The sequence below is a fragment of the Melitaea cinxia genome, chromosome 9 (assembly GCF_905220565.1).
Source record: "Melitaea cinxia chromosome 9, ilMelCinx1.1, whole genome shotgun sequence".
NCBI classification, from domain to species: Eukaryota; Metazoa; Arthropoda; class Insecta; order Lepidoptera; family Nymphalidae; genus Melitaea; species Melitaea cinxia.
This window is the reverse complement of record NC_059402.1, coordinates 15,703,490-15,775,578: the sequence shown is the minus strand read 5'-3', so window position 1 is coordinate 15,775,578 and position 72,089 is coordinate 15,703,490. Positions and strand designations below refer to the sequence as shown.

At 35.1% G+C, this 72,089-nt stretch overlaps 4 protein-coding genes and 1 long non-coding RNA gene across 6 annotated transcripts in view; 2 read left to right on the top strand and 3 right to left on the bottom strand.

Annotated features, from left to right (window-relative positions):
- Positions 1-11,042, top strand: part of LOC123656176 — an 18,245-nt gene extending 7,203 nt beyond the window's left edge. The window contains exons 8-18 of the mRNA XM_045591881.1: positions 1,999-2,057; positions 4,126-4,271; positions 5,253-5,362; positions 6,168-6,274; positions 6,821-6,931; positions 7,176-7,230; positions 7,935-8,078; positions 8,498-8,677; positions 9,278-9,382; positions 10,339-10,494; positions 10,804-11,042. Of these exons, the coding sequence (XP_045447837.1) occupies positions 1,999-2,057; positions 4,126-4,271; positions 5,253-5,362; positions 6,168-6,274; positions 6,821-6,931; positions 7,176-7,230; positions 7,935-8,078; positions 8,498-8,677; positions 9,278-9,382; positions 10,339-10,494; positions 10,804-10,860 (1,230 nt within the window). The 3' untranslated portion in view covers positions 10,861-11,042. The remainder of the gene's footprint in view (positions 1-1,998; positions 2,058-4,125; positions 4,272-5,252; positions 5,363-6,167; positions 6,275-6,820; positions 6,932-7,175; positions 7,231-7,934; positions 8,079-8,497; positions 8,678-9,277; positions 9,383-10,338; positions 10,495-10,803) is intronic.
- Positions 11,043-16,456: 5,414 nt separating this feature from the next.
- On the top strand, positions 16,457-24,835 carry LOC123656175 (multiple inositol polyphosphate phosphatase 1-like). Its single transcript, XM_045591880.1, has 8 exons — positions 16,457-16,636; positions 17,653-17,661; positions 17,989-18,152; positions 19,782-20,066; positions 21,243-21,341; positions 22,281-22,490; positions 23,517-23,764; positions 24,353-24,835. Exons 1-8 carry the CDS (start codon positions 16,492-16,494, stop codon positions 24,597-24,599), a joined length of 1,407 nt encoding a protein of 468 aa, XP_045447836.1. The 5' UTR covers positions 16,457-16,491; the 3' UTR covers positions 24,600-24,835.
- A 2,359-nt stretch (positions 24,836-27,194) lies between these two features.
- On the bottom strand, positions 27,195-30,218 carry LOC123656752 (multiple inositol polyphosphate phosphatase 1-like). The gene is made up of 3 exons (XM_045592413.1): positions 30,059-30,218; positions 29,483-29,749; positions 27,195-27,447 (listed from the first exon to the last, which is right to left on the bottom strand). Exons 1-3 carry the CDS (start codon positions 30,187-30,189, stop codon positions 27,273-27,275), a joined length of 573 nt encoding a protein of 190 aa, XP_045448369.1. The 5' UTR covers positions 30,190-30,218; the 3' UTR covers positions 27,195-27,272.
- Positions 30,219-32,603: 2,385 nt separating this feature from the next.
- On the bottom strand, positions 32,604-33,187 carry LOC123656753. Its single transcript, XR_006743589.1, has 2 exons — positions 33,067-33,187; positions 32,604-32,855 (listed from the first exon to the last, which is right to left on the bottom strand). It is a non-coding gene; the product is annotated as an uncharacterized LOC123656753 (long non-coding RNA).
- A 1,424-nt stretch (positions 33,188-34,611) lies between these two features.
- Positions 34,612-54,274, bottom strand: LOC123656751 (myosin heavy chain, muscle). 2 transcript variants are annotated; one of them, XM_045592412.1, is made up of 24 exons: positions 53,900-54,274; positions 53,230-53,373; positions 51,499-51,683; positions 51,039-51,234; positions 50,891-50,954; positions 50,522-50,620; positions 49,929-50,032; positions 48,173-48,310; positions 47,746-48,015; positions 47,318-47,488; positions 45,151-45,330; positions 44,904-45,063; positions 44,160-44,212; positions 43,546-43,633; positions 43,022-43,139; positions 42,102-42,219; positions 41,315-41,451; positions 41,109-41,235; positions 40,475-40,684; positions 39,061-39,947; positions 38,479-38,557; positions 37,474-37,719; positions 35,561-37,396; positions 34,612-35,057 (listed from the first exon to the last, which is right to left on the bottom strand). In XM_045592412.1, the coding sequence occupies exons 1-24, from the start codon at positions 54,104-54,106 to the stop codon at positions 34,977-34,979; spliced, it is 5,898 nt and encodes a 1,965-aa protein (XP_045448368.1). In that variant the 5' UTR covers positions 54,107-54,274; the 3' UTR covers positions 34,612-34,976. The 2 variants fall into 2 exon arrangements, with proteins under 2 accessions (XP_045448368.1, XP_045448367.1); XM_045592411.1 differs by lacking the exons at positions 47,318-47,488; positions 49,929-50,032 and adding exons at positions 46,990-47,160; positions 49,605-49,708.
- Positions 54,275-72,089: the final 17,815 nt, after the last annotated feature.

The following is a 72,089-nucleotide window of genomic DNA, read 5'->3' as shown; positions in this document are numbered from 1 at the left end:
CTATCTGAGAGTGGAGTTATTAGACTTTTTGTAAAAGTGAGGTTATGTTATAATGTCTATAAAAAACCCGATCACTAAGTTCTTGTAGCATTAATGTTTGTTATACTTAGTAAAGACTGTTTGAAAACACATTACAAATATTGATATACACTTGAAACCATAAATAAATATCAGGAATGGACTCAGAATGCATCGGAAAACAGTAAACACTAAACGAGTGACGGACACAGTATTACTGTTAGTAAGCTGTCAAAGCTGTCATTAAAAATATGATTTATTTTAAATCGATACGAAATCGATAATCATTTTGGTTTATCAAATATTAATTGATATTTTCGATATTAATGTAACTTTATTTAAATACACGTTATTGTTTACAGCTTTAATTATGCATCTAAATATCTTGAGTTAGTTAACTAGTGCAAACATTTTCTTTTTGAATTCTGTAATCGATTATATTGGATTCGATACCCAAATAATTTGATGAAAACTATCTTTCTCAATTTTCTCCGCTTCTAGATTCAGAATTGAGGTGATATTTTATATTTTAAAATAAAAAAATATGACCAATTTTTTAAACAATATCTCTACTCATTACATTTTGGCCCAAAAGTCGCATTCTCCTTTCAACAGTAATGGCTCTATTTTAAGAGATAAATGTGATTTCATAAGGATAAATCTAAGTTTAACACATATCTTTCTTGTTAGGGCAAATTTAAAATTATTTAATTTATTTATAATATATATATATATATATATATATATATATATATACTTAGGTAGGTAGGTAGGTGGGTACTTAATATATATATATTAAGTACCTACGTAATTATTCATTTAAATAAATAAATATGTACACAATACACTCACGGTCGTCTGTTCGTAAAGTAAGCAACTTAATGCTTGTGTTATATGTAACAGCCGAAAAAATGTTTTAACCATTTAATATGACAGACAAAATATTATAGATTACAAATTCTCAACTCCAGACCATATTTAAATAGTTCTATTAACAAAAATAAATTATTAACAAAAAAGTTAATTTGTAACACGCTAAAGACACGTTGTTTGAACGAAACTGTTACGTAACTGTCACAAAAATCAAAACTGTTACAAAAAAAAACGAGTTTGCTTTAGACTATACGATTGAAGTAAAACTTCTGCACAAATGGTCTGCACTGTCTCTTTAGATATCTAAACGAAATGTAACTATAAGAGAAAGAGAGAAAGGAAATTTGTGCTTGCACCTTTCTCTCTCTTGCTTCATCCGCCTCGCCTGATCACACTTTTCGTAACGCTCTCGTCACGCATTCAACAACTTACTTGGGCAACTGTCTCCAAGTCAAGCATGCATAAAAAAGTTTTACTTCAAAAACAATTATAAACAAATACATACACAAAGTCACACGGTACAGTTAGTTGTATAACTTACACAAATGTCAAACAATCTGATAATAATCAAAAGTCAATTAGGGTGGAACTACGGGGTTTGTTTAGTCTTTACTAATAATTCAAAATGATTAAGTGTTGAGTGTAGGAAGTATATTGTGTTTTTTGAATCATCAACACACACACGCACACACACACACTCACACACAAACGTTCACGCCATTTTTGGCGTGAACTTGTGGAGGCCTATGTCCAGCAGTGGACTTCGATAGGCTGAAGTGTGCGTTGGAGGAGAAGCCTGGCCTTTTCGCCGAGGCCAGCCTGTCGCTGGAGGGATCCTGCTGCCTGCAGGTCCGGGACCCTCCAATTAATGCGGCTGAAGGCTCCCGCAGGGGTTTTGGTCGCTATTGCACCCCCAAGTGCTGAAGCTGACATACAGTCTAGGAATGCCTACCCGGGCATTCTGGATATCATCCGTAAATGGGTTCCCCTGCGATACCAAAAAAAAGGCCGAAGTGTGTGTGTGTGTGTGTGTGTGTGAATCATCAAATTTTAAACTACTGAACTTGGTATTGATTAAATTTTTAATGAAGTTTTCTTTTTTCACAGATTATAAAAACATCATACTCGATGTTCACTTTGCTACAGCGAGTGAATGAAAGAAATTAAAAAAAATTAATGTACACATAATTAGTTATATTTTGTAGTATCAATTGGGACAAATTAATGTTTTACAGTTATAATTAGTTTTTTGTTTTATTGGTTTAAGTAACGAATTAATTGTATAATATTTTTTGTTCCAGTATAAAATATATTATAACACAAATAAATATCACAAAACGACGTTTATTTTATTTTCTCTAACAACCTTTACATTTTAAGTAAATGTATCATAAAGTTAGACTTAAAATAAAAATACCAGCCAGTACAACAAACAAATTTATTATAAATATTTTTTAATATTTTTTTTATGATGTAACTAAAGATGTATACTTTTCGCAATTTTTCTTTTATCTGTTCTATAAGACGTTGCTTCATACCTAATTTCAAGATTCTGAGTTCACGGGAAGTATCCTGTAGGATTATTAAAAGGCTCTTGACAGACAGGCGGACGACAAAGTGATCCTCTAAAGGTTTAGTTTTTTCTTTTGAGGTACGAACCCTAAAAATCTATACAAATAAATAAAATTCGAGTGTATGTTTGTAATATATAAAAAAAAAACACTTTTTACTAAATGGATGTGTTACAAACTGTGTGTTTGTTGTGGGACAAGTTTAAAGTCGCTCAACGTGCAATGGAACGGGCTATGCTTGAGGTCTCTCTCAAAGATAGGATTAGAAATGAGACTATCTGCGAGAGAACGAAAGTAACCGACATAGGCCACAGAATTAGCAAGTTGATGTCGCAATGGGCTGGCCATCTGTGCCGCAGGACCGATGGTCGTTGGAGCAGACGGGTCCTAGAGTGGAGACCGCGTCCTGGCAAACGCAGTGTGGGACGTCCTCCGGCCCATTGGACTGACGATCTGCGTAAGATTGTGTAGGCTGGATGAGGATTGCGGAAAACCGGGATGTCTGGCGCGAACTTGGGGAGGCCTATGTCCAGCAGTGGACTGCAATAGGCTGAGCTGACTGACTGACTGACTAAATGGATATAGATGTATACACGGTACATATACCAAAATAACATTTTTTACAATTTTTGTCTGTCTGTCTATCAGCCTGTCTGTCTGTCTGAATGAAATCGCGGGCACAGTTAGAATTATAACAAAAAAAAAAAACAATTTTTTACATAAAAAAAACAGATTAGTTTTTAATACATTATATTTAAATGTGCAATTTTTTTTATATATTTTAAAGAAATGTGTTAGACAGATTATAAAATGACTTAAAGTAACAATTTGTCAATAATTGTAGAGTTATGTTAACATCGCCGCGTGCTAATTATCTATATAACGTAATTATTAGTTTACACTCGCAATGTTGCTTACTTTAAAACTTCTGCAAATATTTGTAAAAAGAAATAATTACACAATTTTAAAATTCTAACAACCGCTCTTCAACAAAACCTAACCTAACAACCAATCTAGTGTAATTGTGCGTGTTGTCACCGAAAACATCGACGGTTTGCGCGTTCGATTCTCTCTCGGATTGGATATTTGTACAAATAATTCTTTCCGGTTTGAATGTGTCTCCTTGTGGGTCTCCCCACCATGCCTCAGAGAGCACGTTAAGCCGTCGGTACCATTTGTTATCAATAAATACCTGATAGCGATCGTTATTCATAGTAGGGAACATATCTGCAAACCCGCAGTAAAGCAGTGTGGTGGATTAAGCTCCAATCTTTCTCCTACGTGGAGAAATAGGCCTAGCCAGCAGTGGGATATTACAGGCTGAATCTTTTTCGTTATATATATATATATATATATATATATATATATATATTTTTTTTTTTTCTTCGTAATGAATACTTCTTGCACTGTTTGTCTCGCTATATGAAACATTTACTCATGACCATGGGCTAACTGGAAGAGATCTCTTTCAGAGATAAGTCCACCTTTGCCATAAACCTTACTATTATTTTATGTTTCTATATGTATTTTTGAGTGCAATAAAGTATATAAATATAAAAATAAATTTACCAAATGTTTCATACCCCTGACTTTCAAACAACAATAGACTTTAAAGATATATAAAGCGTTGGTAAATTTAAATTAAAATTAGAAAATATTCCAGCATGAGACATTTAACTAACGTCAATCTGTCGCTGAGAATAACGTTAATAGTTCTGATGGTGGCCGGTGTGTGGGGCCCGAATTATAAAGGATTCAAGAAACGTCTCTATAATGTTTATACATTTATTTCAATAATGATAATTGTTGGTAAGTATATACAATGAAATAAAAGATAATATTATTTTTTACCTCAAATAAGACTTAAAATGAGGGAAGTTTTAATTAAATTAATTTAAATGGTACCTTAAATGTTGCATTAGTTAATAAACAAAACACTAGTGGTCGCCCAATAGTCCAAATTCGATCATAATTAACTTAAATTACAAGTTTGAACATATTTAACTATATTAGTTAATTTTGCTTTAATGTATTTTTTATCATAATTTTAAAAATATATTAGCATTCTGCACTCCTCTATATAAATTATAAGTGTGCGAAAATTCGCACACGGGACTTATACCGTTTTTTCGGAACTCCAAAATGAAGGAGACCTATAGTGCTTATTAGATGACGTAAGTATTTAAATACAAATATTAACGACTATAAATGTTATCTAGCTGTAACGAGACGTATAAATTGTCTAATAATTTCGTGTATAAATAGTCAGAGGGAGAGCCAAGATATTTGTGAAATTCAGATCGAAATAGAATATGTTAATTTCATAAATTTATAGCATCATCACCGCATATTATATATTTTTAGGACTTGTTAGTAACATTAGAAATCTACATAACATATATGTACATAGAAATATTATAATACACTTGAAGTCCGACAAAAGTATGGGGATGTAATCGAAAGCAAAATATATTGCTAAATTGCGAACTAGCGCAACCAATTAACGATTCGAGACGAATTGCTCTTGTGACTCATAATAATTTCGAATATTGTCAAATAACACATGGAATATTACTTTCATACACATGATTCGCTATTAAACCATTTTGGCAATCTTTGCATTTATGTCTTTGATAAAATGCTCTAAAACTCTACTTAAATAGTCACGTTCCGGACAATATGCTGTATTCTATATAAAAATTCTTATTATATGGTATATAATGCGTATACTAGAATAAATAAAAAGTACACAATTACGCATATAGTTAATGCGTGTTGTATTCAACATAGGTGTCTACATCGTCATACAATTCGTAGACCTAGTTCTAGTTTGGGGCAAATTGAATCTGATGACCGCTACCCTCTTTCTTCTATTCACTAACGTTTCCCTGCTAACAAAGGTAAAGAAATATCTTTAGTAAAATCTTTAATGCGAAATACTAAAACGAAGAGGTAAGTCTTAAGAGCCGTTGATCTAAGCTCAAAATTAGACCGTTTATCGACATAACTTTGTTGTAACAAAAAAAAAATAACCCTAACCGATCTAACTTCAAAATTAGATCGTTGACATATTTTCATAAAAAAAAAATAATAAACCTAAGCTATCTAACTTCAAAATGACGGTTCTTAATCTGAAGACTAGCCAGACTAGACTAGCTAGACGAAGATTGGATCTAACATAATAGACGCAATGAGATTAAATATTTGAGTTGCTCAAATGTCACATACAAAATGTTATTTTTAAGAATGTTCTACTCTCAAAACGTCTAGTTTTGAGAGCCAAGGAATCATCAATCATTCCAGCCTATTGCAGTCCACTGCTGGACATAGGCCTCCACAAGTTCGCGCCAAAAATGCATGAACTCATGTGTGTTGCCCATAGTCACCACGCTGGGTAGGCGGGTTGGTGACCGCAGGGCTGGCTTTGTCGCACCGAAGATGCTGCTGCCCGTCTTCGGCCTGTGTGTTTCTAAGCCAGCGGTTAGATGGTTATCCCGCCATCGGTCGGCTTCTTAAGTTCCAAGGTGGTTCCAAGGTAGTGGAATCTTGGAATCCCTTAGTCGCCTCTTACGACACCCACGGGAAGAGAGGGGGTGGCTAAATTCTTTGGTGCCGTAGCCCTTACAGCACAAGAAAGTTGACAGCCAAGGAAATTGCTATAAATTGTGAGTGATATTTTCAAACATAATTATGTGTAAATTTTAGATAGTAAATGCGATATGTAAGAAGGAGATAATTCGAATAGTCTTGCAAGAGGCGCATGATGAACTATCAAATGAGCAAAGGGAGGTGGGGAAAGAGATTGTCAAAAGGTAAGAAACGTGGACAAACTGTTTTCTAATGTTTACGCGAATTTCAATCATTATAATAAAACAACTTTTTTAGATTTTATCGCGCTTTATTCAGTATTTTAGATGCCCGATGTTTCAGCCTTTACAGCAACTATGGTTCTCCCGTGACCATGTCCTCCCGTGACCATGGTTGCTGTATAGTATAGATAAAAAGTTGTTTTATTGTAACATGTATAAACTTTGATAATATTTCACTAGCTAATACCCAATTCTATAACAAATTACTTACAATTAGAGAGATGAGAAGGAATTTCATATCAAATGGAAAATACAAGGAGTATTTGGTATTTAACCTTTAATTTTTTTTTTAATTTTTTTTTAAATGATTACCCTCGACGCGTTAGCGGATTTCTCATAGCAATGGTAATCTGTTTATTTAGTTGCTGGCTTTTTCCTTCAAAAAGTGAATAATTCTTACAATAAATATCAGGTAATGGGATAATAACGTTAGAAGCTAAATATTTATTTTATTTAATAAACTTTCAATTACCTCATATTGTCTTTTAGCTGTGACGTCGAGACAACCAAACAGCTTATGCTATACACAGCGCTGTCGTATATTACAATATTAGCATTTGCTTCAAGCACTGAGAAAAATCAACTGCCACTACGAGCGTGGTTTGTGTTTAAATATATTTTACTTATAGTCTTAGGAAACCTACGGTTAGTGTACATTTTTATTATCACATGAGCATATTTGTCACCTAGTTCGGAATCGTTCACAACAGACTCTGATTACCATATTTTTTAATGTAAAATAGCTGAAATAGTTGAGTTTGAGTTAAGCAAATTTAAATAATAACCATAAAATGAATTCCCATAATTTTCATATAATGAGACTGAAGTCAGATTTTTATTTTAGGTACCCATATGACACCTCGAAGACACCGGCTTATCAGTTAACCTACGCACATCAGGTTTCGAACAAATAATTATGAATATCACTAGCATAATAGTAATAAAAATGGCCTACACCTTTATCAAATTTCCAAGTCAAGCTTTCGATTTTTTTTTTGTTTTAATTACAACTAGGTCGACAAACAAGCATACGGCTCACCTGATGGTAAGCGATTACCGTAGCTTATAGACGCCTGCAACGCCAGAAGCATCGCAAGTGCGTTGCCGACCCTACACCCAATGGCTCAGGTCACCTCACTCAGCTGTGATCTTCTGTAAGGTCGTTCCCAGTCGGGCTGCTCCAGATTTTGAGCAAGATATTTCCTGCTGTGCCCTGCCTCAGTTAGCTATTATCAATATTAGTATCCAAGTTTTGTTATAAGCACATTTGCTTTGATTTCAAATCTAGCATAGCTCGCATGACATGGCTCGTCAATTATTTAACTCTAAGAAATAAGCACTTTAAATTTAAAAAGATGATTTGTAAGAGAAAAAATACGACGCATGAAGTTATATGGGTGTTTGTGAAGTTCATTAAGCAAAAGATACATTAAATAATTTATTTATTTATTATTTTGTATTTGTTTTAAAAAAATATATATTTAATGTGAGGCTACCACCGATTCGGAATGTGGATCCTGCAGAGAAGAATCGTAAAACAAACTCTCCGCATATTCTTCTTTACTTCTATAAGTAGTAAAGCATTAGTAGCTTATCTTTGCAGAGTATAGCGTTATCATGTGCGGCTGCAATCAATATATGTCTGGATACACTCGTCACTTCCTTGATATCTCAGTGTCGCTGTCGTTTGAGGCTGATCTCATTGTCGCTAAGAACGCTTTGTGATGACTTGGAGATATCATATAAGGTAAAGGTGTTTTTAATCTCTGCCCACTTAAGCCAGTGCGAATTGTGAAAAAATGTCCACATATATGTATATATGACGACTGGTTGACGCAGACGCCACAGCATTGTCCGTTGCACTAGCAGTCGCTAGTTCGACTTCTTCTGCTCTTGACAAATATTTGTATGTGTTATAAGCGACATGTGCGTTTTTCTTTGTATAGTATTTGTTTTTAGACTCCTAATGCGGAATAAATTGGGGCAGTTTAGTATGAAAGGCTTATACAATGTCTAAATATGCTAAAGCCAAGACCATGCTCAAATTTCTAGATGTGGAACAAATATCGACTTACAATACAATATAGCTTTTTAGAGCTAATAAAAAGCCAATCGCCCTGGACGCGACGCTAACCCATCGTCAAGTTATTTTGTAATTTATTTTAGGGGATGATGACTGATGCGAGCAGTAGGACCGTCAACCAGCGTCTCCGAAACTGCGTTCTTCATCACCAAGCAGTGCTGGCACAGACCAAAGTTCTACAGAGTTGCTTCAAAATACCAATTTTTATACAGTTTTCTGTATCTATGATCATTATTTGTGTGACAGCTTATCAGCTCGCGGTTGTAATATATTTTTTTAATAAGCTTAAGAATAAGTAACGGGTTTTGAGAAAGACAAGAGAGGTTAAAGTGTTTGATATTTAATATGCAATAACTTTGATACCAATTTTACAAGTGCATCATATTCTCGAAATAAAGTTTTTTTTTCCATTCTGATGTAATAATGAAAGTTCCATTAACTCCGACAGACTTATCCTAAATTCCTGATTGAAGTTAATATGATAATTTATTAGTCTTTGCGTTTATTCTGGTGTGCATTTTCACCATGCGTCGGACACTTTTTGTCACTGAAGTTTGGATTAATTAGTTATTACCTCAAACATGACTGACCGACTGATAAGGGCTTAAAATTATTATATTATGATATGTGAGACGTGATAAATATTTCGCGTAGCACCAACCTATCTGTCACGCCGTATAGACAATTTTGCCGTTGCAGAGGAGGAAGCTCAAATCCTTTCCATAAATGGACAAGAGGCCTACAGTTGGTCTTTGGAATACAGTGTAACATTTATAGCCGATTTTTGTTATGTTAAATTTCTTTGAATAAATATTTTACCCGAACTATCCTTACTTATTAATGGTTAACTTTTATATTTTCAGGATACCTCGAACTTTGGTCGCATCATTGCCGTGGTCGTATATTTACTTGTCATGATGCTGCAAGTTTTCTTTTATTGTTACCATGGAAGCGAACTAGTTGATGAGGTATAATAATTTGAAAATTCTTCCACATTGCACGAAACAACTAAAGTATCATCTTAATAGCGTTTTTTTTGGGACCATGGTTCTACTGTGGGTCAATTTTTAAGAATTAAGTAGGACTAGCTTGTTGGCGCAGTTTGTGGTAACCCTGCTTTCTGCTTTGCGGGTTATGGGTTCGATTCCCGCCTCAGCCTGGGTGTAATATTTGTATTATTTCTATGTATGTATATTTATGCAAAAAAAAGATTAGGTATAGCAGTAGATTGTTATAACACAAGCATTAAGTTGCTTACCTTAGGAACAGACAACCGTGTGTGAATGAGATATTAATAAATTATATCAATTAACTGATTACTCGTTTTATGTAAAAGGCAAAGTACCTCAACTTTCTAGAAGATCACCGACAGTTGATACTTCTATCAAATTGTGTCGTGTTCCTGTTGTATGTAAGAAATTCAGAGCTTCTGAAGAGGGTTGGGTATAGGATGCGCAATGCGCTTTTAACGCTGATGTGGCGGGCGCCCATTGGCTACGTTTATCGCTAACAAACAGGTACCGTACGATATTTAGCGACCTTAGTGTTACAAAGAATATATAGACCCACATATGTATAACCTTTTCAGAGTACCTAACTACTAATAATAACATAGGTAAGTAGCAAATAAGTGTACATATATTGTAGCTAGAAAATAAGTGTATATATATTGTAGTTAGCAAATAAGTGTAAATATAATAAAAATAATAATTATATATAAAAAAAAACAATATATAAAATAGTCTTGATCAGTGGACTCGCGTCGACTTTTAAAAATTTTAAGACTAGATATTAAGTTTTCTAGGATTCTAAAGTTGCAGTGAAGTACCGATGCATTTTTAAACAAACAAAAAATGGAAAAACAAAAGCACGGGCATTATAAGCCTGTGGATATATCACTTAAATAAAAAAAAAAACTTTCCAGAGTGAAGGTGTATCAAGAGCAGCTTACGAGTGTCCGTGGTATACTTTTTCTGTGCCCACGCGTCGCTCGCTTCTCATGATAATGACGAGGACAAGATTAGTGGCTCGTCTCACCGCCGCTGGTATCATGGAACTGTCATTGTCATTATTTATGTCTGTATGTCCTATTCTTCACTTCTACATTCAAATAATCTATATAAATAATAATAGTGTTTGCATGCAAATGAAAAAAAAACTGACTTCAATAACATAGTCAAGTAATATAACGTAGGTAGAGATAACTCAAAAAGCACTCGTCAAATCTTGATCAATTTTAAATTTACCCACTCGACGAGCACTAGCATTTGATTAAAAAACGGTCTTAAAAATCAGTTCATCTAGAAAAAGTTATGAGATTAAAAATGAATCGAATCGAATTTTGAATACTTATTAATTCTTGAAAAATTCTTTTTTTTTAAATTTCCAGCTAATAAAAGCGTCGTACTCGTTCTTTACGGTTCTGCAACAAGTGGAAGAATCTTAAAAACTTTAAAGCAACTTCTATTCATGTAATCTGTTTCACTTTTTTTTTCACTTAAGTAAGATGTTTCTCTTTATTGCATACAATAGACAAAAACATATGTTTTATAATTGATTGATTATACAGACATCAAATGTAGTGAGTTCACTGTAATTTTAAATTGAAATAAAATTATGTAGATGTAATTTTTTTTTATTTGTCTAAAGTATTTCTTGAGATGATATTAAGTTCAATGTGTTCGACCATCATCTAGTCTATAAATACTCGACACTTTACGTTCAATGCCCTACTGGCAGAAAAATCCTGTTTCCGATTTTTATATTTATATTTTTAGAAATCCAGTAACGCAATAGACGTACGCATGTATTATATAACTATTTATAATAACGCCTCACACTCATCGGCTCCTATTAGGATTTATGTATTAGTGCCAGCGCTCTGAAACACACACAGTGTCTTGTGCACAAACGCCTAGAACCCAGACCACGGCAAATATCTGTATGGCCATAAATCAGTGCTATGACCGTTGCGTCAAAATTACTAAATAATCAGTTTAAAATTTAATAAAGAAATAAAATAATACATAAGTATTGATTTTACTTATTTGATCACTTTTATTTTCATAAAAAGAAATCTAATGGCAATTTATACATCATCGTAATTAGCATTTTGAAATTATAAATGAATTGGATAGCTCATGAATTGAAGGCGTGTATCTTATCTTGTAATATGTCAAGTACGTGTGTCATGTCTCGACACCCGTTTATCTTGATAAATAATTTATCTGTACATCTGTCATTTTTTGTTTTACGTTGATCATCAAAATCTTTTTTAATTGTATGAGAATGATAGTATTATGCTGTTGAATATTGAATTAAGTGGACTGCCATTATAGAGGCCTTCGTCCGGTAGTAGACATAATCATGTTTGCTAGCAAACGAAAAAAACCCAATTATAATTACATCGACAAGTAATACAACGTAAGTAGACGAAAAAAATTAACAAACGCACTCGCCGCTATGATTTTCGAAGGTTCCCCTCGATTTCTCTGGGATGTCATCATCAGATTCTGGTTCCCTTCTTATGGTACAGCCCTTGAGATATCTCATTTCCAAAAAAAAAAATCAGCAAAATCAGGTCATAAACGACTAAGTTATCCGCGAATACATAAAAATTATATATAGTCAAAATGAGAAACCTCCCCCTTTTTGAAGTCGGTTAAAAATAGATTTTTGTTTTATGATGACTAAGACGATGATGGTGATTATGGTGGTGGTTGTAATGGTAATGGTAGTGGAGGCAGTGGTGATGATGATAACGATGATAGCGAACATTATGATGAAGGTGGCAGTGACAATGAAGATAAACACGAAGAAGTATATAAAGCAGTTTCATGTTCTGAAATTTTCATTACAATTGTGAATCAATTGAAATATTTGAACTAATTTTCCGTTGTGAAATTATTGAAAAAAAAATCGAAAACCATGATACACGTTTGAATAACTTACACAAATGTTAGTAATGAATCCAGCTATCGAATACTCTTTCACTGCGAAAATGAGATTAATTCAAACTAAGCTTTCGTTGATAATATAATAATGAAATTCTAAACATTGTTTGTTTGCTTCTAAAAATTGATTTTACGACAAAAATTGTTGTTACTTTAAATATATAGTATATAATGATATGTAATGGCAGTACAAACAGACGGAACGGTACCGTTTTTTTTTAAATTGATAGCCTAAGATTAGTATTGATACGGCTTAAGATAAATGTAAAGGCGTGTCTACAATGGTAGTAGATTATAAGCTAATATTATTTTCAACTTTAGAAATGCTAAATAATAAACACATTTTTTATTATATAGAGATATAAGTATATCGGTCGTCGGTCGAACGGGCCGGAGGACGTCCCACACTGCGTTTGCCAAGACGCGGTCTCCACTCTAGGACCCGTTTACTCCAACGGCCATCAGTCCTGCGACACAGATGACCAGCCCACTGCCACTTCAAGTTGCTAATTCTGTGGGCTATGTTGGTTACATTCGTTCTCTCGCGGATAGTCTAATTTCTAATCCTATCTTTGAGAGAGACCCCAAGCATAGCCCGTTCCATTGCACGTTGAGCGACTTTAAACTTGTGGACCAGTCCCTTCGTCAGTGTCTACGTCTTGGCTTGGTGCGAACTCATGGGTTTTTTGCCCCTGGTCACCACGCTGGGCAGGCGGGTTGGTGACCGCAGGGCTGACTTTATCGCACCGAAGACGCTGCTGCCCGTTCTCGGTCTGTGCATTTAAAAAGCCAGCAGTTAGATGGTTATCCCGCCATCGGTCGGCCTTTCAAGTTCCAAGGTGGTAGTGGAACTGTGTTATCCCTTAGTCGCCTCTTACGACACCCATGGGAAGAGAGGGGGTGGCTATATTCTTTAGTACCGCAGCCACACAGTACATAACAGTACATATTAAATATAACATGCATATTAATAAAGAATATTTTAAAAAAATACGTAATATTTCAAACAGAATTCGTCTGGAATCTTACATTCTTATATGCTGGCAGTTGAGAACAACACCAGATTTGCAAGAAAAAAACTATGAAAACAAATATAGAATAATGTAAATATGTATGGGTAACATAAAAATAAAATCGTACGAATTAGAATATAAATGTTATGAAACAATGACTCAGACATTAAAAAAATGCAATAATATCTAACCGGGGGATCCCCGACACATTCACTCATCTCTATAGTGATACGTTTTGTTATTTTTAGCTCATAAAGATTGTTTATTAAGAACTTCATAGAGTAATTGTTCGATTTGTTGTTGATGTTATGATTAAAACGTTTTCAATTAAGAACTTATGGAAGAAATATTTTTAAACATGAAAAAAAATTCAATATTATTTGTTAATTGTTTGTTTTCGTTGAATTACAATTCGATAATACCTTTGCGTTTTAATGATGTCATAATGACACACTAGTTGCATACATTACTATAAAATTTATAAAAAAACCTCTCATAATGGATATACTCTCAATATATCTATTTATGTATGTATGTACATGTTCATGTATGTATGTACATGTTCATGTAAGTGTGTATGTAGTCAATGTATTTTAAATAATTAATTCTGAATAAGTTTATAGATTTATAATAATTTTTATTAATCACTATTGCACTTCTGTGCCCCGCGATAACAGCAATTATCACCACCATGGGTAGACTGGTAGAGATCTCTTCTAGAGATAAGTTCACCCTTGCCAACTTTCTTTGTAAATATGATTTTAACTTGTTTCTTTTTTTTTTTAAAGTGCAATAAAGAATATATATAAAAATAAAACCCGGTAATTGGATGACCTGATATTGGCAAAATATCAAAATGGCAAATTTGTGCCCTAGGTGTCATATTCTATAATTCCTTAAGGTTTAAAATATGACACAACTTAAATAATTAATGACATATAACCGTTACTCGGTACTCGTACATTTATATTGTTCATTTGGCTTACGTTTTGATACCGCTATCGTGTTGCATACTAAAGAGTACGGCTAAGTACCTATTGTGTACGTTATTGATATATGTATACATATAAATGATTGTACATAACAATATATTTTATTATTAATTTATTTTATCATTAATGTGACAAATTAGTGTGTTTATTTTTTTATTAATTTTAACATGTAATGATCAATTCAATATTTAAATATGTAAAAGTGAAGATCTGCTATATATATATATTAAAAGGTAATGAAGGCCACGCCAAGTAACGCCATCTAGTTTTGTAAAGAATAATTACTCGTTATAGATGAATGGGCGCGTTTTGATCGTGACATCGCACCGGTTTTTAACGGTACATGACTTTCCGTACTAATATCGCTGCAGTATCGTCGTAAAGTTGTACGATTAAGTATGTGACACGATTACATAGGATATGAATAATAAAAATATAACCAATATTCATCTTAATAGAATATAGCGTAATAGTGGACGTGGGTAACGCCACGCGTTTTGCTTAGTATTTTATATTGAAGTTGATATAAAAACAGTGTTTCTTTGTGTGTCATGGTAACCGGTTGTGTGATAAAACATTTTCGACTGTAACTTGTGGATAATTCATATCAATTGCCGTAATTGTATTTTTAACTTTTTTTAACTTTTTATTTTTAACATCGTAATTTAAATTTTCACTATTTTCACTTTAGCCTATCGCTGTCCACTGCTGGACATAGGTCTAAATTTAAATTGAATAAAAACTAATGATTAATATTTTATTAACATTTACGCCTGTAGTATCACTTCATCGTACTTTGAATGTCTAAGTGTGACTATTTATGTCTCTTTGTTAGTCAATTAGCGATGGTATACAATTTCACAAGTTAATAGATTGTTGACAGGCAATGTTCTCAACTGTGAAATTTGTAATTTTTACTCGCAAGCTACATCTGTCTGAATAATAACTATTATGTCAAGTAATAATGCATAAGTACATAGTTCTTTTTTTTCTTACACTTGTGTTTTGTTTTAACCTTGCTTATCCAGTATTTCATAACTAGAAACCGTGAAATAGTACTATAGTTAACATTATTATTATAGTAGACTAACTGTGCACGCTTCTTCGTCCGTGTGTAATTTAACAAAAATCTGTTGTTCAGTTCCCAGTAAATAAATAAATTTATAAAAAAAAGTAGATTAAGTTAGTCTTTATTACATCAGTTATCTAATAGTGATAGTCCCATCGAAATCGATCCAGCCGTTTTAGAGATTAGCCGGAACAAACAAACAGACAAACAGACAAAAATTTGAAAAAAAAAATATTATTTTGGTATATGTACCGTGTATAATTCCATAAGCATTTATTTAAAACGGTTATTTTAATATTACAAACAGACATTCTAATTTTATTTATTTGTATTGATTTAAACGTTTACTTAAAAATTTACAATGTTATACATTTTTTATATTCACAACTTAAGAGTTAAATATTTACAGATAGTTATGGTATAAATCATGCCCGCATGAAAAGGTGCTAAGAATGCTGGCAGCATTTCCCTGGTGAATCGCTATGCCGATTCTCTGGACAAAAAGGGCACCAGCCCTCCTGTCACTAATAGAGGATATTATGATACTGAATAGTAAACAAATATCAATGTTTGTCATGTCTAAATTGTTGACAAATATACGTAAGGTTGACAAAGTCCTTTACTGATAAAATAGATGTAAGTAGTTTCGTACACAAACGACACACACACACACACACACACACACACACACACACACACACACACACACACACGCACACACACACACACCCACACATCACTTAGCCTAAAGTCTTATACATGATTAACTTCTTTTATAAACAGTCACAAAAAATTAGCTATTATACTTTTTTGAACAGTGTCACCTGTCACAAAAACTACATGTACGTTTTAATTCGGAACAGTAATAAAATTGCGTCCACACACCTAAAATTTTTATATAGATTTTGTCTTTATGTCTTGAAGCGATTGTCTTAACAGTTTTAAATCCATTCTAAATGCGCCCTAATACGTTATATCAATATTTATTGAAACAGTGAGTGCCGAGTACAGTGTCGTCCTTTCAGTAGAGTTTGTAAGTGTCATACAATAATGTTTGGAAAAGTGGTGTTCATAATATTTTTTAATGTAGTGCTTTGTAAGGATTGTTACTGGAACTCGCGTCCTTATGAATTATTTTCTACTAAAACCCCATATGTTACTGTAAGAGGTGACTTGAGGGATGAGAAATTGCCTGGTAAGTTTTTTGAAGTCGATAATATTGATATTGTAAATCTATTGTACTGTGTGGCTACGGGTACTGTGTGGCTACGGTACTAAAGAATACAGCCACCCCCTCTCTTCCCGTGGGTGTCGTAAGAGGCGACTAAGGGATAACACAGTTCCGCTACCACCTTGGAACTTATAAAGCCGACCGATGGCGGGATAACCATCCAACTGCTGGCTTTGATATACACAGGCCGAAGACGGGCAGCAGCGTCTTCGGTGCGACAAAGCCAGCCCTGCGCTCACCAACCCGCCTGCCCAGCGTGGTGACTATGGGCAAAACACATGAGTTCACGTTATTTTTGGCGTAAACTTGGAGGCCTATGTCCAGCAGTGGACTGTATAGGCTGTAATGATGAATCTATTGAGGTTTGTGTGTGCTTGGGGGGGGGGGGTATATGTACTATCAATGTACCCTATATATAATGAACTCTTTATGTAGTATGATATTCTGGATTGGTTTTACTGAAAAAAAAAATGAGATCCCCGCTCATAAAACATTTTTGTATAAGCCCTACTGATGTTTGCGATGTCTGTGTGTTTGTGTCTGTGTTATTGGACTCCTCATAAAAGATGACCTCCTACTTGTCGCTTCTTATACCTTCGTCATCGGGTATTTTTATTTATTTAGGTATACACTTGATTAAAAATAGAGTATATATTTTTTTTTTAATTTCTAATACATATAATCATAATAAGTGGCAAAATTACAAATTTGCAGCTAGTAAGTATTCAATTTTTTTGCCAATCCTACTGACCTCTGATAACCTCGTAGGAGTACAATCAGGCGCACATCCAGCCCTTAAAAAGGTCACAGCTACCAGAAAAATGGCCAAGTACTAGGTGCGATTATTTCGGCTAAACTTTTTTTAAACCGTTTTGCTGGCCTAGGTTGCAGTTTACTCAGCCTACTGGTAAATCTGCCCCTGTTTTTAATTTGCTTGTAAATGTTTGTGCTTACGTTTGTGTCAGTGATATGTATCCAAGAAATTGATAGCGTGTAGGTACCATTTTTTTATAAGTAATAACGTTGTTACAATTAAAAATACAAAAAAATCATATTCTAAATTTAATTTTTGAATGAGAAAGTGTCTCCTGCTCAGCTGTAAAGAATTGCAATACATTCTAGATATTTTAAATAAATTCTGAGTAAGGTTGTGAAAAGCGAAGGTTAAGAGCATCGTCACCGTTCTTGCTGATGCTCTAAACTTTCGTTTTTATAACAAAACAGCTCTCTATTATTGGTTAATTAACATACAAATACTCATACAAAAAAAAAACAACTAAAATAAAGAATGCTATAAGATATAATCTTTGTGACAGATTGCCAACCGATAAGCCTTTGGTCGCTCCACCGGCACGGTAACAGGAGCCCGGGCCGGCAAGTAACAGAGGATATCAATGAACTGCAAAAGAATATTATTAATGCAATTAAAAATGAATTCGAAAACAGTCGAACTCGACTACTCAGCACGAACTGTTTTCAGGTTCGTATTTTTTATTATTATAAGTTTTATAGAATTTGTGTTTCTATGGCAAAAATAAACTATGTATTAATTCTACTTCTTCTGCTAACACAATTTTTACTGGCTTTTATTTCTAGGTTCTGACTTCAGAGCTAAAGTAGGTATTACTGGCTATGGAAAATAAAATAGAGTAAAGTAAAAATTAAATGATATACTATAGATAATAATTGTTACTAAATGTATGCTATGTGTCGCGTCACAGTCAAGTACCTATGTACCTATTCTTATACGATGGATCCGCGCAGTGATCAAAATAAACGATTAAAGTATACTGTAGTATATAGTGTAGTCGAGGGTTCAATCTCGCACCTGACAAATATTTGTATAAACTATACAACTTGCAGCGACCTACATAACACCTTCGTTTCGTAAACAAAACTCAAAACTCAAAGTCACCGTGAAAAAGATATTGTGTTTAACCGATACGTCATCAAGACGAATTTAGTGACATTGAATATTTAAAAATATATTTATTTTATGTATTTACTAAACCTGTAACTATTATTGGTTATATTAATAATGAAATTTGAAGAAACAGTACCATCTTTTCCATCGATCGAGTTTTACTCACATAATTGTGTTTGCTAACGAAAAAAAAACCGACTTCAATTACTACGACAAGGGCTACAACGTTGGTAGACGTAAAAATTGTTAAGTGAAAAATAGTTGAATTAAGAACCTCCTTCTTTTTTTGAAGTCGGTTAAAAACATCTAAAATCTCACCGTCGTGGTCTTAGAATTTGTTTTCGTATTTGTATTGCATGTGTTCCCTGAGGCAAGATGCTCGTCGTCCTTCTAGGAGTTAGTGAGTGTTAAGTAATTTTTTTGTAACAGACAGACGGACTTACGGACACCGGCAATGCGAATCCTTTGTATACAGAACCCTAACACAAAACTATTTTATATTATGAAGAAGTATTTATGTTTAAAACAATACTTATATTCTGTTTGCAATGACACAATTTGAGTGATTTACTCTATCTGCGTCATATGAATGAACTATCACTTGGACATTACACATAATATAAGAAACTATTAAATAAAAAAATTATTGTGATTTATTTTTGTATTTATATTAATTGATGAGAAATTATCAATGCATTAAATAACATTAGTTGGGTTTAACTAAAAGAATATAACAAATTTTTATATAACCGACACGAAACGAACCTCCGGACACAAGATTTTCACCAACTTGTTGTTGCATACACCCTCTGCATGGGACATTTTTTATTTATTAGAAAATATTCATTACAAATACGTATAACATTTGTATATTTAAAGATAAATTTCATTCTCAATGAAGATCTTGAGGATAGCTGAGGATAGCTGATTTAAAACTGGCTGTTAGGTTTTTGATTTACATTTTACTAAATATTCTTTTTAAATCAGAATCGATGGATATTAAATATTTCATGATAAAAGGTAGCCCATACGCTTATTTAGATTCCCAAATATTACCAATATTAGTTTTATCACCGACGGCCAGACATCGTCGCTCAGTTATCTTAGTGTTCTAAGTAACAAATAAACTCAATTGGTACAAACTTACAATTGTACAAACATCAATTATATATTTATTTTAATTAGGACATAGAAGATCTTCTAAATTGGAAATGGAACGCTACATTAGAAACTTCACCAAACTACCTCACAGGCGTCGGCTATGAGGAAATTTATGAACTAGGTAAAAGAGTGAACCAAAGGTTCACAACACTACTATCAGGAGACTATGATAAGTTTTACTTTAGACCGACTAATGAACAGAGGACTATCACCAGCGCTATCGCCTTCGTGCATGGATTAATGTATGAAACAAACATCAGTCTGTATGAGAACATTGATGGGCCGTGGAAGGAGGATAATGTGATTCGGGTAAGCAGTTCTTTTCAGACCAAGCCAACTCAAGATAGGCTTAACAATATACTTTCTTACGTAGGCTTTAAAATAGTTTCAAAGCCAGCGCAGATCTGATTATTCAAGGTATATAAACAATATACCAAAGGTATATAATACCTTTAGCTATAGAAAAAAAATCTTGCTTTCCCAATCTTATTTATCATAAGTTGAAAATAAAGCGCATATTTTTTTTTCATAAGCCTTTTCTAACTTGTACGTACACTAGGGGTATTTTACACATTTCATAATCTTTTATTCTATTTAAAACTATACAGGATATCTTTGTTTGTTACGCTTGGTTATAAATGAGATACTCAGTTGAATATGTATTATTATTAATACCTACTATTATTGATGCATATAAGATCACTTATAAAACTGTTATAAAAGTATAATAAAGTGTATATAATAGTATAAATAGTATAAATAAAGTGTAGCATTTAAATCATTCTGATAACATTATCACAATACGTATATCAATAGAGACTTCTATATATTAATAGTATACGCTATCGTTGCATTGTGATCAGTTCGACTTTCAAAATCTTTTTAGTTTGACCTGGAATGACGGACCTACTTTTTACATTTCCAAGAAAATTATTAAATGTTATCACTGCCTTACACAACGGTTTATACTTTTGCAATATTAAAAGAGTAATGATAAAAGAATGAAGGGTAGAAGATAGGAGCTAATGATGGCATAAGATTTGGCATTTCGTTCAGTCATATTACAAAGAGTAAAAACTCTTGCAAAATGTGGGACTAACTCAACTAAGACAAACATAATGAATAAGAGATAACCATAATTGTAGGAGAAAAGTCCTTTGCCCAATAGTAAGATCGTACCAGTAAAGTCTCGATATAACTGTATATCTGAGCGGAAGGTCTTGCCGATTCGTCTCTGCAGAAACTACATTCCGAATAGACGATAGTTTCACTTTTAACGATAGCTAAATTTTTAATTTGTAAAACGACGATTCAAAGGTGCTTTTGAAGCCTATTTGAATGAGGCAATTTTTACATTTTTCAAATTACAACATTTTTGGTACAAGTATTGAACAATCGATGGTGGTAATAAAATCGTTCTTAACATTTTTTATGGCAAAGAAATTTGTCGAGATATATGAAAATATTGCTATTTATTATTTGCAGCCTTACGAACACTGTATCAAGTATCAAGAGGAAGTCTTTTCAGGGCAGAAAATTGTTGACGAACTTGCTGCATACGACACTAGTCCAGAAGTCTTAGCTGTAAGTAAATGTGATTGTTAAAATGATAAAGCATACGCGTTAAGTTGTCTTCTTTATTAGTGTTAGGTTAGGTTAGGTTAGGTTAGTCTCTGGTTAAAATCTGCTTCATTCTTGCCCGAAGAGTAACAATTTTTATTTAAAGGAAAATTGCTGCCAGGATTCTTGACGCCATTATGCGTGGACAAGATTTATGTATACCATAAATGTATAACTAAGTGTAAAATATAGGATCTTCTTTAATTTTTACATAGGACATAGTCGCTAAGCGACCAAAGCTCCTTACATTAAACAAATAAAGATTTAAAAAAAAAATCTTACATTTTAAATATTTATACGCTTTAGTCTGTAATATTCCACTGCTGTGCATAGGCCTCTTTCCCATGTAGGAGATCAGAGCTTAATACACGCTGCTCTAATGCGGGTTGGTGGATATATTCACTACTATGAGTAACGATCACTATCAGGTGTACATGATAACAACCGGGACCGACGGCTTAACGTGCTCTCCGAGGCACGGTAGGGAGACCCACAAGGACTGCACAAACACCCAGACCACGGCAAACATCTGTATGGCCAATACAAACGTTTGTCATGTGCGGGGGTCGAACTGCACCGCCAGCGCAACAGCTACAAACCAGTGCTGTGACCGTTGCGCTGTTTTAAGTAGTTACAATACTTATAGCTATACCTTTGAACAATAAAAAATTTAAGATTAATAAGTTTTTTAAGATGCTAAAAAAATGTTTGGCTTAAACGATTAAGGATTGATTAATTATTCTTCATTAGGAAATCACATTACCTATAGGTAATATTTTCTTTATTTATAATTTACACAGGCTATTTAACATTACATTACAACTCACAAGTGATCGCTATATCAGGTGATGAACTGTATTTGATGATTTGTTGTGATATAATTAACTTATTTTCTGCGTCCAGGTCAGAGACAGAGCTCAAATGCATTTGGGTACTGCCTATCAATTGACAGTGAGTGACACATACAATTTGTATGAGCTGTGCCGATTCTACCGATCCTGGACTACTAACCTTCGATCTCCGTGGTGCTCGTTCTTCACTAATAATGATTTAGAAGTTCTAGAGTACAGGGATGACGTCCGTCATTACTACCGAAATGGATATGGATCGCAGGTAAGTTATGACTTTGGTTATTTAGTTTTTTATGTGTTTTTAAAAACAAATAAGAGTTTATTAATGTTTGTGGGTTCGATTCCCGCCCAGTCGGCTATTACCTTTAAGTCTGTAACACAAGCATTAAGTTGCTTACCCTAAGGATATGTGTAGAGATGTGTAAGGGATGTATGTGATATGTGTGTATGTTATAAAAAAAACATAACAATTATTAAATTTAAATACAATATTACAATAGCCCTTCAGAACGCCATCGTGCCATTAGCAAGACTTGTAAACATAACTCCTGAATCTCCTGATCTGTTTATTTCTGGAAAGCCATTATAAAATTAGACTAAGAAAACAAATAAATAACCGACGGTAGGAGTCAATTTTATTTGAATATGAATCTGACGATGTTGTCTTAAGTAGAAAAAAATTTGTAAAAAAATATTGTATCACAATTTTTTGTTCGCACACACGAGTCTTGGCGTAGTAAATATAATGCCTAATATGTCACGATGAGCTACTGTGAATTGCTCGTAATAATACATTTCTTAACTTCCTGTAATTGTGTACACGGAACTTTAAAATATGAGATGTCTCAGTATGAGATGAACTTACGGATCATTAATGCTTAAAAACTTATTAGAACAAGCTCACATTTAGCGTTTAGTATCAAGTGGAATCCTATCAAGTGGGAAATTTTCGCTCTTTATAGTTCCTAGAGCTTCACACAACAACATCCCCTCAAATCCTGTGTTTGTCCTAAAACGCACTATTCAAACTCGTATTCGGTGCGACAAAGCCAGCCCTGCGGTCACAAATCCGCCTGCCCAGCGCGGTGACTATGGGCAAAACACTTGAGCCCGCGCCATTTTTAGCGACTGTGATAGGCTGAAGTGAAGAACACAAACGCCAGACAATTACAAACATCTGTATGACATATACAAATTTGTCATGAGAACGCAACACCTAGTCCTGTGACAATATCGTCATCCCATCTTCAATTCAAAATTATTCTTGTCATTTTCTCTTTTTTTATAGATAAACGTCAACCTGGGAGCTGCACCTTTAAAGAACTTATATGAACACTTCAAGGCTGTGACTCAGGGCAATGGAAAGAATATCGTTTCATATTTTTCACATGATACCATCTTCGAAATGGTCCTCAGTGCCCTTGGATTGTACAAGGACATAAAACCGCTTCGAGGATCACTAAGAAATACAAGCCGCTTATGGAGGACTAGTGAAATTGCTGCTTTTTCTACGAATCTAATTGCAGTTTTGTTCAAGTAAGTTTATTTTTATATAACTAGGTCGACAAATAATCGTACTTTATATGATGGAAAGTGATGAATAATTATTTGCAAAACCAGAAACATCGCAAGTGCGTTGCTGACCCGATCCACAGTTCCCTCTAGGAGCTCTGGCCACCTTAGTCACCATCAAGAACACAATACTGCAAGAAAATAGTATTATTTAGCTGTGATCTTCTGGTCGAGGCCCCCAGTTGGGCTGCTCTGTATTTTCAGCAGGAAATTTTCTGCTGTACCTCAATTAAAGTTGGTACAATTGCACTATTTTGCTGGTAATACTTTGTCTTCGAGATAGTTTATTATAATATATATCCAACTTATCACTGGAACCCTTAAATAATTGAAGATACACACCAATCACGATTTACAACTTTATTACTCACTGCCTTAACTCGGTGCACCACGCGGTCAGTAATGAAACGGTGACGTTAGCCTTATCGAGCCCCTACACTTTATATTAGAGTTTTATGCTGTATGTCTCATTAATTATATGTCTATAAACAGTATGATTGTTGCCAATAAAGTTAATTTAATTTAATTTAATTTCAAATTGCAACGTTTCAGGTGTCAGGAAGAAGGAACAGAGACACACCGTGTTCAATTTCTGATTAATGAAAAGCCTACATCCCTCTGTCCAGCAGAGGGCTGTACTTGGGCGCAGTTTGTTGATCGCTTCCAAGTCTTTACTAATTCTACAACAGAATTTTGTCAGTATGAAGACATTAATATTCATTTGCCAAATAAAAGTGGCGCTGTCAGTCTCTTATTTATGAACATTTTAACGTTATTATCAATATTACTTATTAAGTGAAAAATATTTTTGTAAGAATGATAAATAAGACTTGACAGTTACTATAAATGTGAACCTGTAGTTTGAGACGTTAAGTCTCAATACTAGATAATTTTTGGTAACATGGCTGCTTTAGATTACCGATAAAATTTTAATAAGAAATTTTAGAAAATAATTTTTGGTAACCGTCTAAGAGGATTAGGTAAGTAAAACAAAAATAACGGTGGTGAAAAATAATATTTATGTACTTATGATTATTACACAGTATTTTTTAAAATCTGAATTAGAACAGAAAAAATGCTTTATTTATTTATTTATTCATAAGTCAACACCAACAAGTAGTACAACAACTTAAAACAAATTTATTATTACATCTGTAAATAAAATTAGACGATCTTCTAAATACCGTTGATGCTCACTTTTATTAAATTTTCTTAAATGTTTTTGACGTCAGTTTTTTTTTTAATTTTACTTTTCATAATTTGGTTTCTGACAACAATTTCTGAATTTAATCTCGAATATTTATTACTATACTAGCTGACCCGGCGAACTTCGTATCGCCTAACACAAACTTTATTGTATGGTATTAAAGTTCAAATTGACTTTTAAGTATTATCACAAATCTTTTGTATGGGAGTATAGAAAAGTGTTATTTTTAGACTTTTTCAGGAAATTTAAAATTTTTTTTTTTAGAATTTTTCTCTCCGTAAGAACCATCCTCGTACTACAAGGAATATTTTAAAAAAAGAATTAGCGAAATCGGTCCAACCGTTCTCGAGTTTTGCGCTTAGCAACACATTCAGCGACTCATTTTTATATTATAGATTGTTAAATGGACAATTTTTAATTTGACTTATTTCGATGTTGACGATATTCTTAGTAACTTAAGGCAAAACCTGTAAAAAAGTAGGCAATTATCTAGATACCGATGTTTACTTTATTAATTTTGTATTTATTGTTGTACTACTTGTTGGTGTTGACTTATGAATAAATAAATAAATAAATACTTTGTTAGATAAAATAGTTTTGGCGCCATATTTCTTTGTAAAATGTTTTTGGTAATTAGTGCTTAACACGACTATCGCTCAAACCGCAACTATTGTATTTAATATAAAGTCAAACAACAGTTTCAGATTTTTTTTAAATATTTTTGTAATAAGAAAGCTTAAATATTTATTATTTAGGTTTCTTAAAATATGTTATTTGGTAATGTCAGTTAAATTTAATATTATGGATCGAGCGTTTCTTTTAACTTCATTATGTATCACAACTACTGTAAAAAATAGGGATGTATGTGTTTATATAAAATTATTGACTGTTAACATATAGCACTCTTAATAAAAATACAAGAATATAGAGATGCAAGAGTGTTGTCTATACAATGATCTTATTTTTAGGATGTGCCATCATCTTGCATTTAAGCTTATATTTAATATTATATTTAATTTTACTTCTGTACTATTTAAATAAATAATATTCTAGCAATATTTTTTTAAATCGTTTAAAATATACAGATATATTTTCGTATGAATTTTGACGTGATTATTATAAGACAGACAAGTAGATACGTAATTTGACGACGCATTGATAATATAAGTTGACTTTTGAGTTTCAAATAAATAAATAATTAAAAAAAAACTATTTTAATGGTATTTGTTTCGTACTAAATTTAATATACAAGTTGATATAAATAACAAGCATTAAATTCAATCACATGTGAATGTTATTTGATAACCTATCTTGTCCGAACTCTTGCTTTTATTTGACCAATATCTAGTATATGACTTAGAAATAGTATAAAGTATGTATGATACAGTATATATAACTTTCATCATTACAGCCTAAACATTCCACTGCTGGACATAGGCCTCCACAAGTTTACGTCAAAAATAACGTGAACTCATGTGTTTTGCCCATAGTCACCACGCTGGGCAGGCGGGTTGGTGACCGCAGTACTGGCTTTGTCGCACCGAAGACGCTGCTGCCCGTCTTCGGCCTGTGTATTTCAAAGCCAGCAGTTGGATGGTTATCCCGCCATCGGTCGGCTTCTTTAGTTCCAAGGTGGTTGTGGAACCTTGTTATCCCTTAGTCGCCTCTTACGACACCCACGGGAAGAGAGGGGGTGGCTAAATTCTTTAGTGCCGTAGCCACACAGCACATATAACTTTATAATGAACAAAAATAAAGGGTTCAATCACATTAAGAGGAGTCGCATAAATTTATATCGGGCTTACATATTCTCTTGTAGATACACTGTTGTGAAATCTTGAGGGTTCGACTGTATATTACGTCGCAATACTTTTAAAAAATATATGAAATAATTTCTTTATACAATATTTATTAAAAAAATATAAGAAAAAGTTTAATCGAGTTGAAACTTCTACATTTAAATTTAGAGGCGTTGATTCTTTATATTGTTATAAATACGAATAATTTATAAGAATTGATAATTTTTGTATACGCTTTTGGAATAAATTATCTTAAATTTAATGTTATTTTTAAAATTTGTTTTATATATTTTGCAAAATAATACGTCGTCTTCGTAGCGTCCGCGTACGCGAATTATTTGACTTATTGCGTTGCGTCGAGTACTTACTACAAATAAAAATGCATACAATCCATGAAAACTTGTACGCGCGACTTCCCTGACGTGATTGACACCCTTGAATGATAAATAATATCAAAAAATATTAATTAAACATAATAAAAATCTGTCAATTCATCACAGAATTCGATACTGGCGTTAGCAAATTGTTCGAATTTTTCTTTAAAGCTGTTCCAACTGCAGACACGGCCGTCGCAAAGATGAAGCTCTTTTTCATTTAAGAAGAACTGTATCCTGTACGAATACCTTGACACCTTTCTACATCTGTAATGAGTAATTTTTTAATTAATAATATTTAATCTTCTTCCGAGTTTAGACAAATAAGGATATGAGTACACCACGGTGGTATATGAAAAGATGTTTTAGAACAGCCTACATCCAACCAAAAGTAAACCTTGCAAGAAAAGTACCATAAAAAATCAAACCACGCTTCAATTTTTGAAAAAAAAAAAACAGCCAGCCAGATGTTTTGATGTTACTTAACTGTTAAAATATTATATATCTCTTTTGTATTGGGCTATAAACTAAAACAAAAATAATTAAGGTACCCAAACCGCTTTGTCAACATCAAGGTATTAGCAGTATGTACAGTTTTCAAATAATTTAGAACAGCCGTGTCCAACAACGTATCCGGTGTGTAGAGCTCTTCAGAGGAATGTGAATGACCCTAATATAGACGTCATCTTTTCAGACAGACTAATTAAAAATAGATTGTGTCGTATATCTATAATTACAATCGCTCCAATGAAATAAATTCTCTGTATGTAATAAATCTCGGACATGTCAACGTGTAATTGTTGGCTACTATATTTAAACGTGCCGAAAATATCTTAACAAATACGAGCTTGATTCATTTGGCAATTGTTTGTTTGCATAATTATAATTATAAAATTTATAAAATATATATGGTTAGGTCACGTAAAATGGACGCCACCAATTTGACAACATGACTACAATGTTGAGTCATGTTGGCTATTTGGCACTGCAGAATTCTCTCCCTGGTCGAAGAAAGTCAAGATGTAATGTCAAGGGGCAAGCGCGAGTGCCAAGTAACTGATGACGATGTCGAAGACAGAGCGAACTAAACGAGAAAAAAGTTGACGCATAACCATCAAGATAAAGACTAAGTGAGACACACACACACACAGAGAGAGAGAGAGAGAGAGAGAGAGAGAGAGTACAGAAATTAGAATTTACTTACATTACAGCCTATACAGTCCACTGCTGGACATAGGCCTCCACAAGTTTACGCCAAAAATAACGTGAACTCATGTGTTTTGCCCATAGTCACCACGCTGGGCAGGCAGGTTGGTGACCGCAGTACTGGCTTTGTCGTACCGAAGACGCTGCTGCCCGTCTTGGGCCTGTGTATTTCAAAGCCAGCAGTTGGATGGTTATCCCGCCACCGGTCGGCTTTTTAAGTTCCAAGGTGGTAGCGGAACTGTGTTATCCCTTAGTCGCCTCTTACGACACCCACGAGAAGAGAGGGGGTGGCTATATTCTTTAGTACCGTAGCCACACGGAATTTACTTGTCGTATGCGATTCTATTTAATAAATAATTTTTATTTTCGAAATGTTAACTTGACTTATTCAGACATTTACGCGAAAAATATATAATTTTTGAAAATACTAATACGATATCAATTATATTCGATGCTGTATTTGCTCGCAAACGGAAAAAAATCGACTTCAATTACATCGACAAGTACCTAATACAACGTAGGTAGACGAAAAAATAGTCAAGTAAATACGTGTTATCAAAGATTACTCAAAAAGTTGTAAGCAGATGACGATAAAATTTAAATGTGACCACATGATAAACATCAGCTTTCGATAAAAATAAAAGTAAGAAGTTATGCGGTATAATACAACGTAGGTCGACGAAAAAATTATCAAGTAAAAACGCATTATTAGATATAACTCGAAAAGTAATTGATCGATCTCAAATAAATTTAAATGGGACCAAACAACACGCGCCTTTCGATTGAAATTTTTGTTGTAAAAATCGGTCCAACGAGTCAAAAGTTCTAAAGTTAACATACGTAAAAAAATACAATCGAATCGAGAACCTCCTCCTTTCTTGGAAGTAGGTTTATTAAAAATGATTAAATTGGTTAGCCGAACTTTAGTTTAAATTGACGCTTACAAGAACTTCGTCATCGTTATTTTGGAATCTTTTATCGACACTACGAAGCTAACATGGCTAACTGTATTAATTGGAAATCTAAAATAAGCGTCAATGCGTGTAAATTGTATAAAATATCACTGAAATATGGACACGTCACACGCATTACTCACCTGTGTAGCACCGCGACAAAATTAGCTGCAAACGGTGTCAAGAAACTAGTTCGCCACTTCCTATTTTTGATCCTTTCCATACCAGAGATTCCTGGGTAATCATAGTAAAGCCCCATGGCCGTGTAAATCATATCTATCATGGTGCCATGAGAGAAGTAGCCGACGAATGATTTGTGGTCACTAGATGTCGCTGCTTGAAAATTTACATAAAGATCTTTGAGAGCTGACGCGCCGAGCAACCCGTTGATGGGATGTCCGTGACCGTTTCTAACAAAAAAAAAAAATGATTTTTATGAGTAGGTTGATTTTAAAAATAATTCATTCTTTTGTGTTGATATAGTAACCTGATTAATGCCATAAACTAAAGTTACAAGTTAAATTATCATTCATATGACAGCTATAAAATATGTTTAAAATATATTTTAAGATAAACAAATTTTAATACAACATAAAATGAAAAAATCTTCAGTCCAGCAAATCAAGCAAGATTTAAGCTAAATAAAAATATCCTACAACATTGAAATAGCTGACTTTTCAGCTAGTACACTATATTTATACAAGGACGTATTTTCTTACTTGAAATAAATTTTGAGATCTTCAATATACTCCAAAATCTGTAGTTCATCGTCAGTGAACAATGCACACCAGGCATCTCTCTTATTCGTTGAATAAAGTCGATAATTTCGACAGAGATCGTAGAAAGTCATGATGGTTTGAGACGTTAGTTCCCGATCAAAACCAATTCTCTTTTGTACATTTGCTAGTACCTACAACAGTGTAAGAAAAAAAATGTCAAGCACATACTTATGCACATAATCCAACGGTCAGACCCAAGGGCATCTTTCATTGATATTTGTTCTTGAACCGCCCCTTATAAGCATTAAATAATAATGTATTATTATAACAGTGCCTTGCCCGAAGGCTGGGTTAAGTTTGTATTCCTTAGGCCAATCAATCAAATCAAAAGCTATTTTTTTTTCTTTAAATTCTGTCCTCGGGTGATTGAGCTACTTTATTTACCACAAAATCACTACACTACTTGAGACCAATATTATTTAGGGCTGATGCAAAATAAGATTGGGGTATTTCCCCAGTGTCAAGTAAATCTACTACGTATTAAACTCAACAAAATTCTAGTGAAACAGGACTCTTATCCAATGACAAAATCACTTTACAAAACATAGAATTTGCTAATAATTCTGAAGTTTTAGAAGTTCTTAAGTTAATAATAAATCTTTACTAACTTGTTTGAATTCAGGAGTCTCTTGGTAGCGACTGATTTCATCAGAGACTTGGGTGCTGTTGATAAGGTCAAGGTCTCTTTTTTTACAAAATCTGTAAGGCTGAAAACGATGTAATGTAACGAGCGTAACAACATTAGTACAATCGTTGACATTGATAATTTTACCTTCTTAATTGAATTGTCGATCTCTTAAAACAGGGATCTTAGCAACTAGCTGAAGTGAAAGCAGTAGCGGGATTAATGCTATCACACGTGACAAATATTTGCTTAAGTCATACAAATATTTTTCGTGATCCAGGTGTATCTGATTGTATTGTTAGTTTGCTAGGACTCCCAACACAGGATTCCCATTGTACTAGGCATCCTTGAGTAGTGTATATATCGTAAGGTTTAAGCTTATTTATTTATTTATTTATACACTGTACTGTGTGGCTACGGTACCAAAGAATATAGCCACCCCCTCTCTTCCCGTGGGTGTCGTAAGAGGCGACTAAGGGATAACACAGTTCCGCTACCACCTTGGAACTTAAAAAGCCGACCGATGGCGGGATAACCATCCAACTGCTGGCTTTAAAATACACAGGCCGAAGACGGGCAGCAGCGTCCTCGGTGCGACAAAGCTAGTACTGCGGTCACCAACCCGCCTGCCCAGCGTAAACTTGTGGAGGCCTATGTCCAGCAGTGGACTGTATAGGCTGTAATGATTATTTATACACTACTACACTACTAATACTCATCATCTGATGACATCAATAGTTGCAAATGCATGACGTAACACGTAATAAAACAACACGTAACATTCATCACAATAGAGCCTCCGTGAAAATATTTTAGTACGTAGGTATAGTATAAAGCGGATCAAATTAGCACTAATGATCTGTATGAAACAAATTTAACGGTGATTATTGATTGATTATTAGTGCATAGCTCATAAAAATAATATTAAAGATATTATACTTAACATATTGTTTAGAACGCAATGAAAACTTTCCATAACCGCTGTTATTCCGAAATAGCAAACTTATTTTGATCAAGAGTTTAATTTTAAATAACAGTGTTTCAGATATTTACATATTAAAATTTAAACAATTATTCAAAGATAGTGTTGGTTACTAAATTTTTTGCACTAGCGATAAGAATGCTGCCAGTATTTTTCTATTGAATCGTGATTTTGATTTATGGTGCAAAAAATTAGGTGAACTGAAGGGGTGAAGTGAGACACAAATATAATTAGGTAAGTATAATTATTAAATAAATATTTGTGTGAATAGTTACCCTAATCGTATAATCTTCTCGTATGGAATTTTCGATAAATAAAGTAGAACCTAAATCTTCTAAGCCTCTGATGAACGCTTTAGCACTTCTATTAGTTCGTATTTCATCTGTAGCCCTGATGAGAGATTTGTTCAGATCGGCTAAGACAAAGTAAAATTTTTGTCGAAATCTTTGCCCAAACTCGAGCAATTCCTGGAAACCTTCTGCAGTCAGTACCGATGGTTTCTTTTCTAAATCAATCCATTTCCAGTCTCGAAGATTTGAAATATCCTGAAAATTTCTTGGATTTTTTTTTTTTTTTTTTTCAATTTATTGGCCAATACATAACAAATACATTTTAATTTGAAATTTAAGTACCACGAAAACCTCGCGGCTTTATCTGGGTACAGAGAGTCACTCAGTTAATTCAGTTTGTTTTTGTAAAAAATATTTTTTTAAACGTGATTTGGTTTTTGTGGTACTCTTATACATTTCTTGCAGTTCTCTGGGCAGTTCGTTAATATATTCGGGTATTAAGTAGTCGTCAGTTCTCTTTCCATACTTATTGATATACATATAATTGTTAATTTAAAAATCACAGCCTTCGATTTCTATACTTTCAAGTAAATATTCCAATCTCTATATTCACTTACCACTTTCGAGTATTTTATTTGATATTTATAAAGTAAAAAAAAATGAACAGGTAATTTATATAAGATACACCTACCTGTGCGCACATCTCCCCTTTACCGTCAATATAATTTTTAATAATTTCGTCTTTTAGGTTGGATGTTGCTTTCATTGCAGGTAGATCCATTCCGCTGGGAAATCGGGTTCCATGTCTTGTCACGAACCATATGCTAACTGGCTCACAACCTTCAAAATATTTATAATATATATAAAAACTCCGTGTATATTCTGTTAAGTATTTTTTTAAGTAATAATATGTTAAATGTTTTGTTCAATGTTGTTAATTTAACTGTTCGAATCCCAAATTTCTAATAGAATTAAGAGTGAGAAAGTCGAGAACTGTGAGTCTCCCGAACCGTAACTAACAACAAACTACATCATATCATATTATACGTACCTCTGATCGGTGGAACGTCCCTGAAATCACCTCTCACAGAATCATAGGGAGTTTTACTTCCAAAGAATTTATATGGATGTCTATTATTCCAGTAACACTGGCCATTAATCTGCGGTAAGTAAATAAATACCATTAACCACCACATTTTGTTATAACCGCGGATTGCTATAAACTGAACTTGAACTGCACATTTCCGCTATTTTTTATATATTTAAATAAATAGTAAAATCACAAAATGTATTCAACGGAACGAATCCTTTATTCCTGACACATTCAAATATCTAATTAGAGAGATAAAAAAGTCGATTGTATAGAAAAAAGTGAAAAATTAGAAGTAAAAGTAAAATAGTATATTTTCTACCGTTTTAAATAAAGTTAAAAATTTATCAGGTGTAGCGTGAGTTTTCGTTGTTTACCGCTGAGTTAATTTTGAATATTGGGATATGTTTGTGTTCCGTTTAGTTCAATTATTTGGAGCTTTGCCGATCAAGGACTTTTTGTTGTTTTTAAATGTCCATATACGATTGTAATCATGTAAATATTATTTCAACCAGTCATGTCTCACCACTTAGCTGGGCGAATATATCTGTATGTATGTATGTATATGTTTAATTATTTGAACATTTATCATAAATTTATTGTAACTTGTACACCTATTTTTGACGCTAGACTATTTCCTGTGCCCTAAGGTTCCCCTTTGTACCTAATGAATTATAGGCCTACCTATTGTTAAAATTTTTCTTTCTTTGCTATGTATTATTTCTGTCTTTGGTGTACAATAAAGTGTATTATTATTATTATATCATCTTCTATAAATCTAATATATACAATTCTCGTGTCGCGGTGTTTGTAGTTAAACTCCTCCGAAACGGCTTGACCGATTCTCATGAAATTTTGTGTGCATATCGGGTAGGTCTAAGAATCGAAAAACATCTATTTTTCATTCCCCTAACTTATAGGGGGGGGGGGGGGGGGTTGAGAAGGTTCATAAAATATATGGCAAAACTATCCACTAATAACTTTATATTAAATTATTTATAATTTACTGTACAAATTACGATAAGAGGGTTTAAAGAGACGTGAACTTCTTCACTCAGCTGTTTCAGAGTAGCTGCTAAATTTTGCTTTTCATAATATGAAAGATGAATAATTGAAACCAATCAATTTGTTTTAAATAAAACATGTTGATGTAACACACACAAACATTAATACAATTTGCGTAAACAGATTTACAAAAGCAGTTATGGTGAAAAATACAGATGTTTTTGATTAATGCAAATAAAATTTATATTCTAAATATCTGTTCAAATACAGTCATTTTATTCAAAGAAATTCAATGTTAGTCGTGTATATGATATCAATTACAAATATACTTCAGATTTAAGTATTTTTGACTGAATAAATATACATATTTTTTAATGGTTAAAATTTACTTTAGTTAATTGTTTTTACTGAACCTTAAAAATTGTATGCCTTAAATTAAAAAATTGATTTCTTAGAACGGCTTTCGAAAGGGCATTTTAGGATCAGAAATAAAAAGTCGTGTTAATATTTTATGACAACGATATCGCTTTATTGGATGTCAAAAAGGCGGATGATGGGTGCGCGTGTGACTCCGTAGAAAAGATGGTAGTCGTGTCTCTAAGGTTCGGGCGCGCGCGTACCCATCCTCCGCCTTGCACAATACATACACCGCGGTTATAAATAATTATAAATAAATATCAACAAGTTACAAAATAACTTTTCATAAAAACATTAATATTAAAAGAGTTTAATTTTTGGGCGTAACATTTTCTTTTATTTGTGTACAGCTCATTTTGGTTCACGCTGTCTTATAATAGCTATTGTATAAAAATTTTGGTATAACGAAACATCAGTACAGTCCGTTTTTAATTTCTGTAGTGGAACGTTTAGAAATCGTTTTCAGGCGCCAGGTCGAACCTTGGTGGGAAGGTGCCGAAGCCGTCGAAGGCGGGGCGCGTGCGTTGGGGCTGCAAAAAAAATACTGATCAGTATAATACTCTATAATTGCCTATATTCTTTTATCGTGCGGGACTCATGCCAGGTTTATAAAATACATCTAACACCTAAAATTTTATATTTTTTTCTCACTTTGGGATATTTACATGCTTATTGAAGTAAATGTATCAGGATTAAAACAAAAGGTTTCTAAAATCTATAACTCGGCATTGTATTTTGTGCCGTTGTTGTGTTTGTTCGGGGGCAACACAACTTACATTTATCCAGTGGTGATCTATGGACGCCCTTTAACGGACGCCTGGATGAGTAAAATAAGATGATTTATAATTGTTTTTAAGATTAAATGAGATACATAATAATTAGAGAAATAGATTTATTATATATTAAAATCTTATACCTTCTGCTACTTAAAATTTCTTACATTGAAAATGTTTAGTGAAAAGCGATTTTTAACCTTAATAATATCTAATAGTTGTTGCGTGATTCTAGAAAAATATTAAATATGATAACTCACCGCCGGACTGACTCCTCTCGCAGCTGATCCCGCGCGTCCCTTGCCACGGAATTTGCTGATGGCTTGCTCAGCAAGGTCTGCTCTTTCTTCGGCTTCTTCCAATTCTTGTTGGGCTTTGCGGAACTTGGCCAAGTTAAGGGCAGCGATTTCTTCGGCTTCTTCGATCTGCCTCTTGTAGGTCTTGATCTTCTGCTGCAGTTTGTCAACCAAATCTTGCATGCGTTCGTGGTTCTTGCGATCTTCCTCAGCTTGGAAGGTCAGTTCCTTGATGCGCCTTTCAGCCTTACGCAGATTCTTCTGTGCATCGGCGTGCCTCCTCTGTTCACCATCAAGCTCGTTTTCGAGCTCTCTTACCCTCTGTTCGAGTTTCTGGATGGCCTTTTTGCCTCCCTTAAGTGCGTTAGCTTCAGCCTCGTCAAGTCTGACTTGCAGTTCCTTGATTTGCTGTTCGAGTGCTTTACGAAGTTTCTCCTGGGTCTGGGCATGTTCTTGCTCAGCACGGAGTTCATCGGCAAGCCTGGCAGCATCAACCATGGCCTTCTTTGCCTTCTCTTCAGAGTTCTTAGCCTCGTTAAGGAGTTCGTCGAGGTCAGAGTGCAAAGTCTGGAGCTCGGACTCAAGTTTCCTCTTGGCGGCGGATAATGAAGCGCTCTGGGCAGACAGTTCGTTGAGCTGTTCGTGAGCATCGCCAAGTTCTTGTTCGGCTTGGCGGCGAGCACGGTCAGCCTGTTCCAGAAGAGTACGAGATTCCTCAAGCTCGTTCTGGAGAGCGTTGGCGCGACGCTCAGAGATTCCAAGTTGTTCACGAGCATCGTCGCGAGCACGTTGTTCCTCTTCAAGGGCAGTCTGGAGGTCCTTGATCTGTTGTTGGTAGCGCTTGATGTTCTTCTGGGCTTCAGCGTTGGCCTTGTTAGCGTGGTCAAGAGCAATTTCAAGTTCATTAATGTCAGCCTCAAGCTTCTTCTTCATGCGCAGGGCCTCAGCCTTACCCTTAGCCTCTGCTTCGAGGGAAGCTTGCATGGAGTCCAAGGCACGTTGGTGGTTCTTGCGGGTGTTTTCGAATTCCTCTTCCTTCTCCTGGATCCTTCTGTCGATTTCTTGTCTGACCTGGGACAGCTCGAGTTGAGCACGTAGAACCTTGTTTTCTTCTTGTTCAAGAGCTGCTTCAGCTTCTTCAAGAGCGGCCTGGAGCTCGTCCTTCTCGGCTTCAAGTCGTTTCCTGGCCTTCTCAATTTCGTGAATGTTGCGGCCACCCTCACCAATCTGGTCAAGCAGATCCTTGACTTCATCAGCGAGGTTCTTGTTTTCACGGCGTACAGCCTCGAGTTGTTCCTGACCTTCCTCATAGGCTCCCTTGAGGCGGAATAATTCTGTAGAGTAGTTGCGGCATTCCTTTTGGCTGGCATCGAGTTCAGCAGCAAGGTCGTCAACCTTAAGTTTCCATTCACCAATGATCTTGTCAAAGGCCTTCTGTTTCTTCTCAGCGGCGTTGGCAATAGCGGTGGCACGGTCAACCTCGAGTTGCAAGTCCTCGACTTCGGTTGCAAGGCGTTGCTTAGTCTTTTCGAGAGCGACAACCTTCTGGTTGAGGGATTCGATGGTTTCTTCGGCTTCAGCAAGACGAGCCTGGAGCTTGCGCTTGGCTTCTTCAAGTTCTTCAGAGCGGGCAACACCTTCAGACTCGTATTTGGAGCGCCAAAGTTGAGCTTCAGCGTTGGCCTTCGACAGTTGACGCTGTAAGTCAGCCTTGCCTTCGGCTTCCTCTTCGACTTGCTCGCGGATGTTGTCCAAGTCGTGTTCGAGGTTGCGGAACTTGCCAAGCAGAGTAGCACGTTCCTGTTAAAAAATATTTTATAAAGTTTTCGTAATTTAAAAGCCTTAAAAAACCAACAACAAAATTTGATCCTACGAACCCTGGCCTCTTCGTCAGCGAGCCTCTTGGTGTCTTCCAACTGAGTGGTGAGTGACACCTTGATTTTGGAAAGCTGCGACACCTGGGACTCAGCCTCCTCCAACTGGCGGAGCAGGTCGGAGTTCTCAATAGACAACTTCTTCTTGGCAGCATCCAGGTCGTTGAGTGTGCGGTTAGCTTCATCAGCCTTGCTCTGAACCTCGTTAAGCTGGTGTTGCAGTTGCTTGACAATCTTCTCTTGAGCAGCCTAAGAATAATTTTTAATTAAAAATAATGCGTAATACAGATTCCGTAAAAAAATATATTTGTAGTGCGATATGTATTGTTATGTATGTTTGATTATAAATAAGTAAATAAATAAATAAACGCTTCACACTCAACGGCCCCCAGTAGGATTATCTCCTATGTCGGGGATCCGGAAACACACAATACACAAGCACAAACGCCCAGACCACGGCCGACATCTGTATGGCCAATACAAATGTTTGCCATGTGCGGGGATCGAACCCCCAACCGCCAGCGCAACAGCCACAAACTAGTGGTGTGACCGTTGCGCCAACGCGTCGTAAATTAAACAGCAAAACATTAGTAAGTACGCCTAAAAATATTAAAAATATACTATAAAAAAATACAAAATATTTATCAATATAATTATCTAAATTTGATTAATATAAATTAGCGGTAACAGGTGAATACTATATATAATATATTACACAAAATCTGTTTCCGTTGATTTCTGATCATGCATTTGTCATTTTATATTACGAGTATTGTTATATTTATTAATATGGTCGTAACAAAATTAGTAAATACACACTATAAACATTGTAAGCAGTCCTAAAGCATTATTATTTTTGGAAAACTTTATTTGTTAAATATAAATTTTGCACAGGTGAGTTGTGTGTTGTTTTCGCTAGATCTAATTTTGCTCCATTTTTTGTACAAAGCGGCGAAGCGTCCTTTTATTGCTGATGCCAACACGTTTATCTTTTTATCTTTTGTATACCTTTTCGTTGGACAAGTGGTCGAGACCGGCGCGAAGGTCATTGACTTCGCTAAAGTATTGAGAGCGCTCTTTCTCAGCCCTGGATAGATAGAATATAACATAATAGGCATTAGTGATTTCCCATTAAGGCTGACGCGTATTTTCCTCAGAGATTCCATGTTTTATAACACAAAATCATAATTGATAAAATATAAATAATATGTTCATTGTGAATACAATGTTGTTTGTTGTGTACAGTTGACAGTCTACTGGGTAAGGACATCATGCAAATACACCCCAGGCGGTACACATGCCTTATCGATGACATGTTACCTTTTCCCTTGCAACTTGGTCAATGGCCGCACGTGTGTTGTTAAGCTCGTTGTAGCAAGACGCACGATCATGTTCAGCCCTGAGTTTGTAGCAATGCGATAAATATATATACCAACTATTACAAATAGCTCCTTAACCCGATTGCAGTTTTTTTACACATTTTTGTTCGAGCCCCATAAATATTGACCATAAGATTTCATTTGACTCACATACGCACTTACTGAATAATTTGTTTTTAATTTTAATTGATAGGGAGAAATTAATACTTACTTAGCCTTAAGCTTGTTAAGCTGGTCGAGCTGTTCACCCATTTCCGCAACGGCATCGTTGTGCTTCTTGCGGAGGTTGGCGAGGGTGGACTCGTGCTGGATGTTGGCTTCCTCCAAGTCACGACGAAGCTTGCTGAGCTCAGCCTCACGCTTCTTGTTGAGTTCGATTTGAGCAGAGGTAGCACCACCGGCTTCCTCAAGGCGTTCACCGAGCTCTTCAAGTTCGCGGGCGAGGTCAGCACGTTGCTTCTCAGCCTTAGCACGGGCCTGGCGTTCCGATTCGACTTCCTCTTCCAATTCTTCGATGCGAGCCTGTAGTTCCTTGATTTGTTTCTGAGTCTTGCTGACCAAAGATTGTTCATCTTCGAGCTTGGCTGTGAGAGAAGAGATTTCCTTGTCCTTGCGCTGAATAGTCTGTTCGAGTTCCTTCTTGTTGCGTTCGAGGTCGGTGACGGCTTCCTGGGTGAGTTTAAGGTCACCTTCAACCTTCCTCCTCTGCTTTTCAACATCAGCGCGCAGTTTCTTCTCACGCTCCAATGAGTCTTCAAGCTCGTCAAGGGTCTGCTCGAGCTTCTGCTTAACCTTGTTAAGGTGGTTGACCTTGTCTTCAGCAGCCTGTAGCTCCTCGGCGGTCTTTTGGTTAGATTCACCTTGGAGTTTCTTCTCTTTGTTAAGCTTGTTAATAAGCTCGTCCTGGTGGGCGATCTCATCATTCAAGTTGCGGATCTGATGATCCTTGGTTGCCTTGTCTTGTTCAGCCTTCTGGACGGATAATTCGAGGTCCTCTACATCCTTCTTCAAGCCAGAGATCTCCTGTTCTAACTTCTTCTTGGCTTGGAAGAGCTGGTTGCGAGCATCCTCTTCTTGGGTGAGACGGTCTTGTGTGTCCTATAAAAAAAATAACAATTAGCAATAAAAATAAATTTTCAATGTTAATTTAACAACAGTGTTTATTACATCGGGTCTGGTTTCTGTCTATCAGCGAATTAGTAATCTATTATTTACTGTTACAGCTTGCAATAAAACCGTGCAGTTTGCAGACGTTCGATTTATTTTTAAACATCATAAGGTATATCTGGTATAAACAAAATCTTGTTTATTTAAAGTATAGCGGTAAACACTACACGGTAATTTAATTATTTGCCTCACTCATACTTATTTAGATTTTGTAAAATCTTTAAGAAGTTATTTTAAAATACCAGCAACACGTTTGATAATAAATAATTTTAAATGTTCTAAATGCAGATATTATAGTAATTATAATATATGTAATTATTTAAATTCTTATCGATAATTAGCCGTAGTGTTATATGGCTTTCTTAAAAAATATTTTGTTTAAAATTTCTATTAAAAAAGAAACCATATTTTTTTTGTTCTCTGAAGTAATTTGTAAAAGAAAAGCATTAAAAACCTACCCTAAGTTGACTCTCGAGGTCAGCCTTTTGTGCCTGGAGCTTGGCGGCACGCTCCTGGGTTTCAGAAAGAGAGCCCTTCTCTCCTTCGAGGTTAGCGAGCAGAGCTTGCTTCTCTTCCAACAGTTTGGCGTTGAGGGCTTCGACCTCCTTGCGGAGTTTCTCTTCCTTCTCAAAAGCTTCTTGGGCCTTCTGTGCCTTCTCCTCCAATTTCTGTAAAATTACCTCACTTTTATTTACACCATCCCAGGTCGATATTACAGTAGCCGCCATCGTAACTTTATATCACACCATCAAATTAAACTAGGAATGCTATATTTCGGATCGTTCGAAAGTTAAGGAAGGTTGGGTGCGCGCACCGCCGACCACTCCGCAACTAAGCCGCACTGGAGTTTTCCAGCAGGCGTGTTTTCGCCCCCGCACATATTAAATTGTGCAAGCAAAAACCGCGTAGCCGCTGGAGTGGGGAGAAATCCAGAAATGGACGCGGCAGGTGCGATGGTGTCACGTAACCGCCAGGTGGGTGCGGTCGAATCTATTTATATACACCTGAATCACGCGTTATGAGTGCTGGAATATTTAATAGGTCACAGTGCTTAATCATCACACAACAGGTGTAACAGCATGTAATACATACCGCGATCTCATCCTCGATGCGGGTGACGTTGAGGAGGGGCTTGACCCTCTGCCACAGTTTCCACCATGGCCAGGTGCGAAGCTGCAAGTACTTGCGCAAGTTGCGTTGGACAACTTGTAGAGCCAATCTATGAAAAAAAAGTAAAGTGGCATTGCATTGAATTGAATTTTTTATGTTAAAAATAAAATGAGAGCTGTTTTAAGTACCTCTGTTCCTGCAACTTCTTGTAGTCCTTACGAGACAGGTAACCACGGATGTAGGCCTGGAGCCAAGATACAATCTTGGATAGCCTGTCATCACGTAATTCTTCCATCTGACCCAGGACACCAGCACGGAAGAACACCTATTCAGCCCAAAAAAGTATTACAACAAAATTGACAAACTACCTTGGTTAAATTAATTGAAAATAATTGCCAAGAAGAAAAGAGTTATGAAACGAATTCCAAAAATAGAAAGAAACTTATACTAAATAATTTTGTTAGTATTAAAAAAAGTCATATTATTTGCATAAAGAGAATGTTATTTAACAGTATAGAGTACTTTATAAGTAAAAAGTATTTAAATAAGATCATGCAGACGATAAAGGAAGAATAGAGATATGCCTACAGTCATGCACATAGCTCTACCTTGGTTTTTCCGAGCCTGAAAGACTCTGAGTCCAAACCAGTGTGTTCGAGAATTTTCTCTGTGGCTTTTTCAGGTGTTATTGGCTCTTTGATGAGGTTCGGGCACAGAATTTTGTATCTGCGTTCGAGAAGCACACAAAAAAGATAATAATACTGTCTACAAATACGGAAAGGGAAAACAAACACGAGCCTATGTATCTTGGGCTCTAAAGGAAAAGCTCCCCTTACTCTGTAAGGGTTTAAAGGGTAACAATAAAACCAGTTCCTAAAGGTTCTACTCTCGTGGCAAGCAGTTAAAAATACTGCAATCCTCCAGGTATTTCCGGAGCGCGAGACAAACAGCAAACTACTGTTACATTAAACATGCCTTTGTGTGACCCAGACGGTAGGACTCGGGATCCAAGCCTGTGGATTCTAAGATGACTTGAGCGATTTTCTTAGGGTCACTCTCCTTTTCCGCAGCTTGAGGGGCCAGGATCTTGTAGCTACATTATCAAATACACGGCAAACAATGAGGGAATGTCAAACAATACAGTTTTTGAAAATGCTTCATTGCATTTCTTATCACTTAATTTGTAAACCTTATTCAACTACCTTAGAAATCTAAAATAGTGACATGATTCGTAGTTTCATGTACCATTCATTATTTGGCTTAAGGGTAAAGGTTCTACAATTTCTAGGTGCTTACTGTGTCCATCTAAATTAAAAGGTGGGCGGAAATAAAATCTATTGTAGGAAGATGTACTGTATGTACATTTTGTGATTATAAAAAAAAAAACAACACTCTTCTACGTAAGAACGCAATATAGCCTTGCCTTTGTGTGACCTATACGATAACTTTCAGGGTCAAGTTGTATTGCTTCAAGGCACTTCCTAGCTGCCTCTTTCGGCTCTTTTTCAGCAGTCATAATAGCAGGTGCGAGAATCATGTAACTGTATTTTTTTAAACAATCAGTTTAATAATAATTAAAATATTTACTGCGATATAGTAAATGACTCATGAGTCAAGCATATAAATGTAAAAAGTAGATGCATTAAAATAATTTTAGATCACGTTACTCATAGCTAGTACTTCCTATGACGTCAGTAAGAGTCAGCTTCTATAAGACAGGAATAAAATCGTTCCAGTTTTACGAATGTTCCAGAGCTAAAAGAATTTGTTTAGACTGCCAGCGTAAATCCACTACATTAAATACTTTAGATCCTTATCTTCAAAATTAAAATAACTATTTTTTATCTTTAAAGGTATCATAAAAAGAAGATTTATTAGGTCGGATTTAATCTTACCGGAGTTTGAAGTCAGGGTACACCATCCTGTTGGGGAAACCTTTACGGCAAATACGGATGCCTTCAAGCACACCGTTACAGGTCAGCTGGTGCATCACAAGGTGAGAGTCGATGAGACCTGGTATGTGGAAGCATCGCGGTCTTAGAAATATACTACGTAATTAATTTATAGAATTAAATGTAATTGTACAAAAGAGAATAGAAATAGAAAATGCTACGGATAAATCTTCTACAAATAAACGAGGGGAGCTTAATAGGTCACTCAGACATGATAGGAGTTTTATGAATTTTGTTTGCCTTCGCCCGACCAAGCCCGAAGTGGAAACACCTAAAATATCACGTCACTTAGCACCCACGCAAATATGTAGGTGTTGAGAGTCTGTAGGCGTAGCTAAGATGCTATAAAATGCTGTGTTATAAATACTTTACGATTTAATATCCCGTATAGATATAACCGATAAATACTGCCCGGCTATGAAGATATAAATTTATACTTTGAGGTAAGTAATATTATTAATACTCACCGGCCTGTTTCAATTCGTTGGGAATAATACAACGCACGAAGTGAGGTTGGGTGGACCTCAGAGTTGTCATCAGATTGTTAAGTTGTTCCTGTACATAATAATAATATTAGAACGTATTCTTTTTGTTAAGCAGATTAAAGCGACACATAAACCATTCTCGTTTTTTTTTTAAACACATAAATTCATAAATATTTTTTTAATGATCTATAACATAAAGCACATGTAATGATACATTGAAGTATGGAACATAGATACACACAACACATGTTAATAAAAACAACACTTGCCAAACACAAAGCTAGGTTATTTTTATTTAGCGGAAAAAGTAGTGGTTTTCTCAACGGTTGGCGTTTTGTTCAAAATTTACTGATTTTTTTTTTGACGCACGAAATTGTAATGTGCGCCTAATGAATTTGATGAAAACGACATGATAATTATTAACTTAATGAATGTATAAGGATCACCTCGTATAGCTTTGGTTGAGGTTGCAAAACTATTTCCGTATTAGAAATAGTTACAAGTAATGCAGATTTATGAAGTATATCTGCATTAATTAAGTGTCATTTACAAATTACAAAATAATCCAAATAATTATAATTTAATTTAGTTTGTACCCTGTAGGCAGAGGAGACAGTAGCAAAACCACCGCCCTTCTTACCGCGACCTCCTATGGATGTACATTAACAAGCAAACATTAATGCAAGGACGGTCACAGTAACAACAGACACAAGAGACATCATTGACGATAAACCTGCCGGACTACACGAGTGCTGTAAAATATGACTGACGAGGACAATTTTATAGATAAGCGTTTAGGATTGGCAATTTTGTACGATAAAATACATTTACAATTACAAATGTGCCAGCCCTGTGCATGTAGACAGACGATACAAGAAGCGTCACGTGACACAGAAGCAAATTTCAGACATTGTGTCATTTTACCCTGTAGAGTGATGACACGGTCTGGAAAGCAGAACCCTTGGCACGTTTGCCTCCAGCGCCTATTTCACGTGAAATTTAGTTTTAAAAATGAAAATATTGGTGCTTAGTAATATTTCTGTTATGCTTTTTCTTTACAAATTTATAAAAACCGCGCAAGTAATCTTGTCATTTTATTCCATTACGATCATTTAATATTAATGTATGGAATATTGTGTATCTTGATTATAGAGTATTGTATAATTTACAGCAGATAATAAAGATGAAATTACCTTGTTCCGTCACAACGGTACACACTCGCTGCATTAAAATTGTTTAAAGATATTTAACAATTAAACGAATTCTTGAATATTGTAAAAATGATATAGTAAAGTAATCACTAATTGTTCCTAAGTCTACGCAGATGAAGTGATACATACCCTTGCCGCCACCACCAGCACCAGCATCACCAGACTGACCAGGGTGGTCAGCGAAGATCTCAACCAACAGTTTGTTCTGACCCTTCTTGAACTGGTCGACGACGGTGTCGTTAAGAGGGTCCTTGTTCTTCTCAAGCCAACCGGTGATGTTGTAACCGACCTTTTTACAAAAGAATGAACTATTAAGTACATGTCTGCCGAAGTATAAGATTCAAATTGTAGATTTACATCCAATGTCAATACTTACATTACCGGCGTAGTGACCAATGGCGAAGTGAGCGGGTTGGCAACCAGGCTTGGGGGGTTTGGGCTTCAGGTAAGGAGCGGATTTACCCAAGTGGTTGTTGTTCAACTTCTCAACGAAGGTTTGATCGGTGGCTTTCGGGAACATAGACTCTTCCTCAAGAATTGAGAGGATACCCATAGGCTGAAATCGAACCAGTGAGATTAGGACAAGAAATGATTGGCGTTTATCAGATCTAACATTAGATATATTAGACCCTTTTGTGAGTTTGTGTAACATGAACTTACTTTGAAACATTTAAAATCTAAATTGTGTTGGATGAAATACTAACCTTCAAAAATGTGTAACAAATATTTTCGAATAATGTTTGTGTATTACAAAATCATAATAAAGTGAACAAAATATAAAAATATCAATAATATAAATGGGAGGACTTAGAACTAAGTTGTTAAGCATTAACGTAAAAGCGGCATGCGAAATAAAACTGTATATTTGTGTATTTTGCAATATATTATGTTATTATGCGTGTGTATATCGTGTTAATCATAAATATGTAAAAAAATAGCTCTTTAAAAATAAATTACATATTTACTAAATTAAATAGCGAAAAAAATTTTAATAATAAGTTTGCGCTATATTAATATATAATTATATTGCTCTACAATATTATACTAGTGTGCTTCCTAACGAGATTTCGATTTTTATATTTACTGGGAACGCGATGACTTAGTGCAATTTTTAGAAGTATCTAGAATATAGCAAATGAATTAGCCGTTTCGAATATTTGCGTGAGTTTAACAAAGCTTGTATTTATTTTTATATATACCGCGTGTGAAGAGGGGTACAGCCAGCAACGTTTTTGTATTTGCAGGCGATGAAAGGCGTTGGCCTCAATAATACCAGCCTGAAGCTTTTTCTAAACGCGACCCTACAGCCTCAAGCTATACACGTTAACCTTTAATACCTTTTCTATCAAATTAATTGTCGCTTGAAGGTCCATACCAAAATCTATAAAGGTCCATAGGATCCCTTCTCTTTCGTATTCCTCTTGTTCTAGGACGAACATGAAATGATTAAAATATTGTTGCAATTTTTCGTTGGTAAAGTTAATACAGAGCTGATTAAACCCGTTCATCTGCCGTAGAAACATGTAAAAAATATCGAAACAAATATTAAGAACCTATGTACTGAATTGGATATTGTTTGTAGTGTATGTGCGTGTCGTTATGTTTGAGTTTGTTTACTTATTCATAGATAGAGTAAGACACACGGAAGGTCACACAACACATCAATTACATTGCTGGTCCGTCGAGAAAAGCGTCGTAAATCTGAAGACCGAATTATAATTTTGAGGATATTTAAAAATCGGATTTAATTTTTAACGACTTTTCTCGAGGACAATGGCGAGTTGCAAGCGTTCTTTGTTGCGTTTCCGCCATCTACCTTTTCAATAAGGTCAATGCAATTTTGGAGGTCCATGCCAAAATCAATGAAAGTCCATTCGATGCCTTCGCGTTGGTATTCTTCTTGTTCCAACACGAACATATGGTGGTTAAAGAACTGCTGAAGTTTCTCGTTGGTGAAATTAATGCAGAGTTGTTCAAAACCGTTGAACTGCAGGGAGACAATTGAATGGTAATGTTAACACTACGGGTTATGAGAATTAATCAGGATTGTAAACAACACCGCTACGGATCACATTCCGTAGATGTTTTTCCCTAAACAAGACCTGGGTTGTGCAATTACGAGCCGCGTCTATCCCCATAGACTTGGCAGAAGTGCCAAACTAAATTCCGCCTTTGTTCAGGCGATGTCGAGCAAAATGATCCGGTGGACTATTACCTTCTCGATCAGATCGATACAAGCAAGTAAATCCATTCCGAAATCGATGAAGGTCCATTGGATGCCCTCTTTCTTATATTCCTCTTGTTCGAGTACGAACATGTGGTGGTTAAAGAATTGCTGGAGCTTCTCGTTTGTGAAGTTAATGCAGAGTTGCTCGAAACCGTTGTACTTTTTAAACAATACGAAACCCAGTTGAATCAAAGAGACATAAGAGTTAGATATCTAAACTATAAAATAGATTAGTAGCAGGGTACGACGATAGCTAAATCAACACCGATAACACCAAAGTTGTTTGCTGTCCGTGGGATATTTCCACCCACTGTACCTTTTCAATAAGGTCAATGCAGGCCAGTAAGTCCATTCCAAAATCAATGAATTCCCAATGAATCCCCTCCTTGGTGTACTCTTCTTGTTCCAACACAAACATGTGATGGTTGAAGAATTGTTGTAGTTTTTCATTTGTGAAGTTAATACAAAGTTGTTCGAATCCATTGAACTAAGGAAGTAAATTGCATTAATATCAAGGAAATAACTGTTTACTTGTTTTTTTTTTTTTACCTTTTACCTATGAATGCTTTCTTATAACTAACCTAAGGAAAAATAAAAATTACGTTATAATGTTTACATTTTCTATAGGACTTTATGATATGCAATTTATATTTTAGTTTCTTGTTTAAACCGATTTTAATAAATTCTTTTATTAAAGATCAATTTGAAGTTGATCAGACTTTGGAGATTTCTTTCGATACTCACGTCGAAGATTTCGAAACCAGCAATATCCAGTACACCGATGAAGTGCTGTCTCTTCTGCTTGGTGTCTAGAGTCTCGTTACATTTCTTGACGAGCCACTTGAAGAGACGATCGAAGATACCCTTGCAGAGAGCACCAACGGAGTTGGTGACCTGGTCCTTGTTACGACCCTGGGTCACGAATTCGTTTCCGACCTTGATGCGGGGCTTCAGCAAGTTCTTGTACAAGTCCTGGCAGTCGACACCGAGGAGCTTGGCAACCTTCTCACCGTCCTGGAAGTAATAATGAAAGTATAAGTTAATTTTTGTCAACGTACATATGTAACTTTTTACGTTGTATTAAGATAAATATAATGTGTTAGGTGTTTTTGATTTTTGAATTGTAACTTTTTTGTAATTAAGAAAAATATTAATGTAAAATATAACTTGCCTCAGTGCCGTCAGCCTCGGCCTGCTCTTCACGACCCCTCTGCTTGAACTTCATGCAACCCATGTGCATGACGGCGGCGGTGATCTTGTATACGTTGTCCTTCTCTTCTTGGGTGAAACCAAGAATGTCGAAGGCTTGCTATAATTAACGTCACAATATTAGAATTTTCGAAAAAGATTCTTTCATTTGTTCTAAATTGTTAAATTTAAATCAAGGTAACTTTAGTCAAATATTTACAATGTTTTACTTATAAGCATTTTTTTTTTCTAAAAAAGAATCGAGGTTACTTTTTATATTCTCAAAAAAAAAAATAATAAGACAAATTATTAGCAAAGTATGCTCAAACTAATAAATACGATTCACTTACCTTAATGGAAATAGTTAGTAGTAGAGTTTAGCGTTAAGGCAGTTTATAAGTATTAAGGTATTCTGGTTCGTGTGCACAGAAGGGGACTAATTTTTGATAAAAACTAAGGAATTCAAAGGGTATAAAAAGTATTTCAATTTTTTTTCTGATGATATCCTCTAATCTAAAGGTCAAAACTATCGGGAATTACTGTAAAAATATAAGGTAGATAAAATTTCTTGGGTTAGGGGAACCGAACATAACAATATACTATAGTAAAATACATGGGGTCACAAGAGGATATTATACGAACTTATCCATTTTTTGGATTTTAAGGTATGTAAAACTCGGGGCTACTTTTTGCGGACTATTCAGATGTTTCGTCATCTGGTTTTCTATTTAAATACCCTTTTCACTTACGTCTGTAAGTGTACATTCCTCGCCGTCATCGACGTTTGGGATAGTAATCTTACCCTGGGAGACGATATAGTAATCGTATATGTCGTTGGACAACATACACATTTCTGTTGATTAAACATTGACATTTGATTACAAACAGCTTAAATTTCTTACTAGTCCCTACATAGAACCTATCTTTAACCTATGATGTCCGTGTCGTGTCTGTAAAACAATTAATGTTGTTTGTTGGGGGTGCTCGTGCTTAGGAGATCAGCCTTTGTGTGGTAAAAACTGTGCAGAACGCTTACTGGACCCTTTGCATGGAGCGAGCATGCAATGTGTCTGTCAGAAATTTTGTCACAATGTTGGTCAAACTTTGTAGACTACGAATAACTGATGCAAGACGCACGCTCCTTGCGTAGGCTTACGACTTACAACCGTCAGATCAAATTGTTCTACGTCGTTGACACCAGGTATCCGGGTCTTCCCTTGACTTATCAGGGGATAGTCCGAGATGCGGGTGCTTAGCATCGTTAACTCTGTAAAGACCAAATCATCTGACATACACATGCAAGACTGAGTTTTAAATCAGTCTTAAGCGAAGCAAGCAGAAGAGAGAAACAAAAAAAGAGAGAAGGACAGAAGAATATGAAAAAGATGAGCCAGTAGTGTCAGTTCTGGACTCACGTCAGTAAGTTTCATTTCCTCGCCGTCGTCAACACCAGGGATGACAGTCTTGCCTTGGGATACGATGTTGTAGTCCATGATGTCGTTAGACAAAAGGCAGATGGCTACAAAACGACACCAATAACAGTCACGTATGGTATTGGGTGCGATAAAACTAAAAGGGAAAAATCACATGCTCTGGTACGGGTAGAAAATCTACACTAAAACGTGTCCCATAGTTCTGGTACAGTTTGCAGTCCACCAGCCGGTTATATGCGGCAAAGTGGCCAGGAGAAAACAAACATAGGAACCCTAATGCCTTCGGCTCTAGGAAGGCTAACTTACATCGGTCAAAGTACATTCCTCGCCATCATCTACGTTTGGGATGGTAGTTTTTCCTTGCGATACGATGTGATAATCATAAATGTCGTTTGACAGCAGACACATCTCTAAATGTTGAAATTAAAGTTAATAAAGGATTACATCACAAGTTCCTGTTAATGTGTTGGCGTGTATTGTGTAGTAAATACAGAGCTTATATGTTATATTCTTGTCTTGCACTCGTTACATAACAATACTAATTATTTTAAACTTTTCAAAATTCATTGATTTTATTAGTATCAACTTTTTCAAATCATAATAAATTAAGATTTTTTTTGCTATTTACTGTAAATGTAGTCACTGAAATAAACTCTTTATCTTTATATCTAAGACTCGTAAAAAAATCCAAAATATGTTTGCAATTAATAATTTAGGAATAATTAAAATAATCGTATCTAATACAATTACCATTTCCGTTTTGACGGCTGACGATTAAACTCATGTAACATATTGTAACAGAAAACGTACAAAGACTGTTACTTTAATTGAAATCACTTCAGTAGTTTTCTGCAATAATATGTTTATTTCTAAGATGTTTTTAGAACGACATTTCATACCTTTAAGACCAGGGACCGAGCCGGACATCATCTGGTAGAAGATGTGGTAGGAACGCTCAAGGGCTTGTTGGGAAATTACACGAGCCTTCTCCAGCAGATCTAGGAAGAAAATTATGAAAAGTCATCTTAGTTACAATATTGAAATAAATTTAAGCTAAATTAAATTTTCTCGTTCCTTAAATACTTGTGATACTACATTTTTTGAAAACAACAAGTTTCCTGAAATCTTTTAAATTAATTCTAAGATGACTACAGAAAAAAAATTATCACGAGAAAAATGAGTTATCTTTGTATATATATTTCCTTGTATCTTAATTTGAGGTACTTTGGAATTCAAACATATGATTTCCTTCTAAAAGTAATACTTACAGGTCTCAATGTCAGCACCAGCCAGTTTTCCAGATGGACCGAAGTGAATACGGATGAATTTACCCTGGAGTAAGAAGAAGTCGTAGATTAATAATCACATAATATTATGATATACTTTTGATAAGAACATATGTAAAGATATACTTACGAAACGGGAGGAGTTGTCGTTACGCACGGTCTTGGCGTTACCGAAGGCTTCAAGCACAGGGTTAGTTTGGACGACCTGGTCCTCCAGAGATCCTTTCTTATCCTGGCTCGGGTCCTTCTTCTGCGATGCACCGACGGTGGCGAAGTACGCAATTACCTTCTTCGTGTTCTCAGTCTTTCCGGCACCAGACTCACCGCTGTTGTTGGTAAGGATTTTTTTTATATTTCAAAGAAACATTTCTCCATTACTAAAGTGTAGGAATTTAAAGTAATTGTTCAGAAAATCGCAGTTTACTCGTAGTTTTAATACTCAGTAATACTTTAAATTTCATAAGGTTGAATATTCTTGTCTTACAGTTTCCGTTGATCAATCAATTCTTAAATAGATTCTCACTATAGTTAATTAAACTGCAGATTTGAAATTTATATCGTGTAAGTAAATATTGAATCCGATAACTTACGTAATCAACATAGATTGATTCTCGTGGTTGGTCAACATGTTAACGTAGGCGCCGTCGGAAATGGCGAAAATGTGGGGTGGCACTTCCGAACGACGCTTGCCTCGGTAAAGCTTGGCACATCGGAACGTGTACACGGGGAATCTCTTGTAAGGGTTGATGGCCACACAGAAGAGACCCGAGTACGTCTGTATGGAGATTTGGAGATATGAATAATATGTACGATTTTATTTTTGTGTTACCCACACATTAGGAATTCTAAACATTTTTAAATATCATATCAAAAATTGACCGCTCTAGTGGGAATCGTACCCGCGTCTTCGACACGGTCAGTCGGAGACGCGGGTTCGATTCCCGCTGGAGCGGTCAATTTTTGATATGATATTTAAAAATGTTTAACTATGAATAAGTTTTCCAGTGTTGATAATTAGCGTGGGGTCATGATTTTAGAACAAAGAAGTGGAGTAAACGTGGACATAAATGGAAATTTGTTATCAATTATGAGCATTTTTTGTTGCGGAAGTATATTTTTTTAGTCCACTTCATAAAGAAATGTACGAATTTTATTGACGGTAACAATGATCGATGATTTCAAATGAGGTATAAAAATAGAAATAAAAAAAAAAAAAACACAAAACACACAGGCACAGAGAATATACGGTATTATTTTTATCTCAGTGCCTGATAATTTTATAATTCCCCATAATATTTACAAATATCATAAAACTTCTGGCAATAATCGAAATTAAATTGATAAAACATTATAAATATACGTGAAATTTGTAAATATTATTGGAGAATTAAATTTCACAAAACACATCGAAAAATAAATCTTCAGATAAAATATCTTTAAAAGAAAATAGAAGAAGCCAGATGGACATTTTACGATGTCTTTTATCCAGCTATGAGACAATAGAGCTCCTACTTGTAATTACACGTAAATTATCTACAAGGAAGAGCTCGGGCTTGATACAACATTGTAAAAAACTAAAATAAAGACAATAAAAACAATATCCTGGACGCCGTGGAGTCCGTTTTCACCGTCTTGTCCTGTGTATAAGGTTTCAAGAACGGCACTGAAAAAGATAAGGAAAACCAGGGAAGAAGAATAGGAGGGTAGGTTGAAAAACTTGTTGTAGAATATTATTAACTTGTACTTTTACTTTTGAAAAAAGTGACAAATTATGTTCTGAAATATATTATCACAGAATATGCAGATGTGCTTTTTATTTCTATGCACACAAATTCAAAAGTACAAAAATAATGCAAAAATAGCCTGTCACTTGAAGTTATCTCTGACAGGCAACGAAATGACATAACTTTTTAAGTATTAAAGACGTATTTTGTTTTATATCGTCCTCTTTGATTTTAAGATTATCATTAAATGCATTATTTTTAATTATCTTATATATATTATACTATTTAAATTGAGTAATAAGTCTTTCGTCCCACATATATATACATTATATGATCATCATCAGTATCATACATGTAAACTCTCGACCGAGAATTTAAAAATATTACGCTTAAAATAGAACAATAAACAGAGGGAAGCTTCGATATCTGCAACGCTATTTTTAGTATTAATTCTAATTCCTCAGCTGTCAATTTAAATTCATTTGCTTTAAAATCTTGATAACTTTCCAATGAGTCTATGACGTAAAGAGGTTGGAAGGGAAAGGTGAAAACATGCAAAACTTGAACGCTGCAACTCCCGACTTCATCCTGACTTACGTAAATAAGCTTATGGTAATATCTCTGCTTCAAGTTATACAAAACCGAAGCGTCGTTAAGGTATGTCAAGTTGGACATATCCTCACATTTTTCGTACTTAGGCGGGTTCACTTGTGCTACTAGGTCCTTCTTGAAGTCTTTGGTCTGCGGGAAAGATGTTAAAATAAGTATTAATGAAATAGTTAAGGCGCTTGGCGCGCCCACTTACATATATAAGTTTCGCATAGTATCGTTGTCGAAGGTTGTGAAGTACAGCGGCGTCGTTTAGGTACGTCAGGTCAGCCATGTCCTCGACTTTCTCGAATTTCGGCGGGTTTACTTGTGAGAGGAGTTCCTTTTTTAATGTCTTCTCCTGCTCATTTAATGAATGTATTAAATATGTGCACAGTCAGATAATCAATAAGAGAAATGTTTCTTAATAATTACGCTAGTAAATAGTATAAGGAGAAACTTAATTAATCAGTCTACTGTTACGTAATGACCAAAATATTTTATTAATCAATTTTTGAATTAATAAGATACTAAAAGCGTTTTTTATAAATTCTTAATCTTGTCAATGTTCATCTATACATCATACAGTTCTTAATTAATTTTCCGAATTTGTATTTCTTTCGAAATAATTTTCCATTTCACTAATATATGCTCTTCACCTCTCATCACCAATAATTACCTCGCCTCCGGGAAGAATGACGGTCACCAGGTCGCCCTTGGTGGCCTTAATTTCTCCCTGCACAAAGCCCTCTTTTTCGTCTGGAACCCAGCAAGCCTTCTTGCCATCGTAGGGCTTGCTCTGGTCGATACGTTTCTGTTCGAGAGAAACGAACAGGTATGGGGTTGGATCGGGGTCCTCACCCTCTTGTTGTTGTGGCTTCGGCATTTCGGAGGGGCTTACGAGACTTTTGGGCTAGTTGAGACACGAGAACGCAGCCCTGGAGCCTTCCTGTCGAAAACACTACACGTTAGAAGACCGTTCCTCCTCCTTCCTGAACGCGAAACGGAGGCCCCGTGCGTCTATTTGTGGCTGTAACCCGAGTAGTAGCCGCTTTGGGAAACGTGCCAGTTCGGACGCCGTTTGCGTAACACCGAGTTTAATGTGCGCGTTTTTATTAGCTTATCCCGAACGGCCCTTCGCGGATGTTACGTCACAGGAATGCGGCTCTGGACCGACGCCAACCGATTTAGAGCGATCGTGGATTGTTGTTTATTGTCTTTTATGGCAATGGCTGCTGGCTCGAGAGTTCTGAATGACTTCAATGTTTATTGCTTTTTGGCTGAGGCCTCTGTTTACTATTAAAGCTGAATGAACTTAAAAGTTAATTATATTATACTAAGCTATGATTTAGAAAATTTACAATATTCTATTTTTTTTTTAAATATATGAAACTAATTCGTATAATAGACAATATACTAAAGAAATATTCAAAACACAAATTAGTTCGTCTTGCAATTAAAAGTGCATTTATTTCAATAACCTATCGATTACTTCAGAACATTCAATGGGTATAGCTATCATTCGACACACTGAACCGATCGTCTCCAACAGTTCACCACCAAGGCAATAAACAACAGGAACCTCACTCGGAGCCACTTGCACACAATTGCAAAAATCCAATCCAATCGGTAAACCAGCTGGCGTCCTTCGACGTCACTTTCGATCTCGAATCACTCGCGATGTCATCGATGCACTACACTAGACGCACGGGGCAGCACGTACGTGCGTACTTACGTTTGAAGCCGTTCTGACCGGCGGCGGGGAGCGTCGTTCCTTTTTATAGGCGCAACACGACACCACCGTGCCCGATCACCCCATTTTAGGCGGATGCCCGCCCAGCCAGCACTTTCAGACGAGCTTACCTTTCACTCGAGAGGCAACGCTCGCGAGCGCTGCTGGATGTTGGGATAACGTTTTTCCTTCACAGTTTCATGATTTTCGGAGCTGATACTAGAACTTCGATGGAAATAAATCGTAATTGAAAGTAAATTTGTTGATGAATTGGTTAAGTACGCGATTGAACTACTAAAGGTATAATGAAATTGTTATGATGGATTACCAAGTCGATTCGATTTAAGATATTTTAGATCAAAATTATTGTTGTGTCTATTTTTATTCTCCTCAAAAATAAAAACATTTGATAATTAAAAATTGAAGAGCTTAACATATATAATATAAAATAAACGTCTTTATATGTCTATACATGTAATTATTTACTATAGAAGCACTAATTATCGTATTAATTATAAAATTTTAATAAATCTGCGGTTTGTCCGAAACGTAAATGAAGAAAACACGGAGGACCTGATGACCACAACGTGTCACATAAACCCCTTTAAATGCATTTTGTGTCATCCTGGTATGTTAATGACTGTAATTCGTTCCTAGGGTTGTCCAGCTATTGATTTCTTGAATTTCTGACAAACATAAGAATGCGTTAGATTATTTAAATGCATTGAAAAAAAAAATTTCATTTATTATTATTTCTGAAATGATTTTTAAAAATAATAATAAATGAGAAAATTCCAATTTATAAGGTATTTACTTCCAAAACTTAATTAATATTTTCTACTGTATTCGTACATTCAAGGAGTATATATTCTTTCGTAAAACTAACTACTTGTGATTTTATCTAAAATTCTAATTTATGTAATTAGTCTTTTGCAGAAGAAACATCTGCTGTGTGGGTACGGTAGAAAAGAATATAGCCACCCCCTCTCTTCCCGTGGCTGTCATAGGAGGCGACTAAGGGATAACACAGTTCCACTACCAACTTGGAACTCAAAAGCCGACCGATAGCGGGATAACCATCCAACGTCACACAGAAAACACAAATGCTAGAGAGCTGTTCCTGCAGTTTTGTAAAAATGCTGCAATAAAGGTAAACAATAGGAACAAAAATTAGAAAATTGTATATAATATTTAAGTCAACATAATAGAGAAGGATACATAATATAAGGAATAGTTCGTAAGTTAATTTTGTAAATTTAGATTTAGTTTTATAGTCATAAGTGCAAGCGAGGTAATTAACTGTAAAAATATAATTTAAATAACTAACTGTAGAAAATGTAAAAGATTAAATAATAAAATAAAATATAATAATATTAGCTCCCTCCCCGCTCCACTTAGCTTAGCGCTACACACTGTAAATAGGCTTGCTTTTTGTACTTGTGGGTAATAACCCAAAATGAATGAATGTGAATGGATGAAAGACGAAATTGGTATGCGGAATGATAGTGTAACGGACTAAAAGCGTGATGTATGGTAAAAGAGGACTAGATTTAAAGTTTAATATTTCTTATTTATATACAATATTGAAATAGAATAAGAACTAAATAGAAATGATAATTTAATTTGATGAGGGGAAATACCCCACAGTGAATGAATGCGGATGGACAAAAGAAGAAACTGGAATGCGGAATGATAGTGTAATGGATTAAAAGCGAGAAGTATGATAAAAGAGACCTAGACACAAACTATACCAATTGTAAATAAGGACTCCAAAACATAAAACTCGGAGGCGTAGGATAAAAAAAAAAAAAAAAACATCCAACGTCTGGTTTCGAAATACACAGGTCGAAGACGAGCAGTAGCGTCTTCGGTGCGACAAAGCCAGCCCTGCGGTCACCAACCCGCCTGCCCAGCGTGGTGACTATGGGCAACACACATGAATTCACGCCATTTTTGGCGCGAACTTGTGGAAGTCTAGTCAGCATATCGCAGTCCAGCAGTGGACTGCGATATGCTGAAGAGATGATGATGATGAAGTGATAGTGTAGTCGGTTGAAGTTACGATCTTACGTTCGAGGAATCAGTTTTATAAATTGTACATTTTCGCCAACCCTGTTATTAATTTGATTAAAGAACTTTCGGATTAACACACTGTCATAATTCTATTAACATTAAATTTATCCGAAAGCAATCTGAACATAAATTACGACTGTCGTTATTAATCGTATTAAACGATATAAAATAACTGATAAATTAAATTAAATTGGAATCGAACTTTTATTGAACATTGAGTTTTTATTGGCACTAAAATTAGCTGGTGATGAAATGATAGAATTAAGGCGTGAAGTAATTTTATTTCTATTAGATATCGTGTTGTACTTTAATGATTTGTAAACGATTTATTGCAGAGCAGAAAACTAACCTATGAATAATTGTGTTTGCAGGCAAACAAAGAAAAACTGACTTCAATTATATCGACAAGTAATACAACGTAAGTAAACAAAAAATGTCAAGTAAATACGCATTATCAAAGATTACTCCAAAAGTTGTAATCAGATCTCGATGAAATTTAAATATGACCACATGATTAACTTCGGCTTTCGATTAAATTAAAATAATCAAAATCGGTACACCCAGTAAAAAGTTATGCGGATTTTCGAGAGTTTCCCTCGATTTGTCTGGGATCGCATCATCAAGATCGTAGTTTCCTTATCATGGTACCAAACTAGGGATATCTCCTTTCTAACAAAAAAAGAATTATCGAAATTGGTCCATAAACGACGGAGTTATCCCCGAACATACATTTAAAAAAATTCATATACGGTCAATTTGAGTAACCTCCTCCTTTTTTTTTGAAGCCGTTAAAAAAGAATGGTTGTAGTTCAGTCAACCACACAGCAATACAATGACCTCATAACATCTTCCGATATAATTTTTTCACAAATAATAAAGACAGATAAGTGACTGTTAATGTTTCTCTAGCTTTCTTATTACTGTTTTGTCATTTTAGTTTGTTGCTTTTTATGTGTATATAATATTCATGTTGTAATTTAAAAAAAAATAGCCCTAGATACAAAATTACCTGCTAATACGGAATTCAAGATATGATTGGAAAAAAATAAACATATTTATTTGTTAAAAGTAAATTATTATTTACTAAAATTTCAAGGAAAGTGATGCTTACGAAACTTTTACCGATTTGTATAACACAGTTTAGAGAGCATTACGCTATGACTTATATTAGCGGAACAATAACCAAAGATTCAATATTTAAGGAACTAAACGGGACCCTTAATTAATGTTAGTATTATACTGAATTTAGTGGAACATAGTCTCTAAAAAAATCTCGTCTGCGTTTCTCTAAGCATATTGCCATTCTTTCCAGCCATTCTTTTTTGTAGAACACAACTGAAAACACTCAATACAATACCCCCGTGAGCCCGTGAGTACTCTATAAGCGAAGACGGCTTGCACAGGCGGGCCTACTGTCGGGGCGGCAAGGTATCATGCGTTAGCGATCCCGTGGCGCCCCACCATGACGAAGGCATGATGAAGGCATCGCTGGATTTTAGTGGGTAATCCGTGCGCTTTTTGACCGCACCGGAAGTCTCACACTCCCGTCGCCTCCGGGCGGTGGGGCTAGTGCGTAAATGCATTGCCCAGCAAAAAAAAAGTTGCTCAATACTTGTAATACTTATTTCTCACTTCAAATCTATAGTTATTCATTCACAATACATACTTTTAACTACATTTTCAATGTTTATCACACTAATCACTTATACGCCACTTATCCAGTAGCAACGTTAGCCGCACAATAATGAAACAATAACTGCCTCTTTACTTATAAATTATCATATTTATAGGATATAATCGCCCCAATAGATTACAAAATAGTAACTGACCAATCAGAAAATTAATACTAACTATTCGAAAGATGGTATCATCATCTCTATGCTCTTCCGACACTTCAACAAATAACAATTACAGTTAGAACACTACAATCTGATGAAATTACAATCAATACAATCCTATAAAATTATTAGAAAGATGAAATTGAATGATAACATTATTTATTGTGTAACTACCCTACAAAACAGATAATAAAGATGGCGACTGACTAATCGTAAATAAATATTAACCATTCGGAAGATAGCGTCGACATCTTTGTACTGTTCCGGTATTAAACCCATAAACAATAATCATGATATACCTTTTTAAAATCCTTGTATTGTGCCCTTCAATTTGATACCCATATTGTAGTATTCGAGAAAAAAAATTTTTCTTTCATTAACTACAATGGCTTCGCGCAGCTGCCATGTTTGATTTTTTTTAATGTCACCTATCTAAGAACGCTTGGGCAGCTAAAACGAACGTAACGATACCTCAATTATATAAATCCGTTCAGTGGTTCTGGAAATATGAGGTAGTAAAGAACATTACATACAAACATACATACATACAAGATACGCGCGAAAAACATTACCCTCCCTTGGCAGTCGGGTAATAAGAGTAATATCGGTACAAAATTAAAATATTGATTTTAATAATTGTTAGAATTACAAATTTAAATGCTAACACTTGAATTTCTACGCGATCGAAGTCACAGGTTACAGCTAGTGGTATATATGAAAAATATTAAACTACATACATTTATTATGTTTAAAATATAACTTATTTAATAATAGATATGTCCTAGCTAACTCCAGACGTATTTCATGAATTCCTGATCGGAATAAATATGAGTCAGTGGACAGATCAAACGACGCTGGCTGGACTTTAACGATGAAATTATAATGGACGCTTGTTCTAAACATACATAAATAATGTTATAGCCGATTACGACTAAGATATAGGTATTTATTTATTTTACGCTTTATTGTACACCTAATAAGAAATAAAATAAATAAGCAACATTAACAATGATTAGTAGAAAAATGTACAAAAGACGGCCTTATTGCTAAAAAGCAATCTCTTTCAGATAACCTTACCTTTACCTTTAGGTTACCCTGTCGGTTTTTTATCGGGTACACTTCGGAGAGTGTGCGCAGGAACTCCACGACCTGATTCCTCCCTGCCCCTTCCACCATCGAACAACCAGACGCACTGAGTTACGCCACCCTTATATGGTTGACATACCCACTTTACGCAATAAGCGATTCGTATACATTCTTGATGCGTACGGCTAAAGAATGGAACTCTACCAGCGTCTGTGTTTCCGGATAGCTACAATCTGGGGATCTTTAAGGCGCGAGTGAATAGGCTATTTCTAGGTAAGCGTGCTCCATCCTAGACCACATTCTTACTTAACATCAGGTGAAATAGTGGTCAAACGCAAGCCTATTTAATTGTAAAAAAAGGTAATGTATTTATAGCTAACTGAAAGGTAAGATACTGTATATGCAAGTTCTACAGAAGAAAACTGTTTTTTTTTTTATTTATTTATTTAAAAGAAGTTAAATATTAATTATTTGCCTTGATTACCTATCATGAGTAACGATTGTTATCATGTTTTTCTGTCAGCAACATTAGCGAAATTAAACTTTTTAAATGTATTCAAGAAAGTACGATATAAAGATTAAAAAAATTACGAAATAAAATTAAGCAGAATGTTAAAACAGTCATGTTCGACTTACAACAGTAAAACAATTGAAACAGATATATAAAAAAATGTTATGATAAACACCGTCAGCGTCGGACCATGTTCTAATTTTTATATACAGTCACAGGACTGCCGATCTTTGGTATTGTATCTTAATAATAAATCGTAGGACGTAACGTAACGTAATGCTAAAGACAACTGATAATTTGAAGCCCGTGAAGACTCAGGCATTCGGTTGACCTTTTTTATATAAGTAATATATATCCACAGGCTTTTGAACCCATGTCCTTTTATAATTCTAAAATATGCTATTTTTTTAAAACAAGGTAGGCGTTACTCAGCAACATCATTGTTTAAGTTAGACTGACTTAATGTCTCCAATAGAGACGTGAGTCCACCGACCGGTTCTTATTCTAACGTATGATACATTTTTATTTATTTATTATCGATTGACCTTTACAACACTTACAGCGATTATCATTCTGAAAGTCTCCATATATCGGAAACATTGTAAACGCTATGGGCATGGGTGACGAGATTTAAAATGAAAATTACGCTTAGTCCCTTGTATTTAAGTGTTCATAATAAACGTGAAAGCTTAAACACTAAAACTGAAGTCTGTTCAATCTACCGTGTGTATGTAAAATTGCATTCAGTCTGTAACATCTCTCTGCTGCGCTTCCTCTTTCCCCATATTGGAGGAAGATTGTAGCTTAATCCACCACGCTGCTTCACTGCGGGTTAATGAATATGTTCGATCGGGTACCGATAGCTGAACGTGCTCTCCGAGTCACGGTGGAGAGACCCATAAGGACAGACACCCAAACCGGATACAAATATCCATCCCAAGCGGGAATCGAACCCGCAAACTGGCGGTGTTTTAGGGCACCTTTTTTTTATGTTATTAGGTCGGCAAACAAGCGTACGGCTCACCTGATGGTAAGCGATTACCGTAGCTTATAGACACCTGCAACACCAGAAGCATCGCAAGCGCGTTGCCGACCCAATCCCCAATCTCCCCAGGAGCTCTGGTCACCTTACTCACCAACAGGAACACAATACTGCTTGAAAACAGTATTATTTTGCTGTGATCTTCTGTAAGGTCGAGGTACTACCCCAGTCGGGCTGCTCCATATTTTGAGCAGGAAATTCCTGCTGTGCCCTACCTCAGTTAGTTCCTTTACACCGGAGCGCGTTTTTGTTAAATAATTGAACTAATTAAAGTGTCAGTTAAATAAATAAAACATATTTACATTATATGAGTTAAAATTCGTTCACGTTATATGTGTAACACGACAGTATCGCGTGTAGCATCTCAATTTATTTATAGCTGCCGTACAGAACATTGTAATAATTCATGTGATCCCGAACGGTTTTAGCTTTTTTACAATACCACGGGATGTAAATTAAATATTCTCATAAATAATAATTTAAGAGAGTTACTATGGATCCTTCGTTTAAAGTAACTAAGTAATGTCCAATGACGACACGGTGCAACGGTCACAGTACTGGTTTGTGGCTGTTGCGCTGGCGGTTGCGGGTCGATCCCCGCACATGACATACATTGACCATACAGATGTTTTCCGTGGTCTGGGTGTTTGTGCAGTCCTTGTGAGTCTTGTGAGAGAGCACGTTAAGCCATTGGTCTCGGTTGTTATTGTGTACACCTAATAGCGATCGTTCCCCATAGTAGGGAACATATCCGCCAACACGTATGGAGTAGCGTGCTGGATTAAGCTCTGATCCTTCTCCTACATAGGGAATGAGGCCTATGCCTAGCAGTGCGATAGAGGGGTTAAAGATATGTATAATCATTATATTAAAATTTATGACCTCTTTGTACCATATTTATGGTTCACATTTCGTTCGTTAGAACTATCAGACGGTTCGCAGAGCTCGCTCTCAATCACGCTTCATGGAACAGTTAATTTTAGGTTATTTCAGTAATACCAACTAATTTACCATACAGAGTTTCCGTAAATGTTGAGAAACTTTTTAATATTATATGCAATCAAAACCCCAAATATAAAATTTCATGCTTTTCAAATTTCTACTTCCGATATGTCAAAAAAACGTTTCAGGTATATTGAAGCGTAAAAATGACATCAAGACTAAAAAAATTTACCATACAGAGATTCCGTAAACGTTGGGATATTTTTTTATGTATAAACTAGCGACCCGCCCCGGCTTCGCACGGGTGCAATGCTGATACTAAATATACTACAGAATGTCTTTATTTATAGTATTATTTATAGTACGAAACTAACTTATAGCATGGTTATTAACATAATAACAACATTCAAATATGCGTCGTTAGATTACACATTGTTACAGAATGCGTTGAAGAAATAAAGGTTCACTGCTCGCTTCCCGTAGGTGATAGAGTGATAATTTGTAGCCTACATGTTGACCCGACTTCTTAATAATATTCGTGCCAAATTTGAAGTAAATCCATGCAGTACTTTTTGAGTTTATCCCGGACATACATACAGACAAACAGACAAAAATTCTAAAAACTATATTTTTGGCTTCGGTATCGATTGTAGATCACACCCCAAGTATTATTTTAAAAAAATATTCAATTTATAGTTTTGACTTTCCTACCACTTTATTATATGTATAAGAAGCAGTCAAAACCCTAAATATAAAGTTTTATGCTTTTCAAACTTTAGATGTGACACCAAAGCGTATTGATATATTGAGGCGTAAAAATTATATTAAAACTAAAAAATATTCCTAACCGGGTCTAAAACTAAAGGTAAAAAGAACGTTTATGCAAAAATTAGTCGCACTTTTATACGAAACGTCCCTCAATTTAAAAAATACAGATCAAACGCCTATGGAAAAAGTTTAATATATCTATCTAATACTATTAAACGAGCATTTCTTGTATATATATATATTCTGATTCTCGGAAACGGCTCCAACGATTTTCATGAAATTTAATATGCAGGGGATTCCGGGGGAGATAAATCGATATAGCTAGGGTTCATTTTTAGAAAATATCGTTTTATCCCTGTTTTTTGGCAATGAAAAAATAGCTACAATATCGTTAGAATACAAAGGTAAATTTCGCAATTGTCAATAAAGTTGTTATAGCTCAGGTGGGAAATCGTCCTATCGGGATCAACCGAGAACACCACGGTTCAAATCACCATGTTTTCAGGTCGCTTAATTTTTTTCTTTTTTTCTCTAATTGCATTAATGTTTTGTCAATTAAATAACTAGTTCATATTTTTTATTATTATGTCGGTAAAATCGAAAAATATCATTCATATTTTATCAATATGTAATCCGTATTTAAATATGATTTCCAAAAAACACGATTTACTAAAATACCAAGCTAAGCTCGGTCACTCAGGTACTATACAAATTACATCCTCTCTTTCACCTATTTAAGGTTAGAATTTTCGCAAAAATTAAAAAAAAAAAACAGGTGTTCACTTATTTTTAATTAGAAGTTCAGAACTAAAATTTGAAGTTTTCAGCTTCGAAAATGACGAATATCTCATTTAACCTTTCAATCCCTATTTTATCCATTTAAAGGTAGATTGTTCACTGTAATCAATAGTGCAAAAATTAGGTTTTACGCTATTAATTAAAAAAATGTGGAAACAAAACTATAAAGCCGTTTGCGACTCCTGCACGATGCACAAAACGATTCATTTCTGTCTCCAAGCGCTCAATATCCTTGCTGATATGCTGCAAGAAGTTATACTGCCTGTAAGATGTACAAATAAAGCTGAGCGAGACATAAGCATCTATTACTTAAGCGATTTCTCCAAATTTGTGTTTTTGCAGCACATGTTATTGTAGTACAGTGCAATATACTATATAGACTAGCCCGTTGGCGCAGTTTGTAGTGACCCTGCTTTCTGCTCCGAGGGTTGTGGGTTCGATTCCCACCCCGAGTCTGGGTGTAATATAAATATTTATTTATATATTTATATATGTATTATTTATAAGTATGTTTATCGAAAAAAAAAAAAAATGTAGCTATATACCAGTCGGCTGTAACCTATAACACAAGCATTAAGTTGCTTACTTTAGGGACAGACGACCGTGTGTGTATTGTGTAAATATTTATTTATTTTATTTATTTATATACGGGTTAACTTTTTCCAGCCTCAAGCGGGCAAAGACGAAATACACAAGTGGCATCTTAGAGGCAGTGATGGCAGCCATCTTAAAGGTTTCAGTTGGGAGAATTCAAACAGTCTGATACCGTAGGAGTTGGATCTATAAAAGATTTTCACACAAATATGTAAATTGTATCAACAATACTGATGAGGAATGTTTGAATAATCCACACAAACCTTTGCCAAAGTCGAGAGATTGTTTTGTTCGCTTTTGGGTCCCCAAAAAGCTTTGAAGGTGCCATTTAGTGTAAATCACTGTTTTATTTAATTTAGTGTGTTTTTATGCCATTAGGAAACTTTACTAGTTACTAAAAACGCTATAGGCTTGTATTCTATATCTGATGTTTTTCCGTCTTCTTCATCTATGATCGTATGAAAAACAAAGTCTTTGACGGCTGGCTCGCGTCCAGCTGGTCTCGGGATGACCATTAAAGATCGGGTGAATCTCAATATTACTTGCAGCCTTTGATCGTCGATAGCTATCGTTTCGATGTGCTCGATGCATTTAAGAATTCTTGAATGCATTTGAGTGTGATTCGTTGCAGTTAATTGTATTAAATGAAAGTTAAAAAAAATTGTAAGTGAAAAATACTAGTGTAAGAAGTAATATATAGTTGTTGTTGTCTAATCGAATTTTCTACCACAAATACATGTTATCATAAACAAAGGATTAAATGATCTTGTTTACATTACGATAATACACAAAAACTTTTTTTTGTCGGAGATTAAAAGTGTACAATATTTTTCTTTTTTAAAATGTTTGATCGTATGTAAAGATTCTTTTATACTTATTAAATCTACGTTGTATTTTAAGTATGGTTAAAGCATTATCCATTGAAATTGTAACTTTAATCCTAGTGTTGAAATAAGCCATTCCCATTATTCAAAGCTTAATCCACCACAAATACAGATATCATAGCAAAAAAACACTGTTTCTAAATAGTGTAGGTTTCTGTGGTAAGAGGTTATGATGAGTATCGGGTGTAGGGTTGGCAAAGGACTTATGATAATAGGTGGCGAATGCTAGCGCGACCCCATCTCGCCTCACTTAGGCGGATGACTGCTCACAGGTGGTGGTTTTTTTAGTCAGTATGAGTCTGACATGACCATCTAGCGCCCTTGCGCCGGAGGGTATCCATAATGGATTTTCCCTACGTAAAAAAGGGACTTATGATACTTCTGATGTCACAGTCATCGACGGCAACCGCTTACCAGATTTATTATGCGAATCGAAACTTTATTGCTATCCTAGTAATATATAAAAAGTTTCTCCACTTCGAGTTGTTGATAAAGGCAAAACAGTTGCTTGAATTTTTGAACTATTTCCTGTTAACAAATTAAAATATAACTAGAACTAAACCTAGTTTTCTATTTTTATAAAAACATAAGCATCGTTGAGTTCGGATTTATTGCGTTAAGCACATAAAGATTATAATCGCGTGTTTGAAAGATATAGTTGTTATAATTAGATATTTGTTTGGATTTGAAGATTTAGTATTAAAATATTGCATAATATATAAAGCTTCTGATGTTAAACATGAATAAGAGATATAACTTTTTAATCTTTAATGGTCACTAACAAGACTGTAAAGAATAACTTGTATAAAAAAATTTCTTTCATCATCATCATCACTTCAGCCTATCGCAGTCCACTGCTGGACATAGGCTTCCCCAAGTTCGCGCCAGACATCCCGATTTTCTGCTATACTCATTCAGCCTACAACGGGAATCTTAAGTAGATCGTCAGTCCAGAGGGCCGGAGGACGTCACACACTGCGTTTGCCAAGACACGATCTCTACTCCAGGACACGTCTGCTCAACGGCTATCGGTCCTGCGACATAGGTGACTAGCCCACTGTCACTTCAACTTGCTAATTCTGTGGACTATGCTAATCTATTTTATTTTTTTTACAAGCTACAGATTCTGCAATGGCAATCAAAGTTCTCATTACATTTTGTTTATTATAAAAATGTAAAGGAAACAGAAAATAGGATAATATCGTGATGAATGTGTGGATAATTCTCGTGGAACTAACACCAAAATAGCGTTTGGTAATTGTGACTTACTCCGATTGAAAAACTGAAAATGTGAACCGTATAACCCACTGATATATAATGTATGTAAAAAACTGAAACTGTAAATGTCTTTAAAGTGTCTTCAGGTCTTTAAATTCGGTTAATACACACCCATTCCATCTCCAGTTAAAGAAGGCCCTGACAGGAAATACAGTCGACAAATCGGTTTAGCAAGATCGCAGTATCCATACTCTGACAAGCAGTTGTACCTCTACTATAAAAAGAAAGAAGAGATACAAGAATAATTTTTTATTTAGTTAAATTTTTGTTCGATCATTGTCTACTCCGCTCTTACTAGACGTTTTACACTCTAATTTTTTCTATAATAATAGACTCTTTAACAATATTTTTAAGTATTCTGGTATTTATTTGTAGTTTAAAGAAACAAAGTCATTTATCATATCAGTCACTTACAAGGAAAACTACCAGGTTATCGAATTTCCGTCTTTGTGATTTGCCTAAAATAATGCTTTGTCAAATTAGTAAATCTATGCATTTTTGTTGCATATTATTTAATTTCATGAGAGTATAATAATAACAGTGATTTTGACGAGACAAATCTTAATGTTCGATCATGGTTTGTCCACAAGAACTTCGATACCTTACAGAAAGTATAATATTTATAATGAGTACACATAGCAACTGATATTACAGTCGATCGACAAATTACATTTGATCGTCATCCATTGGACAAAATGCAAAAATCCGGCGTCAAGGGTCGCTGCCAAGAACGGTCGATTGTAAAATTTGCTCGTTACGTTTATTCTCGTTGCCAAATAATAAAATTATGTGTTAACTTTGACGTACATGAGTCGCAAGAACGATTTTCTCCGCGCGGCATTGGTGATGCATACCTTGGAATTTTGCTGTTTTACGTAATGAATTTTGTATTGGCTATACAGATGTTTGCCGTGGTGTTTGTGCAGGTCTTGTGGGTCTCCCCACCGTGCCTCGGAGAGCACGTTAAGCCGTTGGTCCCGGTTGATATCATGTACACCAGCGATCGTCACTCATAGTAGGAACATATCCGCCAACCCACATTGGAGCAGCGTGGTGGATTAAGATCTGATCCTTCTCTTAAATGGGAAAAGAGGCCTATACCCAGTTGATATTACAGGCTGAAGCGACGTAATGAATTTACATGGTTAAGATATTCGATGCGACGACCTTTAAGCCAAAAAATATGTTATGTTAATGAAATTGGTTACTAATATTAAGAAGCAACGTCAAAATTCTTATGAAAGCTGCTCTAAATATAATAAATGGCCACACCAGGATGTTACACTATCGGTTGGTAAATATTGTCTGCTAAATAATTTTTGTATCAGTTTAAGGTAGGGTACAGCAAGAGCAAAAAATATATAGCCCTAAATCAGAAGTACCGGCTGTAGGAATACCTTAATGTTACAGAAGATTACAACTAAATAATACTCCTCTTAAGTAATGTTAGGGTTGGAGATTGATACATAGGAGATAGACATTTGTTATTTATTTCTTAAGAGGCCTTTAAATACATAAACTAAATTATTTGTTTTCTGATTAAAGAAATGAAATTATTTCTCATCCAACAGTATACAATATAATCAATAATAATTGTATAAATGAAGTGATTAATCTGTCATCAGATACGCACATCGGGGTAACAAAGCCAACACAGTGAATGATGAATCAGAAGGCCGAGTCTAGTACAAAGCTACTACATAATATAACTAACAAGTAAAAAAATGTAAGATTTAATTTTGTAGTGTTGACAAGTGATTTTTTTTAAATAATACTAAACTATGCTCTGAAAGGAAATCGGTAAACGCTTTACACTTAAAAGCCAGTACGATATGAATCCTATATCGTTGTCCGGATACACACAACACAATTACAAGCGATTAGACAAGGACTAAGAAATTTATGGCCAGTAATAACATCTGACAGTTGTCATCTGCGGAGATCGGACGCGCGATCTCTTGCGCATCATGATCATCATCATTATGTTATCGTACTGATAGATATGTACAAAGTATACTAATATTATAAAGCTGAAAAGTTTTTTTGTTTAACCCGTTAATCTCAGGAACTACTGGTCCGAATTAAAAAACTGTTTTGTAGTCGATAATAGCCTATTTGCCGAGGATATAGACTAGAGCTAGCGACTATAGCGAGCTATAGACTATTTTTTCCTCAAATCAACGTGGTTGAAACTGCAGAGAATAAGAAGGCTTTATAAAATGGCTTTATTTGTATAACACATCGAAGTTAATATTCACGAATTTGTTTTCAGCTACTGCCAGCCTATATTATCGCTTCACAGCCATTAACATAAGGCCGGCGATCTTAGATTAGAAATCTGCTCGGGGCAGATATTCGTATTTGTACTGATATTTGTTTCTGATCTGGGTAAATGTTCATGTGGTTTGTCTTTTCGTCTCTCGGAGAGCACGTAAAGTCATCGATTCTTTTTGTTATCTCAGATATCTATTGGCGAACGTTATTTAAGCATAGATCAAGTAAAAAAAGGTAGATAACGCACCTAGAACAGAAAACTGAAGCCACTTTTTTAAAGATGTGTGAGTGAGTGAAGTGTTGACACCTTTTAAAAAAAGTCCCTAAAATTTTTATTAAACAATTAATTTAATATAGGTAAAATGGGTATGTGAAAACAAAAACCTGTTTATAGTTTTAAATAAATTTACTAAAAATAAAACAAAAAATCGGTAGAATAATAAAAAAATATATTCGTAAGATAATCGTATGAATGGACACTTCCTATCCCCATTGTTTATCTCTTTTCAGTTTGCAGTCGGTTTTTTTTAACTATTTTTCTTAAACCTAGAATCCTTTATGTTGTATAAGTTTTTTAAATTTTTGTCGCTTAGAACTCAGAGTCATCGTCATTGTTTGCATTTTACTAATATGATGTAGTCTTATCTTCAAATATTTTTCAATCACTAATCGTATTAAATTGACTTTATGCGCATGGCCAGCATAATCGTGGTCATTTTCTCAGTCTTACAGCCGCTACCTATTCACCTCTTATTAAAATATTCGTTGGAAACCTAAAACCATGAAATTTGATAGTAAAATATGGGTACCTAGTTTGCTCAAAAGTTGTAAAAAGTTAAAACATAAAACAAACGAGTTAATAATTCATAAATATATTTTGATTTTTTTATTTTCAATTTATGTAACATAAAATAGCACGAGAAAAAAAAACAATAACTATGTCTACTTTTTACTTAATTATTTTTCTGATTGCGTACAATTTACTTACCCACATTTTGGGGTATTGAAAAAAAGAACTACTGGCAACACTCCCGTGGTACGTCATTTCGTCACATTGAAATTATAAGTTCCGAATAACCTCAATATTATTTTGGAATAACAATAAATTTAAAGTTTTATATGTACTTACGTGTGAAACGATATTCCTTCAGATTTTTTGTTTACTTTGGTATTGTTTTTGCACCATTTAATCACACAAGACGGCATTTTATAAGCAAAGTTACTGTATGAAGCCTCGTGACATACTAACGAAAATGAGCGTAGTTTGATGCATATGTGTGCGTGAGCGCGTGTATTTACTTGAAGGAGCCGAGTTTTGTGGCTTCACTAACAACAAAGGCCGCGCATTATCTACTTTTTTTTTACTATATCTATGTATTTAAGAGACAAGACTTATACCGCCAAAACGGCGTTAACCAGCTTTTCCTGTATTATGAAGAGGCCTTTAACAATACAACGTTAACGAGTTGATGCAGTTCAGTCAATTCACCAAGCAGGATTCCGTATATTAAAGTTTATGAAAAAGTGATTTCTTTTCAGAATACTCATATCTACCTACTTTTATATACCAACTGGTATCGGTTCACCACGGATGATACCAAACTTACCGCAAATATACCATTATGTGTTTTGAGCATTTCATTCACTTAAAAATGATTGTGCAGCTATTGACTTTGATCCTGAATTTAACACCTCTACAAATATGTTCTGTAACATCTAAAAAGTTGATCAATAATAATAATATATATAAAGGTCTATGGATCTTCACAAAACAGAAAGGACAAAAAAGTTCAATCACTGATACGATGAACGATAACATAAAATAGTGTTAAGATAAGAAAAGACTGGTTTTGGTTACGTTTTGTTTTATATATAATTAAATAATTTAAATACAGCAATGTTCGTCATTGCCGTCCTATTTTGTTAGTAGGTACAGAAAGAAATAATCTCAAAATTTGGAGCAGTCATCTTATATTGCAGTGTTGTGTTCCTGAGTAAGAAAGCCAGAGCTTCTGGGGATGCCCTATGTTAACAGTGGGGATAGGGTCGGCAGCACGCTTGTGATCTCCTGGTGTAGCATGCGCCATCTGACTACGATAACCGCTTACCATCAGGTGCTACGTACAATTATGAAATGAATAATTTACTTGTTTATTGTTGTAACAGTGATTTAAATGTTTGACTAAATTATATTGTTATACATTTATTGTACTATTGTTTCATTAAATAAATAAAAAAACTTGCTTATTATTATTACAATTAATAACGGCGCGTTGGTGCAACAGTCACATCACTAGTTTGTGGCGTGACAAACATTTGTATTCGCTATACAGATGTTTGCCGTGGTCTTGGTGTTTGTGCAGTCTTCGTTGGTCTCCCCGTGCCTCGGAGAGCACGTTAAGCCGTCGGTCCCGGTTGTTATCATGTACACCTGATAGCGATTATTACTCAGCGTAGGGAATATATCCGCCAACCTACATTGGAGCAGCGTGGTGGATTGAGCTCTGATCCTTCTTCTTCATGGGAAAAGAGGCCTATGTTCAGCGGTAAGGTTACAAGGTAAGGTTTCCAATGTGATGATTTTTTTGCGCTTAAATTACAAATATTTATTTTATATTTTATATTTAGTATCAGCATTGCACCCATGCGAAGCCGGGGTGAGAGTTTTAAATAAAATTAAAATAAAACTACGCCAATAAATGGTAAATCGAGCATATGAAAAAAAAAAAAAAAAGAATTTAGAATTGAAAAGTCAATTAAAGATTACGCAAATGTCAGTCCGCCCGTATCCGCCATTGTATCGAATAGGAATCCCGACCCACATTGCGTAGCGATCTTTGTGGCTATTATTAGACCAGCTGAAATAGTCGGCAGGGCATGTGACGGAATTAGACCAGGCTAGTTTTGCCCGTTGTCAACGATGGCGCTTGTAGCTCCGATGCTCGCCATCTAGATCTTATCTAATTGGCTGAGGCTTATCAATCTAGTATGATTCATGGAGGAACCCCAGACTTTAGTGAAAAAAGACAGACTTCTTCTGTAGTATTTT

Excerpts from the sequence above, each read along its gene's own strand:
- LOC123656175 (XM_045591880.1), top strand. The coding sequence starts at position 16,492 with ATGTTTGGAAAAGTGGTGTTCATAATATTTTTTAATGTAGTGCTTTGT. Across the intron at positions 18,153-19,781 it reads TCAGCACGAACTGTTTTCAG|GACATAGAAGATCTTCTAAA; the intron begins GTTCGTATTTTT and ends TATTTTAATTAG. Across the intron at positions 20,067-21,242 it reads AGGAGGATAATGTGATTCGG|CCTTACGAACACTGTATCAA; the intron begins GTAAGCAGTTCT and ends TATTATTTGCAG.
- LOC123656752 (XM_045592413.1), bottom strand. The coding sequence starts at position 30,189 with ATGACTTTCTACGATCTCTGTCGAAATTATCGACTTTATTCAACGAAT. Across the intron at positions 29,750-30,058 it reads GATCTCAAAATTTATTTCAA|AAACGGTCACGGACATCCCA; the intron begins GTAAGAAAATAC and ends TTTTTTTGTTAG. Across the intron at positions 27,448-29,482 it reads TTTGTCGCGGTGCTACACAG|ATGTAGAAAGGTGTCAAGGT; the intron begins GTGAGTAATGCG and ends TACTCATTACAG.
- LOC123656751 (XM_045592412.1), bottom strand. The coding sequence starts at position 54,106 with ATGCCGAAGCCACAACAACAAGAGGGTGAGGACCCCGATCCAACCCCA. Across the intron at positions 43,634-44,159 it reads CTGTCTCCTCTGCCTACAGG|GAACAACTTAACAATCTGAT; the intron begins GTACAAACTAAA and ends TATTATGTACAG. Across the intron at positions 41,452-42,101 it reads ACCGTCTGGGTCACACAAAG|GTGTTCTTCCGTGCTGGTGT; the intron begins GCATGTTTAATG and ends TGGGCTGAATAG.